Raw genomic sequence first — 72,089 nt, 5'->3', positions numbered from 1 at the left:
CATTATTGTACCTTCCGCAAAAAGGTATAAGCACTTGTCCCGTGTCTCTGTGGATCGACCCTGCTTACCTTGTATTACATTTTTAGTGCAAAGTAACAGTGTTTTGGAGTCATTTTGTACCCCTTCATTTGTTGGGTTTGACACGCCTAACAATTATATGCTACATGTTACCCCATTGTAATATCATACACTCTCAAATCATGTCCATTGATTAATTTCATCCATTGGTCCAGATCTGTACATTATGGCACACAATACTTAGTAAAAACAAAATAACCTAAGCCGTAGGTAATATGTAGATGTATAATTATTAGGTGGATGTACAGACTAATATGAACCAATATTTAAAAAAAGGATATTATAATAAATTCCTAAACTCAATTAATTATTATACAATTTAAATCCCTATAAACTAGGAAACGGATTTTAATTTAAGCCTTTATTTAAGGAAATTCAACTACATAACCTAAACCATCAATCAACATTTCTTATGTGTGCTTTTTGATTGTAGAAAAAAAAACCCATCAGTCCTCATTCGATCGGCAAGTCGTCGCGATCGTCTTCTTTTTTATGTCTCTTCCTAAAATGATTCTTGCATAGCAGCCCCTCAATCGATCAACATGTACCTCCTTAATCTTCCTCTATATGGCTTTTCCTCAAACAATTGACGGTGGCATTTAGTATCGGAGATAACATGAAATTTTGATTCATGATGGTACCTATGATATTTTTTCATTCCATTAATTTGTTATTGCTTATGTTACGATTTTTTCCTTCCTCACTATCAGGATATATAAAAGAATTAACCAATCTCCAAAATTGTTTCCTTTATCACAGCTGAATTGAGTATATAAAAACTATAAAAATCTAGATTGATGTTTTATCAATAACAAATACACCTTCATCAAAGATTTCATATGATTTCGAGTGATTCCATTAAAGTCGGGTTCAATCAAGTTCCAGGTTAGTCTTTTCTTTTTCTATGGAATTGTGAAACTATGTTTTTCTATGTGTGTTATAGATTTTTTGTTGATGTGAAGTTGTGAGATTCATAGAACTAACGAAATATTTGGCTTACTTGCTTTGTAATTTTTTTTAGTTATTTGTAAATATTTGGCTTAGTTTTTTCTACTTGAAATGAGATCATGAGAACTATGAGATATGTAATCTCTATCAAAGAAATAAGGGCTACAAATAACAATTACTTTTATTGATTTGACAATTTTTTTTGATTTATAATAGATGTTTCTAATGGATTACATTATTATAATGTTTATTTGGTATCTCATTCTTCAAGAATGCCTTGAATCTTGTTTGTGCATTTTACTTTGATAATGTTTATTTGGTATCTCATTCTTCAAGTATGCAAAATAAAAATTATTCATTCTAAGATTTTTCAGTATCATAGAATATCATTCTAAAAGAATTTGATATTATGGAAGTTATTCTAAAAGAATTTATGATCTTCAAGTATACAAAATAAAAATTATTCATTCTAAGATTTTTCAATATCATAGAATACCATTCTAAAAGAATTTGATATTATGGAAGTTATTCTAAAAAAAAATTATGATCACAGACATAAAGGTTATAAAGAAAAATGGTGCATGAAAGGGAACATGATGATCAATGGTCTAAAGGATGGATGGCGGTGTGTGGGATGAAAATAAACAATGACCATTGATTTTTTTAAAAGAAAACAATGTGTATCGTCTTATTGCTTTCAAAATGTATCATCAACATATATTCTTTTAAAATATATCAAATTTAATCTTTTAGAATGTATCATCAACATATTCTTATTTTTGTTCGTGTATTTTACTTCGTTAATGTTTATTTGGTATCTCACTCTTCAAGCAAAATAAAAATTGCTCTTATTAAGATTTTTCAATCTCATAAAATATCATTCTAATATAAACAGATTGTTTATGATTAAAAAAATATGTTCCAACTGAATTAACTAAAAAAATCATAATTTTTAAAATTAAAAAATCAATTATCCATTAAAATCAATTATCCATTAAAATTCAATAATTTCCATTTTTAAATATAATTTAATTTAACAAAAATACGATCCACATTATAATATATCCCAATATATTATTTAAAAAAAAAAAAAAAAAAAAAAAAAAAAAAAAAAAAAAAAAAAAAAAAAAGGTTAATTTGAGAAATTGACCCAAACCGATATAAGGCAGGAAATTTTTACCCGACCCGGCCACCCTTTTGTTGGTCTAATAAATACCCTTTGATGTTCAATCAAATCCTCCACTCCACTTCCACCAGCACCATGATAGACCTTCACCTCTCAACATCCTTTCTCTTTTTACTTCTTCCGCTCACGTTCTTCTTCTTCAAATCAATCTTCTCCGCTTTATTAATCAAACACCCTGGAAAATATACTCCGATATCTTACCCGTTGATCGGATCTTTGTTCCCTATACTGCAAAACAGCCACCGGTTGATCCAGTGGACGTCCGACATCGTCAACGACTGCCCTACTAAAACCTTCTTGCTCCACCGCCCTCTCGGTCGTGTCCGTGTCATCACCGCCAACCCCGCCGTCGTTCAACACATACTTAAAACCAGCTTCCACCTCTACCCGAAAGGCAAGGCGGCGAGAAACAACGGGTTCGATTTACTTGGCGACGGCATCTTCAACACCGATGGTGATGGGTGGAAGTTTCAGAGACAAGTTTCGAGTCACGAATTTAACACAAAGTCTCTGAGGAAATTCGTCGAGCATGTGGTGGACGTTGAGCTTAACGACCGTCTACTGCCGATACTCGCCACCTCAGCCGCGACAGGAACCACTGTCCTTAACTTCGAAGATATACTTCAGAGATTTGCTTTTGATAACATATGCAACATCGCATTCGGATATGATCCTGCTTACTTGATGCCGTCGATGCCGGAAGCCATATTCGCCACCGCGTTTGACGAAGCTGTTACGATCATTACCGGAAGACTCCGCACGAATCTTCCATTGATATGGAAACTTAAACGAATTCTGAACATTGGGTCGGAGAAACGGCTTCGTATCGCCGTCGGCGTCGTTCGTGAATTCGCTAACAAAGTCACCAAAGAAAAAAAACTAGAACTGCAGCAAAAATCATCCCTCGATTCAGTTGATCTACTTTCTCGGTTTCTGAACTCCGGTCATTCCGATGATGATTTCGTCGCTGACATAGTCATCAGCTTCATATTGGCTGGAAGAGACACAACGTCGGCGGCGTTGACGTGGTTCTTCTGGTTGCTTCACAAGCACCCTAGAGTCGAAAACGAAATTCTCACGGAAATCAAAAACAAATCTGAATACCCCATTTATGACGAAGTGAAAGAATTGGTCTACACCCACGCTTCCCTATGCGAAAGCATGAGACTTTACCCGCCGGTACCCATGGACGGGAAGCAAGCGGCGGACGACGATATTTTGCCTGACGGCACTTTCATGAAGAAAGGTTGTCCAATAACGTATCACATCTACGCAATGGGGAGGTCAGAGGAGTTATGGGGTTCCGACTGGGCTGAGTTCCGGCCGGAGCGGTGGTTGGAGAAGGATATTTCAGGGCGGTGGATTTTTAAACCAAGGGATGCTTATGAGTATCCGGTGTTTCAGGCGGGACCGAGAGTTTGCTTGGGGAAAGAGATGGCGTTTTTGCAAATGAAGAGGGTGGTGGCGGGTGTTTTACGGCGGTTTAAGGTGGTCCCTGTGGCGGGGATCGAGCCGGTTTACGTATCTTACTTCACGGCGAAGATGAAAGGTGGTCTTCCGGTGAGGATAGAAGAGCGGAATGGGTAGAACTGTTATTTTGTTGTTATTGTTAATTGTGGGCCCACTAATCTTGGTTATATGTCGTATGCCATCGTCTTGTGTGTGGACATTTGTGTTTGTAATTAAACATTTAAACTTGTAATTTTTATTAAATCCTTGTCACGTAAATGAAACGAAAACGATGCAATTAATATAATGCTAATCACATGCTACTAGACAACCTGTTATATGAAACAAAGAAAGATTTATTTAAGTATTGATCCAAACTCGTTTGACTTTGACTTGTTGTGGACATATGTCGCAAACACGTTATATACCTTTTGAGTTAAATAGGAGTATCTACATATTCTTCCACTTACAAGATGCTTCCACTTAAAATAAAGTGTAAATTACACCAATCGTCCCTTGTGTATATATCAAAAAGCGTGTTTAATCCTTATTTTCAAAAATTAACTCGGATCGTCCTTGTATTATGTTTTTTTCACTCGGGCAGTCCCTGAAAACATAAAATGACTATTTTACCCTTAGTAATTTCTTTTTTATATTCTTATTATTTGTTTATCATTTTTTAGAATTAAAAAGGGAATAAAATAAAATAAATACCCCCCCCCCCGCCTTAATTACGCGTTCAACCCTACTGCTTCCCTTCAGTTTCCCGACATCCCCTTTCACCTTTGCCGGCCACCAGGAGGAGTGTAGATGAGAGCACAAAAGTGGCAATGACGACTTCATCTCCGTCAATCTTCTAACAACCACCAACCTTAATTTCTATCTCTTTTACCCTCTCTCTCGTACCATCACACATGAAATCCCCAAATAGAGCTCCAATTTTACATAAACGGTGGTTCCGACACCCTATGTCACGGTTTTTTATCTCACATTGATGGGGGCATTTCAGAAATCGAGATTGAGTCATTTGAAATCAAAGAAAGGAGCGTATGGTTCTTTTATTCAAACTCGTTTAAGACGGTGGTGGCATATACGAATATCGATAGGGAAGAAGATGATGATGGTGGCAACAAAGAAGGTCTCGTTGAAGCCTTACCAGAGACAATCCAGTAGTAATCAGATTTGCATCACCGTCGCTCATCTCCTCCTCCTCCATCTCTGTTGCCGCCTGCTTTCAGGTTAAGAACCCTAAATCCTTTCCTGATTTCGAATTTAACATTGTCATACCCTGATTCTTCCTTCTTTATCTGCCTTGATTATTCTTTCCTAATTTGTTGATGGATTTTCCGATGGAGGCTGCTGGTGGTGTTAACAGTAAATGTGGATGGTTCAATGGTGGTTTGAGTATAGGTTGCTAGTTCGGTGAATAAGGTGGAAGTTTTTAGTTATTTTTAGTGAAACACTTACTTTGAACGAAGGAGTGGATGGGATGAAGTGAGGGGTGGCAGCGATGCTCTATTTTCTAGTAAGGGTTAGTGATGGTGCTATAATTTCCGAAGGTGGTGTAAATTACATGTGGTGGTGGTGGTCATGTCTTCAACAAAACAGAAAAATAATTAAAATAAAATTTAATAATTAAAAATGTCAAAAATGTTAAAAATAAATGAAAAGGTAAAGGAAAAGGGCATTTTAGTCTTTTTATGTGTCATAAGGGATTAAACGTGCAAATTTAAACTAATGAGGGATAAAACGTATAACTTTTAACGATACGAGGGACGGTCCGAGTTAATTTTTGAAAATAGGGACTGAACACGCTTTCTGGCATATGCACGAGGGACGATTTGTGTAATTTACCCTAAAATAAACTTAAAATAATAAAGAGTAAATTACTAAAATGGTCCTTGTGATTTGGTCAAAATTGTACGTTGGGTCCCTAACTTTTGTTTTACACTCGGATCGTCCCTATGGTTTGATTTTGTTGTGTTTCTCGTCCCTGTGGTTTGATTTTGTTGCATTTTTCGTCCCTTACATACATAAAGTTATGGACCAAACATGCAATTTTTACCAAACCATAGGGACGAAAAACGCAACAAAATCAAACCACAAGGACAATCCGAGTGCAAAAAAAAGTTAGGGACCAAACGTACAATTTTGACAAAATCACAGGGATGATTTCAGTAATTTACTCTAAAATAAAATGGTTTTTATAATTTTACCATTATTTTGAAATTTAGAAAATATGAATATATGATGATTTATAATTAATCCGCCTCTTATCCCTGACAAATTTAAGTGATTCCTTTATTTAACACTTACCAAATTAATTTGTTTCTATTTTTTATCTTTATTTGTCCTTACAAAAATTAGTTTTTTTTTATTATTTACTAGGAAGAAAGCCCGGGCTTCGTCCTAGGACGGTTTTCGTGTTTTTTTTTATGCTAAAACGCAAAAGTTTTAGCAAAAACCTAAATGTTTTCTTTTGTGTATTTTATGAAAAAATGCAAAACTTCTTATTGCAATGATTAAAAATGTCAAAATGCTTAAAAAATTGTGGCCAAAAGCTAAAGGTTTTTTGTGTTTTTTATACGAAAATATAAAAGTTTGACTGCAATGGCCAAAAGTGTCAAAAATGGCCAAAAAACCGTGGCAAAAATCTGATAAACCCCTGTTGAATCTATCGTATACCCCATACATTCTAACAGATTCACAACAACAAAACACTCAATAACACCATAAAATTAGGATAGAATTCTCATTCATTCGAGAGAAATGGACTCTCCAAAAGAAGAACAAAGTTCTTTACAAATCAATTATTAGCTACTAACTCCTAGTACTAACTACTCTATATATGCTACTACTAAAGAATAGGGGTGTTCGCGGTACGGTTTGAAACCGTGAAACCGGCCAAACCGGTCATCGGTTTGGTTTTACGGTTTGTATTTTTCTTTATGGTTTGGTTTGCGGTTTTGAACTTTTCAAACCGTAGTGAATGGTTTTGCTTACGGATTTTAAGATTTCAAACCGTATAAAAACCGGACCAAACCGTTAAGATTTGTGTGTGTGTGTGTATATATATATATATATATATATATATATATATATATATATAAATTTTTATATGTAGTTATATTTTATTGTATTATATATTAATTTTTATATATAGATAATAAAATTTAAAACTCACGTTTATTTAGCTCAGATTCCTAGTAGTTTCTTTTGTTTACTATAGTGTAAATGAAGCCCGACAACTGAGAGTCCACCTTTCCAACTCCAAGCAATCGTTTGATTTGTTTCCACTTGCCCTAAACCTAATCGCAAAGACTCAAAATCGCAAAGCAGAGTCTCGTCTCGATTGTGGTTGTTGTTTAGTCTAATATCTATCGTTACCGACGCCGACAATATCACCCCTCTGACTACACCTAATATGTTTTTTTTTAGGTTCATCTCCTTTTCAATATTTAAAAAAGGATATGGATAAGGATAGTGTTTTCATATTTTTTATTATTTAAATTAGTAAACATCATGTAACTTAGTCGTGTTAGGTTATTTTTATTTTTGCAAGTTTTTTTTTTCATGTACCAACATAATCGATTTATTTTACTAAATTAGTTTGATGGACTCGACTAAAATGAACCTAAAAATCCCAAACCGTGAAACCAAACCGGAGCCAAACCGTTAGTAACGGTTTGATTTGGTTCGGTTTTAAATTTTCAACGGTTCGGCTTCGGTTTTTGCTTGACAAAAACCGTTACTAACGGTTTGACTTTAGTTTGACCTAAAAACCGAAAAAAACGGACCGTGAACACCCCTACTAAAGAAAAGGACAAAAGAGAATAACAGCTTAGCAAGGTGATATCCCCACATTTTTGTCTCACCGCTAACTCTAAATTGCAAAATAATTAAAAGACCAAACTGCTCTCCATACACCAATTCTGGAAGTAGGCTGCAGCAGATTAAACTTTGGGCTTCCAAGCCCTTATACCATAAACTAAGAGTCCATGGGGCCTATCAAAATCTTAATCCCAAAAGTTCCTATTGCTAACAACATTTTTATAGAAGTATACATATGCAATTTTATGCTTTTAGAAGTATAACAACATTTTTTTTTTCATATATACATGTTTTTGATTGATATACTTCTATATACCTAAAAATATGTCTATATTTTTAAAAAATAATTAATATTTGTAAAAAATGCATTTGTGTTTTACAAAAAAAAAAAAAAAAAAAACGTATTTATACTTCTAAAAAAACATATTTATGATATGTTTAGTTGAAACTTTTTTCTTTTCGTGTATAAATATGTTTTTTTTATTGGTATGAATACGAATAATATGAAAAAAAAAAAAACATAAGGTAAAAACATAAAAGATTTATAAACTTAAGGTTGTTTTTTTATTTTTTTTATTTTTTATTTTTTATTTTTTTTGCAAATTTGATTTCATTGCAACTTAGACAAAATTTGCCAAAGACTTTAATATCAAAACCAACTTTATGTAACGGATTAACAATAAAACTACAATTAATGATATTCAATATACGGCTTTGTTTTGAAACATGATGGGATCTTTTTATTTATGTAAGTAGGTTTAAGACCCATGTATTACATGGGTTTATTTAAAAAAAAAATATATGAAATTTAACAATTTGAAATGTTTGAATTTATAAGAAAAATGAGAAATTTTTTGAATTATTAAAATTATGAGACTTTAATGTATTGAATACAGTACATATATAAACCATTTTCTAATAAATACATTACATATATATTACCTTACACTAGGTTAAAACCCGTGGAACCCACGGATGTTAATTTTGAATATAATTTAAAATTTAATTATGTAATAAACTAATATTTCATTAATTTAGAAAACTTATGAATTGTAATATTGTATTTTCTAATAACTTTGTGATTCGGAATTATTTAATTACACAGTAAATAGTAAGTATTTAATTACAAACGGAGATTTTTAAAACCCTTACTTTGGTGCATGATTTTCGGTGAACATACGGATATGATGAGACAACCACAAGGGAGCGAGTGGGAAGAAAAAACGCTTCTTGGCTAAAACACCACGTTTGCCATTATAACTTACAATCCCAATAAAAATCATGACTTTATATAATACAACATACGTTTGAGTAATGACAAAAATAAAAACCCAAAAAAAACATCAAAATTGATTTGATACAAAACAAACAAAACATGTCTATAGTGAAATTAAAATAAAAAGAATACAATACGTAATTATAAATAAATAAATTAATAGTATGATGGAAGAAGTGTGAAAATGGATGTGCCATATTGAAAATAGTATTGGTAGAGGGGGCAATGTGAAATTTAAGATCCCTTGTTTCTAAGGCTGTGCATGGGTCGGTTTTGGAACCCAACCCTACCCAACCCAACCCATAAATGGTCGGTTTCTGGTTTTCAGAACCCAATAAGATCGGTTTCTGGTCGGTTCGGTTTCTTGGGTTTTGAGGTCGATTTTTCGGTCTCTTGGGTTCAACCCATACACTCACGGGTTTTGGGTTTTAACCTATTTTCCAGAAACGAAGCAAGAAGTTAAATACTTTAAAAACACCAAATTAAAGTTAAATACTTCAAAAAATATGAATCTTACAAGCAAATAGTCTATTACAAGTTACAACCAAAGCCGAAATAGATTATTACAACCAAAAAACAATCAGATATGGTTCGGTTTCTCGGGTTGGATATGTCAGTTTCTTGGGACAGTTTGTCGGTTTTAAGTATGGGTCGGTTTATTGGGTTGGATGGGTCGGTTTCTGGGTAAAAACCGAAACTGAACGCAATTTTTAGGTTTTTAAAAAAATCAAACCCTGACTGTCGGTTTTGGTTCGGTTTCGGTTTCGTCGGTTTCCCAGTTTCTTGGTTTGGGTTTGCTCACCCCTACTTGTTTCTTCAGTATTGTCTCTTTGTGTTTGACATGCATGCTTACGTATATACCTTTTGTGGATTTGGACAATTTTAATAGCGGATTTAGCAATTCAACGGTAACTTTTTTTTTGTTCCAAAATTTGTATTAAAATATGTTTTTAATTTTTTAATTCCCCTCTCCTTTCAAATTGTACTATCTTATAATTGGCTAAGTTAAAGAATTAAAAAATCAATACATATTTTTATATTTGTAAAAAAAAAATTACAACGCCTCATGATACATTTGTTAACTGATTTGTTGCATTTCAAAATTTAAATTATTTTGCTAATTAATTTGTTTCATCTAAAATGTATTATGATGTCTATCGACATTTTTTTAATTGATTTGTTTTATTTAAAATTTATAACAATCTCCATCTATAACTTTTAATAGTATCCACCAAAGAATATAGTATTATATCATAAAAAAGTCAACTCAAAGGGATCCATAGACACGGCATTCTATGCATCTTTACCTTTGTTTAAATCAATATCTAAAATTTTCACATAATGAAGAAAAAACGACACATGAAGAAACAATTACACGTTAATTGCCAAAAAAATTTAAATCTAATAAATTTAACTATGTTGAAAAAGCAAGAAGAAAAAAAAAGTCAGCTGACTAACACTCAACTATAGTCAATAATTGTAGTTCAATGAGTATAAACTAACACCAACGGAACACAATTTTCAAAAATTTTGTATCCCACACAAGAAAAGATAGTCCAATCCCATTCTTCAACATGCAAAAGAAATAAATGCCCTCATTTTCATCAAAAATTACCAAACACAACTTTGCATACAAAACCAAACAGTTGATGAAATCTTATAAAAAAAACTTCATAATCTTAATCCTTGATGGTTTTGCATTAAATAAAAGTCTTCTACTACTCTTTGTCAACATTTGCGTCAACTACAACTCATGTACTTGCCTTTTCTCTTTTCATTAGCTCCATAAAGTCATCAAATATTGCACTCACTCATATATCAAGTTTCAGTTGTTTACACAAATAAAGGAGCTAAATGTAAGAAATAGCAACCAACTTCCATTTATTTGGTTATTGTAGCACCCTACTTTCATTTCTTTTTATTATGTCATCGTACTTCCAGTTTTTTTTCTTAGTATCTGAAGGGCATTGTTAATAACCAGGGATTTTAAGGTACAACCCTGTCATAGGAAAAAATGAAGTAGTATGCCATAATAAACAAAACAATAAAAGTAGAATGATATTTTTTTTTCATTTTTTTTTAATGTTTGTTAATCAACAAAGTTTGTGAAAGTTCAAATCTGGTGAATATAAAAACAAATAAAATGCCATTAAACATATATAATGAGGGCATTTTGGTCTTTTTAAGATTCTCATATCATATAGAGTAGAGAAGGCCATTACCAACGATATCTCATGTGCGTGACATCTCTAGAAGTTCTTTTAGCTACGTGGATACACAAAACAATGAAAACGGTTAGAAGAAATAAAGAAGAATTATATATGCAGATCAAAGTAATTTTTAGCTACATTCAAAGTTATAATCAGCAGTTCATTTTTATCCCACATAAAAGTAATTTTTATGTTTTTCTTCAATAAGATGGATGAAAACAATGTGATAAAGGATGTTGAAGCACAAATGTGCTAGTAACATTTCGTAAATGTTATACATTAGAATGAGTTCCCAAATATAGAGCAAATGATGAGCTAATTTCTTAAACAAAATTAGAAAACTCTTAACACGAATTTCACTTGGGCATTGTATCAAACAGTTGGTGTGTAAAGTGGAAGTAGAAAGAAACAGTAAATTACCAGCATTGCATCTCCAAGCAAAAGACCATTATGCACACGATTTCGCAATTGAATTGATGATGAGTCATACAGGTTGTCTAAACTCATTAAAACCCTACATGCAAAAAAGATGTAAGATGAGAAATGGGTTTGGGAAGAACAATGTGATAAAGGTCGCAATTCAACTAAACCCTAACATACTTGATTCAGTGGGTGGAGGTTTCACCATTAAGGTCGTTGGAATCAGAAGAAAAAGGGAATAAGAAAATGATTGAAACCAGGGAGATAAAAAGGAATTAATATACTGATTTTTGCTGATATGATATATTATCTGTTTTGGGAGATTTGGGTATGAATTAAGAATGGAGAGGAGGAAACGTAGGCGAGATTGAAGGTTCTTATGAACAATCTTCTTGAATGTTTTAAAACAACATGATATTCTCCTAATTTAATGCTATTAATTTAAATGTTTGTTGCAATGATTTAGGAAGTAGAAAATGTATTGACCGGGCATATGGACGATTTATACATCAAGAAGGGCATTTTTGGAAATCCAATTTGAGAGAATGAGCGGGAAAAAAAGCTGGGGAAGCTCCATGACAAGCCACGTGGCAAAAAAGTACTGACTTATTAGAATACGGAATATTAAATGTGAAATTTTAATTTAATAAAATGAAAAATACAATAAAATGACAAGTGGAAAATAGAAAATTTTAAAAATTCTAGAAAATGACATGTGTCCAAATAAAGAAGAAGAGGACATGTGGCAAAAAAAACCTTCATTTATTATAGTAGATATGTTTTTAAAATTGACCATATTAAAATCTTCATAACTGAAAATTCAAGATGTAAAATATGGAAAGCTTTCATTGGAATTAAATACATTCTATTTCAACGAATGTAAATTATTGATTGATGATTGGAAAACATTTATTGGAATTAAATACATTCCATATGGGGAAGATGATGTCAGCAATTTGATCTAAGAGTGGAAAAAATAAGATTAAAATACAATCAATGGTTCAAATTATTTAAGATGATGTCATAAGGTTTCTCTTTTAGTAATATTTAAGATTTATCAAACAAACCCACTAAATGGTATCTTTAATTCATTCAATCTATTTAAACTTTTTAATTTGAATGTAAAATCTAATAAAATTTAATTTATCACAATAAAATGTTAAAACTAAAAGATATTAAATCACAATAAGATGTTCAACGAAAATATTCAAATCATAATAACAACGTTAAAAAAAGTTTGACGATAAAAAAACATTCACCTTACACCAATTACATATCACCACTTATAAAAATTGGATACACATTTAAATCAAATAAGTTGTTATATTTAATTATTCAATTGGAAGACACAAGTAAATGAAAGATTGTATGTTCGTGATGATTCTACAACCTCAAATCTTCAATGTCTCGTGTGGTAGATTTTTTTATATTGTAGGTATAACTTTTGATTGACGAATCATCTGCTCAAAAAATATATTAAATTCAGTCAAAATTTTAGTAATCATTCGTTTACTTGTGTCTTCCAAATGAAATATGAAGTGTCTAAGAGCAACTTATTTGATTTAAACGCATACTTAACTTTTTTTAAGTGATAATGTGTAAATGGAGTATAATGAATGTTTTTTATCCATGATTTTTTTAAAATTATTGTGATTTGAATATTTTTTTGATGATATTTTAGTGGATAATATTTTATTGTGATTTGATATAGATTAATTTAAACATTTTATTTGGATATACATTGATATGGAACAAATTATTTTTTGTTACATATCATTGTAATATGTATAGATACACAAAAAAAAAAATTAACATTGGTTAGATTTTATAATTAGATGAAAAAAAATTTGCCCGTGTTTAAGAAAACTAATAAGTGGCTTGGTTTGATAAAGGTTCTAAATAACATAATGCGTGACTTGGCGGCAAGGTAAAAGTTAAATCATGACAACCCTTGACGAGTCATGACATTTTTCAAGGCGTGACTATATTATATACATTAAAATATATAAATCATATAATTATTGAATTTTATCAATTATATGAAGTTTTTAGAAATGTTATATTAATATCTAATAGAAAAAAGTTAATAAAAACTCAATTATTTTAGGTCCGATAAAAAAACAAAACTAAAAAATCAAAAAACTCACGCCTTTAAAAAAGACTTGCATCATAACGCAATAAGGCGTGTCTTGACACGTTATTTTGGCGTCGTGCTTAAGAAACCCGTCTTGAACGTTTTCGTAGCGGCTACATCACGCATCGTGCCATGGCACGCCATGAGGCGCGCCATGGCGTGCTTTTTAGAACCATGGGTTTGATTAATAACTAAAAAAACAAATTAATTTTTGAAGAAAAATGAAATGTTTAAGGACGTGTTTGGCAAAAGTAGCTGTTAGCTAGAAGCAGGTAGCTGGTAGCGGAAGCTATAACTTTTATTTGTTATATGAGTGTTTGGCAAAAGTAGCTGGAAGCTTTTTAAATATATAAAAATACATAAAATGACAATTGATTAAAAATAAATAAATATATAAATATATTTTTAAGGGTAATTATGGAAATTGATTTCAAAAGCTCAGTAGCGTTTTGTTAAACGCTACATGAAGTAGCTTTTAGATTTGGAGCTTTTTATTAAACTAAAAGCTAAACGCTCGTACTACCAAACGAAGTTTTTTGTTTAAACTATAGCGTTTTATCAAAAGCTAAAAACTAAAAACTCTCAAACGCTCCCAAAAGCTTTATGTCAAATACGCCCTAAATGTGTGTTCATAGAAACGGCAAATATAGCCCACTTATATCTCTTAATGTTTTTGTAAGATTTAAGTAAGGGTAAAGTTATCAAATCAATTTATTTTAAGTGAAATAATCAAATACGCATGTGGAAATATCACTTCCCTCCCAAATATATACCTTTTGAGTTAAATAGGAGTTTCTGCATCACCATCGAGGGGTGCTTTTTTTAACCGATTTCGTTTATTTCATTTGATTTTTTTTGTGCCTTCTAAATTTAGATATACTTGTCGTTAAAAAAAAATAACTGATTATTTGAATTAATTTGGGCTTGGTTTTTTTATAATTTTTCTATTTTTTGTTCATAGTCTGAATAATTAGACTATATTTTATGTTTATATTCTTGAGAATTAGGACAGTAAAGAAGACTATAATAATTTTATTTAGTTGAGATGTTTTTGTGGAATTTTCTATAGAAATTTAATTTACGATTGAAGATGAAAATAATTTATTGATTCTTCCACTATACATCCCAGTCAAAAAAGGATAATCCATTTTAACTAGGTAATTTCTTTTGTTAACAAGACAATTCTTTTTGTTTTCAGTCTCAACATTACACAATCTATTTTTTGTTATAAGTAGAACCATAAAAAAGGAATATGTATATGTATATTATATAAACCGTAGTTAATGGTCTCCAACAATACCCAATCACTCGTTAAAGCTACAACAACAAGATCACAAAGGCACACTTGAACTAAAAATGAATGAATCAGAATTCAGATAATAGGGGTCGAAAATGATTTTTCGACAAAAGATTATTTATAATAAATAATCTTAATCAAGTTGTAGAATATGTCTCAATGGTTTCGTACATATAAAGAACGCCGAAATTCGAGTTATAACGAAGAAGTTATGACCCGTCGAAGTTTTTCGGCAAAACCGGCACGGCACCGGAAGTCATAAATAGTGAATTTAAGATACAGGACTTTTTAGCCTTAGTGATCTAAACAAAAGTTATAGTATACGTCAAACCGATAACATACAAAAAAAATGCCCAAATCTGACTTCGTATGAGGAAGTTATGATTTTTCAAAGTTTCGGCTTAGTAGTGTACAACCCAAAACTCGAATTCTAGTTCGACCAGTTTTTGGCTTACGCGATCTAAATGAGAGTTGAAGATCTCATTAATAGGAACTCAACGGTAAAAATACAAATGAAAACGGAGTTTGTATGAAGGAGTTACGAATTCTTCGCGGTCATTTAACAGTCTAAACGTCTTCTACTGTTAAATTTGAGATCGGTCGAGGATTAACCAATGGAGTCTAAATGAAAGTTGTAGGTCTTGATTTTACCTACGCGTGGATATAAAGAACGTCAAAAACAGAGTTCGTATGCGAAAGTTATGAATTATTGAAAATCGGTTGATTTCAACCATGTGTGCGATGCCACGTGTCAGCACCATGTGCAAACTTGGAGCCTACGCAACACCACGACGTGGTGACGCTCCAAGAGCACTATAAATAGAGGTGTCGGGTCAGCCTTCAACCTCACACCTTCACCCCTTCTTTCTCTTTCTAGAAACACTCTCTAAACCTCATGAACCCCCCCCCCCCCCCCAAAAGCTTAGGGAACCCCCTAGCACGAGGCGGAAGCCCCGGAGCGCCCAACGGCTCCGAAAAGAAGAGATTTCGGCTCTGAAACACTACTCCAGCGAAGCCCCGGTTTTCAATAAAACCCGTTGCAAGTGAGTTATGTCTACCATATCTTTAGTATAGCTTATGTTTTAACATTACTAGGAAATTATAATGAGTATTTGGGTTATTATTATGAGTTATATAAGAGTGTTTCTTAATGCTTATATAATAGTAATAATATCTATACTATTAATTAGTCGCGGTTAACGTTAGACTAAACTCTAGTGGTAATGATACTAGGTTTTGTCCGAGGGAAATTGTTTTAACAGTAACGAAGTGATGTCCGAATCATCACCTTATCAGATGAGTGCACAATTACTTTCATCTTACACATAGATGTGAAGTATTTTATATAAACTACGTGCTATGTGTGCATATTATCTGTATACTTGTTATCTATGTTGGATGAACGATTTTATACAAGTTTTAAATGATTTAAACTGTATACGTATTTTATATCTACAAATATGTTGGGTATAACATGGGTAGATGAATGATGAGAGATAAAAGATGATATGAATGATCATTGACAGCTATGGACTTAGTGTCTATTGAATAAATGTTGGTATCTATGGACTTGATACCTGATAGATAAACACTAGTAGCTATGGACTTAGTACCTAGACATTGGTAGCTATGGATTTAGTACCCGATGAATGAACTTTAGCAGCTATGGAATTAGTGCTTTACGAATGAGTCTTAGCAGCTATGGACTTAGTTCCAGTCCTATAACCCTGGAAGCGAAGGACTTCAGAGTGAACGAATGCAGGATAGATGACTCTTAGGGTAGACTTTTAAGAGTAAGGAATATAATGGGGATGGGTAAGTGGGTTGATTGTTTGATATTTTAAACATAATAATTATATTATTGTGGGTTGAAAACCCTATGTACTCAACAGGTTTTCCAACCTGACCCACTCAGTTTATTTATATCACAGGTGTTGTTATGATGTCACATTACACTGAGAGATTAAGGAGATGTAAATCACTAGCGATAATGAATGTAAGTTCTATTTATGCTTATGTTTTTGTATTGACGATGACATCCCAAATGTTTTAAAATGAATAAAAATATTTTTCCTCATAAATACTTTGATAACGTATTTATCATGTTTTACTAGGAACAAATTCTGCAACGTTTTTATTAAAAAAGATACTCTGATTTTTATAAAGCATAAACAAAATTGGTCTTTTCTGGCCGTGAAAATGGGGATATCACAGTTACTAATTCATGATCTCACATGTACAAAATGAAAACATCATTCTCAATTCTACCATAATTTTTGTGAAATATATGATGCACTCGCCAGATTCTTGGAAAACATAAGTAAAGCTTGAGTAAATGCTCATGTGTTTATTGCTTCTTTTGTGTTTTTGAATTATTGTTTTTATCTAATTTTTTCTTTTTTCTTGTTTATTTTTTGAATGGAAAAATTTTATTATAAAAACGGAAGTGGCTAGCAAAACAAAATACACGAAATTGCCCATAACAAAGTAGACCTTTTGACCATATTTTAATCCAATTAAATGGGAGAAGTTAAAAATTGACAGCCGCATTTAAAGGGTTGTAGTGTCTTTTATTAAAAAATCTTGTCGTTCATTTTTTTTCAAATCATCCCAATCAAAGAATAACACAATACACCGAATAACTTTAACTTATTGCCCCTTGGTAGAGATGTCATAATTAAAGTTCTAAATCAATTAAGGAGGAAAGAGGGATGAACACCATCGTACTCCAAGAAGATAACCAATTTCAAAGCTCTAGCGAAAATGTACAATTAAAAAACAAATGGTCACCTATTTCATGTTCGACGTTGCACCGACAACATTGGGACGAACTAAGATTCATATTCTTCACTTCCACATTTGTAGCACTTGGAACACAATCCCGAAAAACCTTCAAGTGAAAACAGATAAACATTATGGGGACCCACTTGAACCATGAAGATCATTATCCTATTACTACTAAGCAAAATTTCAATCTCCTTGCTTAAAGACTGAACCAAGAATCTCACATCGCCTTCCAAAGCTCATGGTCACAAGTTAGGAATGTTTTTCAAAGAAACATTTACAAGCATAGACACCAACCCACATCGATCTTGTATTTTCCTCCGAGCTGTAATTTGTCTTACCAAACTCCATTGTCACTGATCCACGGAAGTAGTCCGTAAAATCTTTTTTCCACAATTATATATTTCATATTAGCTTCAATTGCATACAGTTTTGGAAAAAAAAAACATTTTAACAGGCAGGTCATTCAACCATTTATCCTTCTACAAACGAGTTTTGTCTCAGTACTGACCATTTTACAACACAAACTTTTAAAGTTCATATCAAAATCCATTATATCTTCCTTTACTTGTGAAATTAACAACCAAAAACCTGGTAAATCATTCTTGGCTAAAGGGTTAACAGCAAAAATAATGAGATTATGAAACACAACAATCTCGGTCTTTCATAAAGCTTTGTCTTCTACTTTTAATCTCCACGACCACTTTGCATGTAAGGCTAAGTTGCACGATTTAAAACTTCCAACCCTTAATCCACTAAGATTCTTAGTACTCAATACATGTTGCCAAGCCACCCAACAATTTTTTTTGTCACATCCCCAAAGGAAAACCACTCATCGATCGTTCAAGAACATCAATGGTTCTCTTTAGTGCCTTAAATAAAGAAAAGTAATACGATGAAAGACTACCTAAGACCGGATTGAATAAAGTTAACCTACATCCAAATGATTTTTTTATTGGTTTTCAAATTTGTTGTTTCTTATTTTGTAACATCCTAAATTTTAGGGCTAAAATTTTCCATTTTATTAATTAGAAAAATCATTAGGAAAGTAAATTAAATAATAAATAAATAAAATAACTTTAAATAATAATAATAATAATAATAATGTTTCAGATATTTATAAATAAACTTTTATGATATTAAGAGTTAAAATCAACCATTTGTGGTCAGGAACCGACGAAGGTCTGGTCAATTATGAATATAACCCTATTGATGACCTTGGACCATTTAAGTCATACATTTGATGAAATGGGCTTGGTATAGTCATCCCCAAAGTTATAACCCATTTATTGGAAGTTTAGATCAAAATTTTCAAAAACCCAAAAGTATAACGACTCAAATTTTCTTCGGTCATCGATGTTGGCTTCTATTATTTATCATTTTAGTTTTTATGAAATAAAATTAAATAAAAAGGATGTTAAGTTATTTTTTAAAGGAAATAATTAATACTAAAAGGTATAAAAATTAATTAATTAAATTGAGGGAAATATTTGGGATAAATAAAATCCTATCAAGATAAAATAAAGTTGAGGGGGTCGATTGCCTTTCTTGAAATTGTTTTTATGAAGTGCTTTAGGATTAGGGGGTTAATGTGACAACATGGAAAACTTAGGGGCTAGGTTGTAAAAAGTTGGTTATGAACGTATGAAACATTAGAAACTCTCGCCGATCCCTTGCACTTCTCATTGTCGGTTTCACGCCTCACCTCCTCAAGCCCTAAAATCGATTGCATCTCTCCAGTTTAGGGTTGTTGTATACACAATAATGTTAGAGAAGGAAAGAAAGAACAATAAGAGATTAATTAGAATGGAGAGACTGGTGAACCTTAACATGATGTTTCAGAGGTCTTTAATACTTAATATAATGGTTCTGAAGGGTTCATCGAGGCATGCTTCTAAATGAGGGGTGTCGCATGAGGAAAGATGGTCCACTGGTAAGAAACTGAATCATCCATTGATGAAGTCCCAGTGGCTAGTTTCTACAAACTCTAGTAATGGGTTCTCAGTGTCAACAAAGTTCGAGGTGGTAATTAAGATCGAGAGTTGGGAAAATGACTTACGAGCCTAATGAAGTTTCCAAACCGTTCAAAAAACCCCAATCATGTTTTGTATGTTCAGAAAAAACCCAACAAACTTAACATTTGTCTAACAAATCTCAACTATGTTATATTTTTATTCAATGACTAACGAGCCCAATGAAGTTTCCAAACCGTTCAAAAAAACCCAATCATGTTTTGTCTGTTCAGAAAAACCCAACAAATTTAACATTTGTCTAACAAATCTCAACTATGTTATATTTTTATTCAATTCTATGGAAATCACCATATTGGAGAAATGACTTGTAAGACCAACGCAGTTTTAATACTGTTCAAAAACATCAATCATATTTTGTCTGTTCAAAAAAACCCAATGAATTTAACTTTTTGAATAGACAAAAAATGATTGGGATTTTTTGAAAGGTTGGAAACTTCGTTGGGTTTTTCTAGATAAATGTTAAGTTTGTTGGATTTTCTCGAACAGACAAAACATTCTTGAGATTTTTTTAATGGTTTAAAAACTTAGTTGGGATCGTAAGTTATTTTCTTTCGAGAGTTTGATGTTTTGTTCATGTCTGTTTTCACATTTGCATGAAGACCTCAAAAACTTTGTCTACAAGAAGCATCTTGTGACTACATAAGGTTTTAAGGACTTGAGAATTGAGGATGGATTATACCTGATGTTTAATAGAATCAAGGAAGAGAATAATCAAGAATCGTATTATATTTCGCGTGCAATATTATCCACAAGAAATGATAGTGTCGATGAGATTAGTAATTATTTGATCAGTTGATTCCATTGAGAAGAGAGAATTTACTATAGTTTTGATGAAGATATAAACAATATAAATTACTTATATCCCGTGGAGTTCTTGAACACGCTCAGTGTTAGTGGACTATCCCTCATTATTTATATTCTAAAAAAAATAAGTAAATAACAATAAAAAAAAAATAAAAAAAAACTATCATGTTTATTAATTGTATTAGGATATAGATAATATTACCAAATTGTAATACAATTAAGTATATCTGCCCAAGCGCCGATTAGTCACTTGACCTCGGTTGACCGCTTAGACTAATTATGAGACTCCTTCTTGGCGTCAATTTATCAGTTACCCGTCTGTTGTGACAAAATAACACAAATCATAATTATGTAGAAAAAAAATAAAGTTTAATCGTGTTTAAATAAAACATGTACATTTATATAAAAAATAAACAATGTACATTGAGTTTTAATAGAAACTAATTAATGCAAAGTTGTTTGGTTTTTTTGAATCCCGTTAAAAGGGGAGTGACAATACATCCGCTCTATCGTATATAAGTGACTCTACATGTTTTGAAGATCTCTATATTGTTAACAACGTAAAACACTAACTATTTGCACAAAAGAACTAATAGTCATTAGAAACTAATTTCTGACTAAAATATTTTCACCCGGTACTTGGTGCAAATATATATATATATATATATATATATATATATATATATATATATATATATATATATATATTATTTTTTATGTCAAATTTGTTATTTTTAGTTTTTAATTTCATGCCAATTAATTATTTAAAAAATGACAATAAATAAAAAAGAAAATGATAAATGATGTGACAATTCATTAAATTGTAGAGTTTAATGGAATATAGAGGTTAATAGGTAAAATTGTATAGTGAAAGGAATGTACATATACCAATCCATTTAACTCACATGAGTTCAATGGATTGGAAAAAAAATGATGAACTTTACTGTTAGACTATGCATACCACGAAATAGGTTGTGGTTTAGGTGGTCACGATCGTGGTTAGTGCACACCACCCCAGACATTAGTGGTTATTTGGATTGTTGTGATTTGTGGTGGGGAGTACAGATGAGCATGCAATCAGATTTTTCTTCTCTCTATCTCTCTCTACGATAAAATGTTTTTTTATTTAAATAAAAAAATAAAAGGGATATAGTGGTGGGTATACCATCCTTTTAGTGGTGATGATGTGGCACCCACCACTATAGTGGTTAGTGATGGGTATAACGGATGACCTTCTAACTAAGGTCATCATGCAAGTTGATACATTATATATAAAAAAGGTTAACTGAATCATAAATAAAGATAAAATTGTCACGTCCATAAAAATAATGCCAAATTTAAACATTTAAAAGTCAACAGTTATTACAAATTGTTTTCAAAACAGTTTTATATCAGAGTATCCCAGAAACATAGTCATAAAAATGTAAGGAGTTGTACAATCACGTCTTTGGTATCCCACGATCATCTGAGGTACCTGAAACCAAAATTAAAACTGTAAGCCCAAAGTATAACACTCGTAGATCCGGGCTAGTCAAATTAGAGTAATAGGGGTCGAAAACGACTTTTCGACAAAATATTATTTAGAATAAATAATCTTAACCAAGTTGTGAAATACGTATCAAGGGTTCCGTACATATAAAGAACGTCGGAATCCGAGTTATAATGAAGAAGTTATAGTCCGTCGAAGTTTTACGGCAAAACCAACACGACACCGGGAGACGTAAATAGTGAATTTACGATGGATGACTTTTTAGCCTTAGAAATCTAAAAAAAAGTTGTAGTATACGTTAAACCGTGAACATACAAAAAAAAGAACGCCCAAATCTGACTTCGTATGAGGAAGTTATGAATTTTCTAAGATTTGGCTTAGCAGTGCTAAGCCCGAAACTCGAATTTTAGATCGAGTGGTTTTTGGCCCACCCAACCTAAATGAGAATTGAAGATCTCATTAATAGGAACTCAACGGTACAAAAACAGACGAAAACAGAGTCTGTATGTAGAAGTTATGAATTTTACGCGGATATTTAACAGTATAATCTCCTCATACTGTTAAATTTAAGATCCGTCGAGAATTAGCTGACGGAGTCAAAATGAAAGTTGTAGATATTATTTTTACCTACGCGTGGATATAAATAACATCAAAAAAGGAGGTCGTATGTGAAAGTTACGGACTTTAGAAGTCGGAAGTGTGTTGTGTGAAAATGGGTGATTTGGCACAATCTTGGTCATTGCTTTCTCCCCAAGTCTTGCCACTAGATGGTGACATGTGGCACCAAGTTCATCCATTTTCACCCTATAAATAGAACCTCTCCCACCCTCATTTTCCCATTCTTTCTTCTCTTTACTCTCTATCTCTATAGAACCTCTCTCTAGCCCCGACCCCCCCCCCCCCCCGAAAAGCCTAGGGAACCTCCCTAGCACGAGGCGGAAACCTCGGAGTGCTCGATGGCTCTGAGAAGAAGAGTTTTTCAGCTCGGGAACGCTGCTCCAAGCAAAGCCCGATTTTCTATAAAACCCGCTGTAAGTAAGCTACACCTACACTATTTTTAATATAGCTTTTATTTAATTATAGTAACGTTATTAAAAACTTATAATAAGTACTTAGGCTATTATTATGGGTTATATAAGTATTTTGTTAACGCTTATATAATGGTAATAATAGCTAGATTATTAATTAGTCTCGGCGAATAATAGACTAAACTCTAGTGGTAATAATACTAGGTTTCGTCGAAGGAAATTATTTTTTAAGGAGCGAAGCGCTATCTGAGTTCAGATTCACCATCTTTTTAGGTGAGTGCATGGTCCCTTTCATCTTACACATAGATATGAAGTATTTAATATAAATTACGTGCTATGAGTGCATATTGTCTGCATACTTGTTGTCTGTGCTGGGTGAAATATTTTTATACACGTTTTAAATGATTTAAGTTGTATATATATTTTATATCTACAAAACGTGTTGGGTAAAATATGGGTAGATGTAATAGTTGATGTGTGACCAAATAAAATAATGAGAGGCCTCGATATAGATATTATTGATGATCAAGTCATCTAGCGGAGTATAGATGACGAGCACGGACTATTCAAGACAGTCCAGTGGAACGCTAGCAGGCTCGCAACTTGTAGGTGTTTATTTGAACTATGTGCTCACCAGCAGTACTCCATCCCCCACATGGTTGCCTTATTTGACATTAATTACCGAGGAACCCCCGAAGCATGTGTTGTCACTCCAATGAAAGTCCTTAGACTAGGTCCCTTGTGTTAGATGTTTAAAGACGTAAAGTGAGGATAACGGGAATGGGTAATCAGGTTTGTTTGGTTTGATAAAGTTAATAAATTTATTTATTGTAGGTTGAAAACCCTATGTACTCACTAGGTTTCCCAACCTGACCCACTCAGTTTATTTATATCACAGGAGTTGATATGAAGTCATATTACACTAAAAGATTAAGGAGATATAAATCACTAGTGATAATGAATGTAAATGTTGTTTATGCTTATGTTTCTGTATTGACGATGACATCCCAAATTTTGTTTAAAATGAATAAAATTACTTTTCTTCGGAAATGCTTTGATAACGTATTTATCATGTTTCACTGGGAACAAATTCCGCAACATTTTTATTAAAATAGGTACTCTGATTTTTATAAAGCATAAGCAAAATCGGTCTTTTATGGCCGTGAAAATGGGGATGTCACACAAAGCTTAGTGAGTTCCCCCAAAATACCGATACTCATCAAATAACACATATACAAATAACAGCATGTAATGGGTCCACACATTTACAGACTGGATTACCCCTGGGCCCAATCGACTCTCTAGCTTCAAAATCAACCCTAAGGGTTTCTGGAAGTCAAAATCAACTTATAGCTTGTTGCCTAAGGCTGTCAATGGTTGCACACCGATTAGGGTTGAGAAATTCGTATTTTTATAGTTTTTGCAACACCACGACGTGGTAAAGGTCTCACCACGACCTGGTGTTCGAGTTCCTTATTGCACACGAACACGTAAACTTGCACATGAAGAAAATCCGAAATTTTTGGTTTTGTTGTAGGGGTATAGCGCACCTTCTAAAAGGGCATCACACGTCTTTTACTAATTTTCGCGCTTTTGTCATTGTTCATCCCTTTCAGCCCCGTTTGCCTCTTTTTGCATCTCAACTTTGATTTTAACTGTATTTAAACATTTCAAATCATAATAAGTATCATATATTTTAAAATATAACATGTTAATCAAATATATTCAGATAATAACCTAAAATATATAGTTAAATAATGTCATATCATGGCTTGTCTGGTCAATGGAATCATGTGTCATTAATAACATTGTACTTTTGATATTAGTAACTGTTATAGTACAGTACCAACCACATTTAATACCAATACCAATTTCATTCGATATAAATATCAACTACATTAGTAGATCAAGAAGAGGAGAAGGAGATCAGCCATCTTTGAGTCATTTCAACACTTTCCTTGAGGTATATCTCGTTTTCCCCCTGTTTCTATGCTTAAGATCCCATTTGAGACACTCTTGAGCAATTCTTCAAGCTTGTTTGTGCTTAATGTTTCGTAATAAGTGGATTAACCTTTAGATCTAGGCAAGATTGAGCTCTAGGAGCTCAGATCTGTTAGCTTTATGGCCCCATGTGGCTTGTTCATCCTAGATCTACCCTTTTGAGGCATTTTGCACCCTAAAATCCACATTAGTGAATATCCACACGTAAAGTTGGAAACTTTACGTGTGATTTGTGTCCTAGAAGCCCAGATCTATGAATGGCAAGGACTGAAATCGAGTAAATCGGTGTATTTGGTGGATGCATGGCGGCGACTCGGCGAGTCGTATTGGCGACTCGGCGAGTCTGGTCGCGAGTCACCGATTTGGTCCCTTCATGATGTATCGAGTTGAGCCGTGAGTCACAGGGGGTGACTCGGTGAGTTGGGAGCTGAACTCACCCATGTTAGGACTCGGCGAGTCAATGCCCTGACTCGGCGAGTCCAAGGCAATCTTCATAGATCAAGAGCAGACTCGGCGAGTTGTTCATACAACTCGGCGAGTCTTAGCATAAAGTGTTCTTCGGATGAAGATGAACTCGACGGGTTGTTCATACAACTCGGCGAGTAGGATGAAGGAGTTGAATGGCAGTTAGAAGATGAACTCGTCGAGTCATAGCCCAACTCGACGAGTAGAAGCAGGGACTCCGGACAATCGTCTGATAGGGACTCGACGAGTTGGAGAGCCAACTCGGCGAGTCGGGTCAATTGAAAGTTGACTCTAACATTGACTTAGAGCTAGACCAGGGGTAAAATGGTCATTTTACCTAAAGGACAGTTAGCAGTGTTTGATTGAGTATGTTGTGGGAATTGCAGCCGGAGGACTCCCGAAGCAGCAGCAGTCAGTTAGTTCCCGATCAGTTCAGCAGCTACTTTGAGGTGAGTTACCTTCCTGTAGCGGAGGGTCTAAGGCCACAATGTCGGCCCACCAGTAGGAGACATATGATAGATGATTGTCTTTGTGAAATCATCTAGGTTTGTTATTACCTGTTATGTTATATGCTATCATGATACGTTATATGCAATAGTAGTAGAGTTCGGTCGTTAGGACCGCTGGGTAGTCAGACACCCCAGAATTATCTGACTGTATGTGATGTTATGCTTGTATGTTGGTCTGTTATGTTATGCGATAGAGGTAGCGGGAGGGGACCAGTCCCCGAGGATCGGTTGTTAGGACCGATGGGTAGTCAGCACCCCAGAATGGCTTGACATGGGTAGTCAGCACCCCAGAATGGCTTGACACGGGTAAGACGGCACCCCAGAATGGCCGCATGGGTAGGTCGGCACCCCAGAATGGCCGTACCGGGTAGTCAGGCACCCCAGAATAGCCTGGCAGTACGTATGTTATGTGTTTGCATGGTATGTGGTACGTTGGGGGAACTCACTAAGCTTTGTGCTTACGTTTACAGTTTTGTTTTCAGGTACCTCTGCACCGAAGGGGAAGGAGCCAGCGCGGTAGCGGCACGTCATACACACACTCTTCGGTTTCCGCATTTACGAGATTTACTGGGATTGTACTCTGATATTTTGATGGGATGTATGGTTTGGCCTTTTAGAACATGGTTACGATGTGTTATGGTGTGATCAAACAATGTTTTTATTTATTAATGTTTTCTAAAGTAATATTTTAAAATGAAATTTTCGGACGTAAAAATTGGGTCGTTACAAGTTGGTATCAGAGCCCTGGTTTGAGGGATTCGGACACGCCTTCGGGAGTGTCTGGACTCAAATCGAGGGATTGAAAGATTTTCCAAAAGAAATTGTTCTTTAAAACCCGGAAAAGAGTCATAAGAAAGAGCAAAGTGTGTGACGTGCGCGACCGGCCGAGCTCAAGTAAGTATTCTCCATAGTACCCATACAAGTTTATGTTATGTTTATCAGCTTACGTAGAACTGCATGTTAGTATAGGCTAAGGATCTAGGAGTGATGCCTTATGTGCCTGCTTATGTGTTACAGCTTTATGAATATTGCATGCTAGAATTGAGTAGACGGCAGTAGGATAGCCTGGTTAGGTTATGCCTGATAGTATGAGCTTAGCATCCTATGTTAAGTGTCGTTTCTTGTTAAAAGAATAGTTTTGGCTTGAGTCTGTTTTTCCCTTATCCGAATGCTGCTTGCTTCGTGCTTGGTGGGATTCTGAGTAATGGGAGTTAGCCACTAGGTAAACACGTCACACCACATGTAATCAGGGTTGAATAATCCCAAAGTATTGGAACTGGCCCTATTGCGCAGCTCTTGTTTGAGTCCAACCGTTGTAGGGACGGATCTTTTACTTGAAGGATTATCTAATCCTCATCACATGTGATGGTGTTTAGGTGGTGGCTAACTGGCATTATGAGGAGACCTACAGCAGCTGAGGACCAGTCGTGTTGAACTTGAGTTTTCCCTAGGGCAAGCCTAGGATGAGAATAACAGAGAGTAGTAGTAGTAAAGGGGAGCTGGTGGGGTCGAGGAATTCCTCGGAGAAGGTACGGATAGATGTGGAAGGTAGTATGGGCCCATACTACTGAAAGCAGAGGATCCGTACCCGAGCCGAGGAAGGCCAAGACGAGACCAAGGACCCTGTAAGTAGTTGAGATCCCTCAGAAAGTAGCAGTACCACTAATGATTATTATGATGTTTTGCAGAATGGTGGTACTTCGACCGAGACCGACAGATGGCGGGTCAGGAGAGGGGTCAGGTTCAGGATCAGGCACCGAGCCGATTGATGAGAGGCTACGTGAGTTCATCACGTCGGAGATCACTAGGGGCATCCTTGAGTTGACCCCCATCATCTTTGGGTCGATCAAGGAAGGGATCGTGGAGTTGATGGAGGATCGCCTATGGGCATTCAGGAGCGACTTGGCCTCTAGCCAGTCGGGATCTCGCACACTGTCCTTCAAGGACTTCATGGGCAGTGGTGCACCGGATTTCCATGGGGTGAAGGACCCCATTGTCGCCAGGCGGTGGATTGCGGATATTGAGTCCGCCCAGTTGACCAGCTTCTGCCCCGAGGGGTCGAAGGTGAGGTACGCAGCAGGGTGTTTACGGGACCGAGCCCGGGATTGGTGGGAGTCAGTGGGTGACTCGTTGGGGGCCTCGGCTATCGAGGCAATGACCTGGTCAGACTTTGTGGTTAGGTTCAGGGCAGAGTTTGCACCAGCGGTCGAGCTTCAGCAGCTGGCCAGGGAGTTTCTAGACATGAGGCAGACGACAGAGACCGTGGCGGAGATCACCGCCAAGTTTCGGGAGAGGGCTTTATTGGTGCCCCAGTATGCAGGTGACGAGGATATGAGGAGGACTCGTTACCATGATATGCTACGAGCTGACATTCGGGAACATGTTAGCTTTTCGGCTTGCCCTACCCTGGACTCCATGATTGCCAGGGCTAGGGAGAGAGAGATAGATTTGGAGCACATCCGGAAACGGAAACTTGAGGATGGTCAGGCAGCAGGGGCTTCGGGGAAGAAGCCCAAGGGATCAGATGGGAGGCCGAAAGGCCAGTCGGGACCGAGCCGCTGCAGGAGGTGCGGCAGGCCGCACGAGGGGGCGTGCAGGATGGGATCGTCAGGCTGCTACAAGTGCGGCAAGTTTGGACATATCAGCAGGGATTGCACTGCTCCTGCGACAGTTATTCAGACATCAGAGTTGCTGTGTTTCCACTGCAACCAGAGGGGCCACAAGAAGGCCAATTGCCCCATGTTGACAGTTTCAACACCAGTGAAGGCGCCAGCTCCAGCGACCCTGCGGATCACGGATGGCCGTCAAGGCAAAGCAGAGGCTCCAGTGGTGAGGAGTCGGGCATTTCAGTTGACTGCCGAGGAGGCACGCGCCGCGCCCGATGTGGTGACGGGTATGATTCCTTCCTTCTATCTTTTATTTTACGTTGTTATGATATTGATATGTGCTCCGTATGTATACATGTGTAATAGGATCGTTCCATGTGAACGGCATCCCGGTTCAGGTATTGTTCGACTCGGGTGCATCCCGATCGTTCGTTTCTCTTGCTCTTAGCAAGAGATTTCATGAGACTTCAGGTGAGTTAGATTGCCCGTTAGAGGTAGAGATTGCTGACGATCGATCGGTGCGAGCATCGATGGTGTTTCAAGATTGTGTTCTGCGACTGTTTGAGGAGCGTTACCTGGTAGACTTGGTTCCCATTCCATTGCGTGGGAACAAGGTGATTATTGGTATGGATTGGTTGAGCCCTAATGGGGCAGTGATAGATTGCGCGCAGCAGCTAGTGCGAGTCAGGACCCCAAGTGGGGGAGAGTTAGTGATTCATGGAGAGCGGCCGCAGTGTGGACCCACTGTATGTTCAGCAGCGAGGGCTAGGCGCTACCTTCAGCAGGGATGCGCGGGTTATGTCGCGTATGTGATGGATACCCGGGAGGCGGGTAAGGCGACCGTGAGCGAGGTCCCGGTGGTTCGAGATTTTGCTGATGTTTTCCCGGAGGAACTACCTGGGATACCTCCGGAGCGACAGGTGGAGTTCAGGATTGACCTCATTCCCGGTGCGGCTCCGATAGCCAAAGCACCATATCGGTTGGCTCCTCCCGAGATGCAGGAGTTGTCTACGCAGCTGCAGGAGCTACTGGACAAGGGATTTATTCGGCCGAGCAGTTCACCCTGGGGAGCCCCGATTCTGTTTGTAAGAAAGAAGGACGGGTCGCATCGGATGTGTATAGATTATCGGGAGCTGAACAAGGTAACGGTGAAGAACCGATACCCGCTTCCGAGGATTGACGACCTATTTGACCAGCTTCAGGGAGCATCTTGGTTCTCCAAGATTGACTTGCGTTCGGGGTATCATCAGATGAGGGTCAGGGAGGAGGATATGCAGAAGACTGCGTTTCGGACGCGCTATGGTCATTACGAGTTCGTGGTGATGCCATTTGGGCTCACCAATGCTCCTGCCGCGTTCATGGACCTCATGAACCGCGTGTGTAGACCGATGCTGGATCGGTCTGTGATAGTCTTTATCGATGATATCTTGGTCTATTCCAAGACTCGGGAGGAACACGAGGAGCATTTGAGGGAGGTATTGGAGACCCTGAGGAGGGAGAGCTTGTATGCCAAGTTCTCCAAGTGTGAGTTTTGGTTGCGCGAGGTGCAATTTCTTGGACACCTCGTCAACCAGAACGGGATTCTGGTTGATCCGGCCAAGGTTGAGGCCGTGATGAGATGGGAGGTCCCGAAGTCTCCATCCGAGATTCGGAGCTTCCTGGGATTGGCGGGCTACTATCGGAGATTTATCCAAGATTTCTCCAAGATAGTCGTACCCCTGACACGATTGACGAAGAAAGCCGTGGTCTTTCGGTGGGGACCCGAGCAGCAGGCTGCGTTTGAGATGCTGAGACAGAAATTGTGTGAGGCACCGATCCTAGCCCTGCCTGAGGGCGTAGAGGATTTTGTGGTTTACTGCGATGCGTCCATTTCAGGGTTGGGCGCAGTTCTGATGCAGAGGGGGCATGCCATTGCCTACGCTTCGCGGCAGCTCAAGCCTCACGAGGCAAATTACCCGACGCACGATTTGGAGTTGGGGGCGGTGGTCTTTGCCCTCAAGATTTGGCGGCATTACCTCTACGGGGTTCGATGTACCATCTACACGGACCACAAGAGTTTGAGGTACCTCATGGACCAGCCGAATCTGAATATGAGGCAGCGTCGGTGGTTGGACGTGGTGAAGGATTATGATTGCGAGATCCTTTACCACCCGGGGAAGGCCAATGTGGTGGCCGATGCGCTTAGCCGCAAGACGGTGCCGATCAGGGACGTCTGTTTGAGGATGACTGTGGTGACTCCCCTGTTGGAGCAGATTCGGGAGGCTCAACAGGAGGCTATCAAGGAGGAGCATCGGAAGAGCGAGCGTGTGGTGGGTCAGGTTTCCTCCTTTGATTATGATGGCAGAGGACTTTTGACATTACACCGTAGGGTGTGGGTGCCGTATCACGGTGGCGTGCATCAGATTTTGATGGAGGAGGCGCACAAGTCCCGATTTTCTATTCATCCCGGGGCGACGAAGATGTATAGGGATCTTCGTCCGGATTATTGGTGGCCTTGCATGAAGCGGGATGTGGCATGGTACGTCGAGCGGTGTTTGACCTGCAGGAAGGTCAAGGCCGAACATCAGAGGCCGCATGGCAAGATGCAGCCGTTGGACATTCCACTGTGGAAATGGGAAGATGTCACGATGGATTTTATCACAAAGCTTCCCAGGACCGCACCGGGAGTGGATTCGATTTGGGTCATCGTGGATAGATTGACCAAGAGTGCTCACTTTATTCCAATTCAGGAGAGCATATCGGCCGAAAAATTGGCCGACATCTACATCAGGGAGATTGTGGCACGGCATGGGGTGCCAGTATCGGTGATCTCGGACAGAGATGTGCGTATTACTTCCAGATTTTGGAAGAAATTCCATGACGAGTTGGGCACTCGTCTGCATTTTAGCACCGCCTTTCACCCACAGACAGATGGTCAGAGTGAGCGGACCATCCAGAATTTGGAGGACATGTTGCGGGCGTGTGTGTTGGATTTCGGTGGTAGCTGGGATACCTATCTTCCCTTGGCTGAGTTCTCCTACAACAACAGCTATCACGCGAGCATTGACCGACCACCGTTCGAGATGTTGTATGGGCGGAAGTGCAGAACCCCGATATGTTGGGGGGAGGTTGGCCAGAGAGTCATGGGAAGCACCGAGGTGGTGCTAGAGACGACCGAGAGGATCCAGCAGGTTCGGAGCAGACTTCAGACTGCACAGAGTCGGCAGAAAAGCTACGCCGATAGACGTCGATCCGACTTGGAGTTCCGAGTCGGGGATATGGTCCTCCTGAAAGTGTCGCCTTGGAAAGGTGTCATTCGATTCAGGAAGCGGGGCAAGTTGGGCCCAAGGTTCATCGGGCCGTTCAGGGTTGCAGCCCAGGTGGGCAAGGTAGCGTATAGGCTGGATCTGTCAGCCGAGCTCAGTCAGATCCATAGCACCTTCCATGTTTCGCAGCTGCGGAAGTGCCTGGTGGACGATTCAGCAGTAGTACCGTTGGAGGATATTCAGGTTGATGACAGCTTGAATTACATTGAGCGCCCAGTCGCAATACTTGACAGAAAGACCAAGACGTTGAGAAACAAGAGGGTAGAACTAGTAAAGGTGCAATGGCAGCACCGCAAGGGTTCGGAATGGACTTGGGAACCGATGGACGAGATGATGGAGCATTACCCCGAGCTGTTTCAGGACCGGGCCGCAGACTTCGAGGACGAAGTCTAAAATAAGTGGGGGAGATTTGTAGCACCTGGTTTCCAGTATGTGAATTTTATTTGAGCATTGCCCTATTTTAGCCTTGGACTCGGCGAGTCATAAGGTCCGACTCGCCGAGTAGGGACGAGACTCAGGACACGTTTAAGTGGGCGACTCGGCGAGTCCATATCCGGGACTCGGCGAGTCACCGCTGCTGGATGAAACCCTAAGTTTCAAGGGTTTGCACCCTATTTAAACCCTCATTCCGCCCCACCTCGTCCCCATTCACCCCCAGAACTCCCCCAACATCGTTTTCCCTTATTTCCTTGAGAGATTGAAGTGTTCTTGGTGTGTTCTTGAAGGTTTTGAGGAGAAAGAGGAGTAGATCAAGAAGAGGAGAAGGAGATCAGCCATCTTTGAGTCATTTCAACACTTTCCTTGAGGTATATCTTGTTTTCCCCCTGTTTCTATGCTTAAGATCCCATTTGAGACACTCTTGAGCAATTCTTCAAGCTTGTTTGTGCTTAATGTTTCGTAATAAGTGGATTAACCTTTAGATCTAGGCAAGATTGAGCTCTAGGAGCTCAGATCTGTAAGCTTTATGGCCCCATGTGGCTTGTTCATCCTAGATCTACCCTTTTGAGGCATTTTGCACCCTAAAATCCACATTAGTGAATATCCACACGTAAAGTTGGAAACTTTACGTGTGATTTGTGTCCTAGAAGCCCAGATCTATGAATGGCAAGGACTGAAATCGAGTAAATCGGTGTATTTGGTGGATGCATGGCGGCGACTCGGCGAGTCGTATTGGCGACTCGGCGAGTCTGGTCGCGAGTCACCGATTTGGTCCCTTCATGATGTATCGAGTTGAGCCGTGAGTCACAGGGGGTGACTCGGTGAGTTGGGAGCTGAACTCACCCATGTTAGGACTCGGCGAGTCAATGCCCTGACTCGGCGAGTCCAAGGCAATCTTCATAGATCAAGAGCAGACTCGGCGAGTTGTTCATACAACTCGGCGAGTCTTAGCATAAAGTGTTCTTCGGATGAAGATGAACTCGACGGGTTGTTCATACAACTCGGCGAGTAGGATGAAGGAGTTGAATGGCAGTTAGAAGATGAACTCGTCGAGTCATAGCCCAACTCGACGAGTAGAAGCAGGGACTCCGGACAATCGTCTGATAGGGACTCGACGAGTTGGAGAGCCAACTCGGCGAGTCGGGTCAATTGAAAGTTGACTCTAACATTGACTTAGAGCTAGACCAGGGGTAAAATGGTCATTTTACCTAAAGGACAGTTAGCAGTGTTTGATTGAGTATGTTGTGGGAATTGCAGCCGGAGGACTCCCGGAGCAGCAGCAATCAGTTAGTTCCCGATCAGTTCAGCAGCTACTTTGAGGTGAGTTACCTTCCTGTAGCGGAGGGTCTAAGGTCACAATGCCGGCCCACCAGTAGGAGACGTATGATAGATGATTGTCTTTGTGAAATCATCTAGGTTTGTTATTACCTGTTATGTTATATGCTATCATGATACGTTATATGCAATAGTAGTAGAGTTCGGTCGTTAGGACCGCTGGGTAGTCAGACACCCCAGAATTATCTGACTGTATGTGATGTTATGCTTGTATGTTGGTCTGTTATGTTATGCGATAGAGGTAGCGGGAGGGGACCAGTCCCCGAGGATCGGTTGTTAGGACCGATGGGTAGTCAGCACCCCAGAATGGCTTGACATGGGTAGTCAGCACCCCAGAATGGCTTGACACGGGTAAGACGGCACCCCAGAATGGCCGCATGGGTAGGTCGGCACCCCAGAATGGTCGTACCGGGTAGTCAGGCACCCCAGAATAGCCTGGCAGTACGTATGTTATGTGTTTGCATGGTATGTGGTACGTTGGGGGAACTCACTAAGCTTTGTGCTTACGTTTACAGTTTTGTTTTCAGGTACCTCTGCACCGAAGGGGAAGGAGCCGGCGCGGTAGCGGCACGTCATACACACACTCTTCGGTTTCCGCATTTACGAGATTTACTGGGATTGTACTATGATATTTTGATGGGATGTATGGTTTGGCCTTTTAGAACATGGTTACGATGTGTTATGGTGTGATCAAACAATGTTTTTATTTATTAATGTTTTCTAAAGTAATATTTTAAAATGAAATTTTCGGACGTAAAAATTGGGTCATTACATTTACCCTCGTTTACTTTTTTCCTACTAATTCCCAAATATGCCATCATTCTCTTAGTTATTTTTTTAAACATCATATGTCCATAAAACAATCATCGGGAAAAAAAACCTTTACCAATAAATGAAGATAACTTCACCAAAAACATATGGTAAAATGAAAAATGAAAGACAATATCAAAGAAAAATAAATAAATAATGCCCATTATTAACGAAGCACTGCCAAGGTAGTTATTCTTGAGACACATAAGATACATAGCAAGAACTACTGTAAGTGATGCTACATCTGTGTAGTAAAGAAAAGTGAAGAAGCAATGAAGAAGGTATAAGGCTAGAATAAATGCATAGAGAGTTGCTTTTTTGTCATCAAGTGATGGCTTTAAAGATTTGATTATATCATGACCAAAATGCAAGCTCATTAAAACCAAAATAAGATTATAATAAAAAAAAATATAAATTCTAGTTTTCTCGAACTATGCCATCATTTTATCATATACTCTCCATACATCATTTATCTAAACAGGAATCAACAGGAAAAAAGGAAACAAGGCCGAAAATCGATTTGCAATTTCAATGTAAACAATATCCAACAACTACAAGTCTATAAAGAACTTTTAGTAAAATCTACAAAAAGAATGAACAAATGGAAAATTAGCTGCAAAAAATCTAAAACTATGGTGAAACTTACAATCCAGAAGGAGTGGTTATCATAGAATCCCAACTTTTAAAATTTCCTACACAATACTGTTGGCATTGAGGAACATGAAAATTTTCATCCTACATCAACATTCCAGACATTTCAACCATAAATGAAGAAAAAATTACCTTTTTAAGAAGCCAGGTTTGTTCTCTGAGAGGTTTAAATCCACCACGAATAGAAAGGATGTAAATCTCATTAGGTTGAGGATGAATTCATAGGTGATAAGTGGGTAGTTGAGTCGCAATTCAAGACCTAATATTAATCAAACATCAAAAGGAATTTTAACTAATAACTAATACTCAAATTAGGAAATCTTAAAGTTACACAATAAAATATAACAAAATCCATTACACAAGAAATTTCCTTATATTATACATATGCAATAGTAAAATATGAGCATAAGAACTTTGTTAAGTAAAAAAAAATCAAATAATTAGTCATGAATTATAGAAGGATTTCTGGATTCCTCATAGTAATAAGGAATTCCTTGAATTCAAGGTTCAGAGACAAGGCTGATGCGGTTTGTCCCAAAAATAGCTACAGTACAACTGCATTAAGACATGTCCTTGTAAACTTGTATAGAGGTAGAGAGAAGACAGATAATTGTCAGCCAACCAAATAGACTAACCTAAATCAAAAAGCATAGACAGTCAGGAAGAAGCCGGTAAAGACCACTCTGTGCAGGTATGATGTTGAAGAAGCAACCCTTTGTGTTTGGACGCAGCAAAAATTTAAGGTTTGATTTGCCCTAAAACCATCTCAATCACATATATGTAGTTATGGTTCGACTACAGGAGAGAAAAATGATGTTATCGGAGCCTAAGGGGGAGCGAAAATTAATTAAAGTTTTCTTCCCTCTTACAATGTATTTGACAGCAATTAAGCCTTCCATCTTCATTAGTTTTTTGTTCATCAACCTAAACAAACACAACCACATGAGAAAGAGATGTATCAATAACAATATACTGATATTGGCATTTTCATAAACACTTGGAGTGCATCGTTTGAATAGATTATGATGATTACTAACCTTCTCTAATAAATCGAATTTAGGAATGTATTGGGCACCACGGGTAGTAGGACGATACCACCAAAACAGAAATCTTCAGAGCAAGCAGCGGAACCGGCCTTTGTCTTCTTCGTTTCCCTTCAACGACACAAACAATAGATAGGAACTTCAAAAATAATCCAACACCAAAAGCAGTAGAGTCGGGTTTTACACAGAAATTATGTATTTTGCATGGAGAAAATATCATAAAATTCGAAAGAATACCTGCTTCAAATTACTTGGACGAGAAAGAAAGAAATTTTGATGAAGACGGATGGGCGACGTCCGACTTCACCTGAGATGGAAAATCCACGACTGTAGAGAGCACTCAAATATTGAGGCCTTGAAGAGGTGGTGACATCATCTGAAATTGTGAAGTTAGGATGTGAACGGAAGATAGCGGCAATAAGAGGTAGGATTTAGCGTTCGATGGCAATGGAGATGACGGTCAGCGAGAAGTACCTCCGATTTTGATTTGTTACCCTTCTGATTCCGATGAATGAACAAAAGAGAGTGAATGAGGAAATACCCACTCGTTTGATTCAATGGAGGTAAAGAGAAAGAGGGAAAAGGGAGAGGCAGTGGCGGTGGCGTTTTTATGAAAGAAGCGGATGCGATCAATAGACCAACATATGGCAATCGAGCCGATGACTCACATCTATTTAGCCTAAGTCGATGAACAGTTCATGGCTCAGCCGGGTACTGTTTAAGCCAACCAGCTAAACAGCAAGCCACAACTTGAAACCAGCCACCGAAAAGAAAAAGCTGTTTGGCAAACTTAAAACCAGAAACTGTAGCTAAGAGCATTGTGATTTAATTATATGTATAATATTTGGTCATAAGAATTAAATATATTCGGAACAAGAAGTTCAAGGATAACAATCTAGAATAAAGTTATACAAAATAAAAAGTTTACTACCTTCTTAGATCGTTTTCCCTTTTTTCTAAGATCTTTTTAAATTAAATAATAAAGAAAAATCCAACTCTCTTATTTGTAGATAAAAAAATTATAACTTTTTTAAAACAAAATAATATAATCTTTAAAAACTTGGGTTAAATGAGAAGTGGGCCAGTGTGGAGGTGGGGGTAAAATGGGGAGTACATAAAAAGTTAAGAGGCATGTACTAAACGGGGGACCTAAATGCCCACTTTTTGGAAGAGAGAAAAAACCCTAATTTTTTAAGATCCGATACGATACCCCTATCATTCTTCGTTCCCCAATTGTGCCCTTCGCTGCCCTTTTTCTCTGCCGTTCCCTCAGCCCTCTTTCAGGTATTTCACCTCTCACTCGCCCCGCCAAATTCAATTCCCATCTATCCCCCTTTTACACCCACTCCAATTTCAAACGTTCATACCATAATCATCTGATTGTTCTTTTACACTCTCCAAATTATGCATCTCTTCTCACCATATGTTCGTCTTTTGCAGGTTCCTTTTAGCTTTTGTTCTTGGAACTGCCAATTCGTCCCCGAATTTGGTGTTTCTTATCGCGGGATCCGTTGGGATTTTGGTAGGTCTTCTAATTGTTTGTTTGTTATTTGACGTATTTGTGTGTTTTTGTTTAGTTTTTGTTCTTCAACCTACTTTTGTTCTCCAGATCTTTAATTTCGGTCTCGACGTTCCCACGGTTTGACTCTTGGTGCGAAATTGTTATCTTATTTTCATCAAATTTAAAGCAAACATGATCATATGCTCAGTGAATTTAATGCATCTATTTGTTCCTTTCGTGAAATTTCAAAATCTTAGTATTAATTAGTGAAGTAGAAAGTAATCTGACTGAAACTCTAAGTGGATGTATCTCTTTTTTCTGGAATTGAGGGCGTAATTTGTTATTATTGGGTTTCTGCAAGTTAAGAGGCGTTTGGATATGCGATTTTGAAGTTGCAACTTGAAGAATTAGACAAGCATAGCGACTAATTCTAATAAGTTATCCCAATAATCCGTTTCCACGGCTCCTTACACCCTTTTTTGTTAGATTATTTTGACTTTAAACAATCAGAAAATCAGAATCATAATACGTTTTCTACGAACACTCTAAACTAATCATTGCAAATTAAAGCCCTGATACAGCTTTAAACGCGCACCAAAACCCAAGAAGAGTTGGATTTTAAATAACAATAGGTGAAAGATATTTAATGAATTATTAGTTTACTAATTGATGTAGCTGCTTATGGTCTTGATGAATGAAGATTCCTGATTACTGATTATCATGCTAATCAAAGATTTTGTTGTAACAGACTATTTGATGTTTCTTATCTTGTGGATTCGAGAGTTCTTCTGAAAGTGTTGTGGATAATTCACAATGGAAAACCATGAGATGATGATTGGTCCAAGACCGAATATATCACTGGTTCAAAACCAGCAATTGGGATTAAGACATGGTCAGAATTTGGTAGTCGGGCAGAATCAGAATCACAATATGCAATTATCGCATCCCCACAAGCATGAAAATGGTAATCAAGATATGCATCTAGACCGTGATTACATGACAGCTATACCACATCCACAAAACCTATCAGATGCAACCGAGTATGATGACAGCAATCATCATCAAGACAACAGATACAACGAAAATGATGAAGATGGTGATGATAATCTCAATCATCATATCAATCAAGACACAGTCAAAAACCATGATTCACAATTAGTTTTATCCGAAAACCTAGACATCGTGGTGCACCAACACCCGCATCATGAAATGGGTCTGGTTCCTATATCGGTTCAGCATCCGGATCTTGTGGTGACAACACCTGTGATCCAGACCCGAACTTTAGTCCCTTCACCAAACTACGAACTCATGGTGGGTCAAGAATTTCCCGATGTTACAAGCTGTCGAAGGGCACTAAGACACACTGCCATCGCGCTCCATTTCGAGATCCAAACCGTTAAATCTGACAAGACACGGTTCACCGCCAAGTGTGCGAGCGAAGGCTGCCCGTGGAGAATCCACGCCGCCAAGCTGCCCGGGGTGCCCACTTTTACAATCCGCACCATTCATTCCGAACACACGTGTGGTGGAATCGCGCACCTTGGCCACCAACAAGCTTCGGTCCAATGGGTCGCGAATTCGGTTGAACAACGGTTGAAAGAAAACCCGCAATGTAAACCGAAAGAGATTCTTGAAGAAATTCATCGTGTTCACGGGATTACATTATCATACAAACAAGCGTGGAGAGGTAAAGAGCGGATCATGGCTGCTTTACGGGGTTCTTTTGAAGACGATTACCGTTTTCTCCCTCAGTATTGTGACCAAATTAGACGCACGAATCCCAAGAGTATCGCGTCTGTTTATGTAAACCCTACGGACAATTGTTTTCAACGGTTGTTTATCTCTTTTCAAGCTTCGATTTATGGGTTTTTAAACGCGTGTAGACCGTTGCTCGGGCTCGATCGGACCGTTTTAAAAAGCAAATATCTCGGGACGTTACTTTTTGCGACGGGTTTTGACGGTGACGGGGCGTTGTTTCCGTTAGCTTTTGGGGTTGTTGATGAAGAAAATCATGAAAATTGGAATTGGTTTTTATTAGAATTACATACTTTGTTAGAAATAAACACGGAAAATATGCCGAGGCTTACATTTTTATCAGACAGACAAAAGAATATAGTCGAGGGAGTGGAATCGAGATTCCCAACCGCTTTTCACGGGTTTTGTATGCGACATTTGAGCGAAAGCTTCCGGAAGGAGTTTAACAACTCGATGTTGGTCAACCTTTTATGGGACGCCGCTAACGCGCTAACTGTCATGGATTTTGAATCGAAAATTCTTGAAATCGAAGAGATTAGTCAAGAAGCCGCGTATTGGATTCGACGGATTCCTGCACGGTTATGGGCGACCGCGTATTTCGAAGGGACACGGTTCGGTCATTTGACGGCTAACATAGTTGAATCGTTTAACGCCTGGATTCTAGAAGCTTCCGGGCTTCCGATAATCCAAATGATGGAATGTATACGGAGACAGTTGATGACTTGGTTTAACGAGAGACGTGAAGCGAGTATGCAGTGGACATCGATTTTGGTTCCGAGTGCGGAAAGACGGGTCTCGGAGGCGATTGACCGGGCCCGGACTTATCAAGTTCTTAGAGCAAACGAAGCGGAATTTGAAGTTATATCCCATGAAGGGACGAATATTGTTGATATTAGGAACCGGTGTTGTTTGTGTCGTGGGTGGCAGTTGTACGGGTTGCCATGTGCTCACGCGGTGGCGGCTCTGCTCTCGTGCCGCCAGAATGTTCACCGGTTGACGGAAAGTTTTTTCACCGTGGCGGCGTATAGGAAGGCCTACTCGCAAACGATTCATCCGGTTCCTGATAAAACACTTTGGAAGGAAATGAGTACGGGTGACATGTCACTAGCGGAAGGTGGTGGTGGTTGTGTGACGGAAATTGTTATTAATCCTCCGAAGTCTCTCCGGCCACCGGGGAGGCCGAGGAAGAGGAGGGTGAGATCGGAGGATCGGGGGCGGGTGAAGCGAGTCGTGCATTGTAGTCGGTGCAATCAGACTGGCCATTTTAGAACAACTTGTTCGGCGCCTATATGAATATATTTTAAATCGGTATGGGTAGAGGATATTATTATTAAATTTTTTTTAATGTGAAATAAGGTGAGTTTTGAATAATCATTTAAGATGTGATAATGGTGTGGTAGTTTAAGAGTATATATCGATTGAACTTTGTAATATTTTAGGGAGTATAAGATATATGGTGTTTAAGGCTATCTGTGTGTAGTATAGCATCTGCTATGTGAATATTATATAAAGTGGTGCAAATTTGCTTTAAGATAAGCAGATTTTGGTTTGATTCGTGTTTGTGATAGCATTTGTGAACAAGTTCATGAACAGATATTGAACACATAAACAGAAGTGATGAAACTGCAACTTTGTAGACTTTCAGAACATTCATAATCTGAAGTGTGAAAAGGATTATCCAATAATCTCAAATAACATCTTGCCCTTGGAAGATACGAAATTTACAACCTTAAGTAATTGGGTTGTTTAAATCAATTTTGGTGAAATTGAACGGTTCCTTTCGTAGAACACACTGATCCGCATCTATTTTTAAGTCAATTCTTATGTCATCTAAAATAGATTTTAGTTTCGTTCATTTTAAGACTAAATTTACCTTGAAACTATGTACTAAAGCACAACATTATAAGTGACTTACACAATGTATAGTGACGTTAAGAATAAAGTCATAAACAACAATAAATACACACACAAAAGAACACAATATTTAACGTGGTTTAGTCAATGTGATATATGTCCATCAGACAAAAAAGGTATTCTTATTCACAAACTTGAAAAAACGATAGTGCTATATAAACCTTGGCTTTTAGCCATATTATATAGGCAAAGTACAAAACATAATGTCATAATCATAACTAAAACAACAGGGTCGAACCCAACTATACAGATCAACGCACGTCCATACCACTGGGGCTCCACATCCCCCATGGATATCGGGTATCGGGTTTCTTTACTCTGTTTAGACGGATACCAATTCTTAAGTCATATTTAACAAATTGACGAAAAAATGATCCCAAAATAATCTAAGTTGAAATATTTTTCCAACTTATGTTAAAAGACATAAAAGACAATGCGTATAGAGCTCTTATGGCATTATTCAAGATCTGATTCATCCGACTTCACTGAGTTCAACTTTATAAGGACTCAACTCGAGATTAATAACTTTTGTATATACAAACCATTCAGTTGTTCTAAAAAAATCTAGCTTCTTGAAACATGTTTTAGCTAGCATAATAATTGCATATATTTTCAAGCTATATTTCAAATAATTGAGTTTGCTCTATCAAATATAAGTTTTCACTAATATTCTCGATATTATATTCGATTAAAATCTTCAAATTAAGAAGACTTGTTGAGCTATCAAATTGAGTTCAAACTTAGTTTAATATACTGCTCTACCAGACTTTAAACGGTTATAGTACGAAATTACATGTCCCAAATATTAATAGGTTTACCTTTCTTGTAACTTAAACATATTTGCCTTCTAATAATTATTGCTATCGATAGAATTATATTTCTTAAAACATCTGACCACACAATAAAATAAATTTAATTTACTTTCATTCACCTATGAAACGATTTCCCTCTTCCATCTCCCTCGCTCTCAAATTCATCTATTCTGCAACTTTTAGATCCAAAATTTTCCTCCCATTCATCACCTTCCCCTGCAACACAAATCCAAATCTCAAAATTCAAAATTTAAACTCAAACATGGAGAAATGTGAAGAAATTGCATGGGAATTGAAAGAATTTTTTACATACAAAATCCTCCCTTATCTAGATTATCTTAACAACGTTGTAAAAGAATATCTAGAGTATCTTTACGACCACGATAAACCCACCTACGCACAAATCATCTTCGCATCCTTAATCGGTTTGATCATTGCTGCCGCAATGCACATTCGTCTCAGAAAGTTTCGGACTCAGAAGATCATTCCATGGATTCGTGTTGGTGTCTCAAAGGCCCGCCAGCCATTGAAGCTCGAGAGATTCCCTCATTATGTAGGTATAAAAACCGTCCACCATTAACTAAAATCATTTCGTGTAATTTGAAATTCGTGTTTATGTGTCTGTATGAATGAATTCAGCTCGGCAGATGGGTTTTGGTGATGTCCAACAATGTCCGTACCTCTGCAAATTAGCTTCCGATTACATTAGGAAAGAAGAAGGATGTGAAGAAGACATGTATTCGTTCTTTGTAGACGATCCATTTGCAGATACATTGTTCATAAAACTTGTCGAGGAATTTGAGAGATGTATTCTCAGTTACTTTGCGTTTCATTGGAGCCATGCTTCTTACATGATCAGTCAGGTACAATTACAAAACGCATAAGTTTCGTTTGGTGTTTTGGATCTACTTTTTTACCAAGTGATTATCGATTACTGAAATTTCAGGTGTTAGGACCTGATACACACGAGCCAAAAAAGAAGCTCAAGAACATAGTCATGCAAGCCACAAGGTACGATCTTTTGGAAATCGAATCCACGAATCATTCAGCTGAATGTAAATGATATTGTGATATTATAAATTTGTTTGAAATGAGACAGGGAACAAAGATTCGAAAGGGTGACAAAGAACCTGAAAGTGGCAAGAGTTTTCACGACATTAGTGGAGGAGATGAAGGCAATAGGCCTTGTTTCACCTGACGATTCACAGTGTACTGATGTAATGGTTCCAATGGCACACAAAGATCGTAGTCCTCTTCTTCTATTCATGGGTGGGGGGATGGGAGCAGGAAAGAGCACTGTTCTTAAAGAACTTCTTAAAGAGTAACACCCTTTTTTTTTTCTTGTTTAACATAAACGATGTCTGAATAAATTATGGTGTATGAAGTTTTATGATGTTGGTTGGTGTTGAATGTGGACAGACCATTTTGGGCCGGAGCATCAGCAAATGCTGTTGTGATAGAAGCAGATGCCTTCAAAGAGTCTGACGTCATTTACAGAGCTCTTAGCTCCAGAGGCCACCATGATATGCTTCATTCAGCTGAGCTGGCATGCCCCCTCTCTCTTTCTCTGTTTCTTTTGCAAAACAAGACTTTTGTGACTGGATTCTTAAAGTCATAGTTAGAATAGTTTGGGAATAAATAGATGATGGATGACAGGTACATCAATCGTCTACGGATGCAGCATCGTCACTCCTTGTAACAGCATTGAACGAAGGTCGAGATGTGATCATGGATGGAACCCTGTCGTGGGTCCCATTCGTTGTGCAGACGATAACCATGGCCAGAAATGTACACCGCAAACATTACCGTATGGGACCAGGTTACAAGGTGAATAGAGATGGGAGTGTTATTGAGAACTATTGGGAACAACTTGATGAAGAAAATGAGTTAATTGATGGTAACAAGAAAAGAAGACCATATAGAATAGAACTTGTCGGTGTTGTTTGTGATCCTTATTTGGCTGTCATAAGAGGCATAAGGTAAAATCGATTAAACCCTTTTATTACATCTCATTCACATAAAATTAACCTAATTTCAGTTTGAGGTAAATTACAAAAATCAATTATACTGGAACCAAAAATACAATTTTCTCTATTTTTTTATGTTAACAGGAGAGCCATTATGTGCCGAAGGGCTGTGAGGGTCCGGTCACAGTTAACATCACACAAACGATTCGCTAAAGCGTTCATGACATACTGTCAGCTTGTAGACAACGCCCGACTTTATCTAACTAACGCATTAGAAGGACCACCCAAGGTAAATTATATAATCTAAGTTTAGTTGGTTTTATTGTTTTTTCCTTTTTGGGTAAGACAAAAATATACTATAATACCTCGTTGCAGTGGCATTAGTGGTAGACTAGTCTCATATCGAACACATAGTATATAGAAGTTTGTTTTGTTTTGTAACGGAAAATATGTGTTTAAAGTTGATAGGATGGAAAGATAAAGACAAAACGTTATTGGTCGATCCAGACGAAATAAAGATCTTGAAGACAATTGAAAGGTTGAACGAGAAAGCAGATTCAATATACGAACTTTATAAGCAACCCAACCCAGCATTCAAACGTGGTTCGGTTTGGAAAGACATTGTGATGTCACCTTCAAGATTAAGTATCCAGAATGAACTCAAGTATTCCATTCAGAAAGCTGAAGATTTGAAAGAACAATGAAATTTTGAAATCAAATAAGAGAAATGTCTTTTTCGTTAAAGTGTATTTAAACAATTCATATATTTTGAACGATGAAATTTTATAGTATATAATGTAATTCCTTGTAATTGACGCACACAACATAACCAAGTGGAGCTTCGGTTATCGATAAAAACAAGTACGTAACAATCAATTTATGTTAAACTAATTAGATTAATTGAAATGCATAAAAGAAACTTCACTTCATAACGCAAATAAACCAAAGGTTGTGAATGTCAAATTGATCGAGAAAATCAATACATCAAGACTGAAAATTTGTAAATCTTTTCACGGGGTTTCAAGCTAAGAATCACGATACACCCATGGTTTACCAATTAAAAAATTTACAAAACAAACCCTACAAACAAACACAATTTCACTAACAGTCCCTATAATTTAACACTCACGTTCATTTCTTCCCTTTCTTTGCCGCTGTCTTTTTCGGCGCAGCTGGTTTCTTGGCTGGCGTCTTCTTCACGGCAGGCTTTGCTGCAGGTTTTGGGGCCGCAGCGGTTCTTCCCGGCGTGGATCTAGTAGATGTCTTCGCGGACTTAGCTGCTGGTTTCGTTGGAGTCTTCGGCTTTGCGGCTGCTTTAGATTTAGCGGCTGCTTTAGATTTAGCAGCTGCTTTAGCCTTGGGAGCCGGAACTGCTTTAGGCTTAGCAGTTGGCTTAGCCTTTTGAACTGTCGCTGTTTTTGGCTTCGTAGCCGGAGCTTTGGCTTTCGCTTTCGGTTTAGCTGGAGCTTTGGCTTTCGGGTCGGCAGCGGCAACCTTTTTCTTCGCCGGTGCTTTCTTAACAGTTGGATTCTTCACAGCTGTCTTCGGCTTCTTTGCCGGAGCAGATGAATCAGCCGTCGCAGATGCATTCTTCGGTGCTAGCTTGAACGATAACTTGACCTTCACAAGTTTACCGGCGGCGGCCTCCTTATTCAATCTATTAAGCAACAGTTTCTTGTAATTCGCGGGAAGATTCTTGTATTTCTCTTCAATAAATTTCGAGATTGCTTGCACACTCGAACCGTTCCTTTCCTTCAACGAAACGATGGCGTCCTTAATCATCTGCATAATCAAGTAAACAGAAAATTCGATGAATAATCCAGTTTATCAAACAATGGAAACCCAAAATCTAAACAAATAAATGAAAACGAAATGTTATTCAAACCTCGGAGTATTGAGGATGCAAAGGAGCATCCTTCGTCTTGGGAGCAGATGGGTTCTTAGCTTTCTTAACTTTAGTCGCCTTTGCGGCTACTTTGGTGGCCTGCTCCGTCGCGACTATTGGTTGTTCCGTTGTCATTTCAACTAGGATTAGGTTAGGGTTCGGGCAATGAAAGATCAGCGATTGTCAGATTCGCGGGTATGCCATGATGCTGGGAAAGCTGAGTATTTAAATAATCCAACTCTGGTGTTTGATTGGTTAATTGAGTCACCACACGGATCGGCGCCTTTACAACATTTTGAATGTGAGACGTTAGATGGTTGTAAACCAACGGCTGAGAATACAAGACGAGTAAGTCATGGGATTCAAGTTAAAATTAGGGTTTGAGTAAAAGTTAGGTTGTGTTTCCATGGTCAATTCGTCTAAGCATAACTCCACCTATACTTAATGGATTATAATAAAATTTTGATGGTTTTCTTGGAAATTTTGTTAGCTTTTGAGGGCATATACTCATTGATGTTGGTTTTTATTCTGGAAGATACTCATTTCACAATTCCAAATCTTTATCGTAAGTGTAAGAATACGAAATTCTTGTCATTTACTAAAATTTGTTATATTCTAAACTTATATGCAATTATCCTTTGGTAATGACTATGCACAAAATTCATAGAGACTTTGGAAAAAAGATATTACAAAGTATTTCATTGGAGATTGATAACAAAATAATTCCAAGGAAACGAAGTCTCAAATTCAAAGTACATTCTTTTGAAGAACTTTCCTTCACACATAGATTTATAATATACATCTCCCATTATGAAAACATTTCCATATTTTCCATATGATAACTCATTATTAATAAAATATTGTTTATTCATAATAATGTCAATGTGGTCCATTCATTACTATACTTCCAACTGTCCTTAAGCAACCAATCGTTAGCGAACCTTAGATCGTTCTTGGTAGTTGTTTAACTACCTTAGTCATATCTGGTTCTAGTCCTCTTAATGCCCTAGGCATTTGTAAAATTAGAACTCATGAATATTATAGCATGTGCAATTGATCTTATACCCAAAGCATATGAGACACGATTCATAATGTCTTACATAAAGACACAATACTTGACCAGTTTTTGTTATAATATTTCCATATATAGAATTTTCAATGTTGAACCACTTCAATATGGTATTCATATATGCTCATGACTAATCTTGATTAATACTTCACTCTAAACTTTTAGATTCGAAATAAAGTATAAGTATCCTTTCATTTACTACAGCGAAACAATTTTTTCAAATTCTGCTACTTTGCAAAAATTATTAACCTTTTGTTTCCTATAACCAGTATTGCTAGCTTGCAATACTTCACATAATAATCATTCTCCCACTATCATGATAATTATATTCTTTATGGCATAACACTTATGCTCCCACTAGCCTTGACATGTACCCAGAAATCAGTTGGACTTCTGGAATTGAATTTCTTTCCAAATATCAGTTTTTCTGATACGAGATGTTTCGATAAGCCTTTATTTAAGCTCATACACCTTTTATAAGAAAACTCATACGTGTGCCTAAACTATTTCAAACCTTACAACAATAAGTTCTTAATGTTCAAACTATTTGCCATTTCTCATAATTCGGTCTATGAAGAGGGATGTCGTAATCATAATCGAATTTGAGAATGCAATTAACACAACTGCTATCTTCTCAAGATATACTTAGTGAAAGTGTTTCCTCACAATCATTTTCATGAATTGGATAGAAACCTTATGTCACTTAGATTTAATAGTGTATATGTTCCTATCCATATAAACTTGTCATTTTCGACCACTATCTTACGACAAGGTCTATGACAAATTCATACTCTTATGGACTGAACTTGTTTAATCTTGATTTCTTGTCATCTGGTAGCACAAGTGGTCCTACAATTGCTTCCAAGTTGTTGAGCAACTCACCCATACAAATCAAATAACTTTCACTGGTCCAGGTGCATTGCCTTATGCAGTCAAATGAGCACTTATAGAACTCACATGCATAGTCAACTTAAATGGAATGGGCACAGAAACAAGAATATGTTAACACGATAGGTTTTAAACCTCAAGTCGTATGCTAGTGATAAACAATAGGTTTATTCTTGATTGAAACTATTCAAGATCATTAAGACTCCCACTGACCTCTTGACATATGAGATTTTCTTATCAAAAAACTTTTTTTGACAAACAAATATTTCAAGAGTTAGTGCGGATTCTTATCAAGAAAGACACTTCATATAATTGGTCTTAGTTGGTCTTTGTCTTATCTAAAACATCACAACTACCAATTTCAAATGTGTTATTAACCTACTTAAGATATGCTACTCAAGGCACAATCTTGGAGTATGTCGCTGTGGGAAATACGGTAGGTCACATGAGGGAGTTTGCCGCACTGGGTCGGGATCAGGCTGTTATAAGTGCGGCAAAACTGGGCATTTTGGCAGGGATTGTACTACCCCTACCCCCACTATTCAGATGTCAGACCTGATTTTCTTTCATTATAATCAAAGGGGCCATAAAAAGGTTAACTACCCCAGGTTGACAGCAGCTGCAGTGCCAATAGTGGCGCCAACTCTAGTGACTACACGGGTTATGGATGGACGGAAGGTCAAGTCAGAGGATCTAGTGGTGAGGAGTCGAGCTTTCCAGTTGATAGTTGAGGAGGCACACGCCGCACCCGATGTGGTGACGAGTATGGTTTCTTCTCTTTGACTTTTAATATATGTTGCTCGTGTCATTGATGTGTTATACTATATGTTTTGTTTAAGACCGTTCCATGTGAACGATATTCCGATGCAGGTGTTGTTTGATTCGGGTGCTACCCGATCATTTGTTTCTCTTGCTCTTAGCAAGAGGTTAACTGAGTCTTCAATCATGTTAGAGTGCCCCCTATAGTTTGATATTGCGTACGACCGATCAGTGCGGGCGTAAGAGGTTTTCAGATATTGTGTTCTAAGGTTGTACGAAGAGCGCTACTTGGTAGATTTGGTTCCCATACCATTACGGGGGAACAAGGTTATCATAAGGATGGATTGGTTGAGCCCCAATGGGCGGTGATCGACTGCGCGCAACAGTTGGTGTGGATCAGGACCCCAAGTGGGGGAGAGCTGGTAATTCAGGGCGAGAGGCCACAGCAGGGACCAACTTTATGTTCAACAGTGAGAGTTAGGCGCTATCTCTAGCAAGGATGCGTAGGGCATATCACCTATGTCTTGGATACCCGGGAGGTGGGTAAGGCGACAGTGAGTGATGTGCCAGTGGTACAAGAGTTTACGGATGTATTTCCAGAGGAGTTGCCTGGAATACCTCTGGAGAATCAAGTAGAGTTTAGGATCGACCTAGTCCCTCGTGCGGCTCCGATAGCCAATGCACCGTATCGGCTGGCTCCTCCTGAGATGCAGGAGTTGTCTATACAGTTGTAGGAGCTGTTAGACAATGGATTCATTAGACCGAGCAGTTAACCCTGGAGATCCCCATCGTGGTTCTCTCTGCCACGTCGTGGTTTTAGTAATTTCCGTGGATTTCCTCATCTCTTGTGTTTCAAGTCTCCAATGTTCTATATATTGTCGCTTTTGGTCCCTCTTTTCGAAAATAATTCTAATTTACTGGAAATAACAATTTAAAGTCATAAGTATCATTATTCTAAACATATTACCAACTTATTAATAAAAATGTCAATAAATATTGCCTAAAATAGGTATAAATATGGCAATATCAAAATACCCCACACTTAGGCTTTGCTTACCCTCAAGCAAATTTAAACTTAACGCTTTATTACTAACATCACATAGAACAATCCGATTCCAGCTCAGCCATTATGCCAAGACCTCAACGCATGCATTTGTGTCTAAAATTTTCCTAAAGTACCCCCCATACTTTAAATACTCACAATCTTCATAAACACTCGCCCACTTCTTTCGAACAATGCTCATTTTATGCAACCCTCCGAATCCATTCGCATAAATATTACTTAACCTCAAAGTATTTTTGTAAAGCCACCCAAGCATACATAAACTAGAGAGTTACAACTTTAAGATACCAATACTTGGAGCACTTGAATTCTTCACTTCTTTGACGGTTTAATCTTGATTTCTTTGAATTCATTTCTTTCATGATTTTTGGCATCTTTAACTTTTGATTCCTTAGAACTTTGATCTTTGATCTTCATACTTTGATAGCTCTAAAATTCTTCAAGAATTCTTACTTTTCAGTAATTTCTCTCTCTTTTTTTTACACGTATAACTCACTTTTTTCACTCAAAATCTACATGCTTAAGCATGGGCGCTTAACTTCAACCTTTATTGGTTAAGACATAACTTTCCTGGATACATTTCAGGTTTAGGCTGCTAAATATATTGCATCCCTCAAACTAAGCGAGGTTATGTTTTTGTTCCATGATTTCACTAAAATAAGGGAGGCCACAAATGCACTATACCGTGTATTGGCTCAACTAAACATTTGAACTTTTATCGGATCATCCCATATGACACTAACAACTACAGTTCAAATTATTATTATTAGATCTAATTATCTAGCAATTTACTTTATACCCCCTACCCCACACTTATTTCATACAATGCCCTCATTGTATGCCTAAAATAAATCAAAATTAAGAAAAAAGGAGAAAAAGGAACAGACTCCCATGGGATAGTGGTGTGAGCATCTCCAAAAGCGTGGAAAACGTGCATCTCGAACATGGACCTCTCCAAAAACTTGGTGTAGAACTGGATGAATATGTAAATAAACAACGAACATGACTCGAAACTTCAATTCTTCAAAGTGGGTGGAAGTATGTAGAAAAATGTGGGAGAGCATACGCCACATTAGTTGTAGGAAGAAACGAGGCAAAATAGTCCTCATAATGATCCCCAAGAAAAAAAAACATGAATCACATCGTGGTGGAGAATACCACGTCGTGACGTTAGATAAAAACGTGAACATACTGCATCCCATTTAGCAGGCCACGACGTGATGTAAGAAGCCCACGTCGTGGAAACTGGACGTCAAGAAAAAATTCCTCGTTAATTTATTCATCCTAGTAGCCTGACCAGTGTCTTAATAGGTTAAGACTATTCTATGTAAATATACTTCCATACTATAACCTCTATCCCTTCAACGTACCCCACACTTGTCTTTAATTGTGGGTTTCGACTCATGACTTTAACCAAACCTTGACTTGAGTAGACACAACTCTTGACTCAGCCTTATGTGCTTCTGAAAATTCCCATGCTAATATGAAAAAAACGGAACAATCCAAAAGAAATAAAAGAGTAACATAATAGTTTAACCAATTCTTACAGCACAAACCAAATGCGAACATAAAAGAAAACTACTTAAAATAAACAAAAGAAACTAAATAGAAAAGAAATCAATCATCGTCATCTCGTCCCTGCATTCCACTCGATCCTTCCCCATCATTATGCGGATTCAAAATCTCCTCCCATGTTGGAAAATAAGGATAACGAGGTGGCATAGATGGTGGCCGGGTCACACCCAAATGTGAATAAATACCCTCGGTAAGCTGAGTATGATAGACAACATGCCCCCGGAGGTTATCAAAATAAGTTCCCACCCGACTCTGAAAAGGGTCGGTGGGTACTCCTTGTACATGTTGTGGAGCAGCACGCTCTCTATCCATATCTCCTCGAGCTCAAACATTTATGCGCCGAGGTCTGGTTGGTGGTTCTTGCTCTGGTTGTGACTCATCCTGCGCCTCGTCTACTGGTGGTATAACAAACCTGCCCCCAACATTAACCACAACCCGCATAACTCTCAAAACTTGAATTGTTAAACCAGTGTCCGGGAAATCGGGTAAGATTCCTCACAAAGTCATGAGTTAAAATATGATATGACCGAGCAAGGCGAGTAACCAAATGTCCTCACGTAATCGGACTCCCGGGCCTAGAATTAGCTGTTTTCTTCCCCATGAACCTCGCAAGCATATATGGTAAATCGCAGCAAACCCCGGGGGTAATAAGACTCCACATATAGAACAAATTATGAATAGGAACTTTATCGCCATGATGCTTGTGATTTATAGAAAAAGTGATAAGGCGATGTAGAAATCGGTAAACGGGCTTCCAAATTTGTGACTCACTAGAGTCACAAGTATTATACTCATGGTTGGAAATACTCCGCCATAACTGGACATCCATAATACCGGGATTAAAATCCCGAACACACCCATGCAGAAATGGTATGAAGAACGGAGATTAAGTCTCCACTTCCGTATAAAGTCCCATTCGCCAAGCAAATTCCCGAAGACTACATTCCCTATAAACGCTGCCCAACCGGAACACAAGTGCCCAGTTATAATTAAAGTCAATGGTGCGTTCTTCGAAGACTACGATATAGAAAAACTCCACCGATAACTCCCGGTACACTGGTTCTTGAATCACGAACAAATTCCTCTACCCGTGACAAGTGAAGGAAAAATGATCCCCTTCATATGTTTTTGTCCAATATCGTTCTAATTCAGCAACCGTTCCAACACCACCAAGCCATCCCCAATCTACAATCAGAGCTATTGCAAATTCCTTGTTGTATAACCATCCCAACCGATTTTCATATGTAGTCAATAATGGTCGGGGAATGTTTCGTGGAAACCGATATAAAGGATGAATACTCGCCACATCAATTGGATTCTCCTCCTGTGGAACAGCCCTTCTAGGTCCCATTTCTGTAAACAAAATTAAAACAAAGCAACAAACACCCATAGCCTTAAAAAAATTCATTATGTTTAACCAGTAGTCACGACGTGGCTTAGGACGCCACGTCGTGAGATGCAATCGGGACGTGGGTCTAGATCGGTCACTGTATACACGATTTTAACCAAAAACAATACTCGGGGTTTGTTCCTATTGTTATTCAAGGGACATGCAACCTAAAAACATTAACTAATTTCAACCAATTTCGGAAATCTCATCATTCACATAAACCCTAACCATGAAAATGTATAAATTGTAAGCAATAATTAAATGACGAAATACATACCCGATGGAGTTAGAAGACAAGAAATGCAAAGAATTTGGAAGATAAATTGAAGAAATTGGTTGTGGGGACCTTGCTTCAGTTTGTGAGGTAGTAAACAAATGGGGAATGTGTGGTAAAAAGGTTTAAGAAATGGTCCCCCCCCCCTCGTGACTTTTTAAAGGCCACGTCGTGGCAGGATTTACCATGTCGTGGATTTTAAAGGAACATAATATGTTAAAAAAATTCATCTTATCCCCGTAATTGCTTTGTAACCACGACGTGGCATTGACAAGCCACGATGTGGTTTATGAAATTTAGTAAAAATAACAAATTTTAACTAACTACTTTGTATTCCATTTATTAATTAAAGTACCCCACAACTTATTCTTACCAAGTATGAGTTATTAGACGATGAGTTGATATCTTTCCTAATTAAAACTCAAAAATTAAAAGAAAAGAAAATGCAAACCAAGATCGGGTTGCCTCCCGATAAGCGCTTCTTTTTCTTGGAGTCTTGAGTTGGACTCCGTGCCTCCTGCGTTGAATCTTCTGAAGAGTCCATCACCAACTGGACCTTTTGTTCCTTGAACCGCCTCTTGTAAGCTTGCACACGTCTTTTATATGCCTTTTTCGAATTCTCTTTTTTAGCCTTGACTTCATCTAAATAGAACTTGCGTTTAATCCCATGAGTCTTCAATTTTTCTTCACTCATCATCTCCATACTACTTGTCTCTTCTTTCACCATTTGCCTTGTTACCTTTGAAGTAACCTCTTCTTCATCACTTGTTATCTCATCATCTTTCTTGCTTACCCAAGAAGGTAGACTCTTGTAAGCAATGACTTCAACTAAATAGGGGACAAATGCTCTTGGTTTTGTTCTTTTGAATTGATGAACTGTCTTTATCTCTTCTTCCATAAGCTTCTCTAGTTCTTCTAATTCATTGTCTTCATTAATTGTGAACACCTCTTCTTGAACATGATTCCTTTGAAAGCCATCTTCTATCCCAAAAATTTCCTTTTCATCACCCACCCTCAAGGTGAGCTTGGACTCGCGAATATCAACAAGAGCTCCAGCAGTGTTAAGCAATGGACGACCAAGTATAATTGGCACATCGGGATCTTCTTTCATATCTAACACTACAAAATTTATTGGAAAAACAAAATTTCCAAATTTTACTAAAATATCCTCCACAATACCCCGAGGTTGTGTCACTGAACGGTTCGCCATGTGAATAGTCATTCTTGTAACCTTCATCCTCTGAATTTACAACTTCTAATAAAATGAATAGGGCATCAAATTAATGCTAGCCCCAAAATCGGCTAAAGCATCAACCTTCATTTTGTTACCAAATTCACACGGAAGAGTAAGGCATCTAGGATCCCCCATCACTTAGGTATCTCTCCCAACACAGCTTTTGAGCTTTGCTCACTTAGAATCACCTTAGAATGCTTCTTTAATTGCTTATGGGTGTCTATCAAGGCTTGCAATAATTTTTGATACTCGGGAATTTTGGATAAGGACTCGATAAAGGGGGTATTAATCGGGATTCCCTTCACGTGCTTAACAAACTCTAGATGATCTCTTTCCAGTGGACTAAGGTCAGCTTGGGATGGAAACGGCAAAGGCGGCTGATAAACCGAAACGGGCTCAGACAGTTTTTGTTCAGACAAGGGCCACGTCGTGGCCAGACAAGTGCCACGTCGTGGCGCCGGTGTTTCAGCAACCCCTTCGCTTTCGAACTTTGGCTTCCTTGGTTTTGGATCGGGCTTCTGTGGTTCTTCTTCTAATTCCTCCAAGAACTCAGAGATGGCCTCTTCTTCAGTATCTATGGCCATTACATGAGATTGGGAATTTATTTCAGGATTTTTCAGGGATAGCTTCTCATGAACAAGAGTGGCTAGTTGACCAAGTTGCACTTCAAGACTATCAACATGGTCTCTAGATCGGGTTTCTTCTCAGCCGTGACTGCTCCTTTTGATAAAAGCCTCGACTTGTCTGCCTATACTTCTCTTCTTTTTGCTTCTTATATTCATCATAGGGCAGCCACTCTTTCTTTGGTTTCCTCCAATCTTCATCATACTTTTCCCCACTCGAGTAGCACACTTGAGCCTTTCTGTTCCTAAACTCATCTAAATTGCAGTCCTTGGTCAAGTGCGGACCACTACACCTCTCGCAACCAACTCTAATTGCATGAATTGAGTTGTCCATTTGTGTTAACCTCCGGTCCATATTATTTAGCATAGCCATCATGGTTGCTATTTCTTCAGTTTGGGCCCCTCCACCGCCTTTGATTCCATCTTGCCTAGGGTTGTTGTATTCGCGAGAGTGTTTTGCGAATTCTTCAATTAATTCCTTGACTTCGCCCGAATTTTTCTTTGTAAGTGGTCCTTGAGAATCAAGGAGTTGTCTTGTCATCACGTTTACCCCATCATAAAATATTGACACCTCCTGTTGAATGTTAAGGTCATGTTGAAGACAATTTCTTAACAACCCTTTGTAACGGCCCCAAGCTTCGTAAAGTGACTCTCCCGGGTTTTGCTCAAAATTGGCTATTGCGTTTTTGAGTTTAGCAATCTTGGATGGTGGACAAAATTGATCTAGAAACTGCTCACGCATTTGAGCCCAAGTAGTTACGACACCGGGTGAAAGTGCTTTTAACCAATCCTTTGCATCTCCTTTAAAGGTAACGGGGAGCATCCTTAGCAAAATGGTGTCTCTGTTAATATTTGGGACATTGAAGTAATCAGCAATGTCATTCACTTCATCTAAGTGTTTGAATACATCCTCGTGATCCTTTCCATAGAATGGGATATCCTTTAGTGTGGAAAGGATATGTCCCTTTAGCTCGAATGTGGCAGTGGCAGGTATTGCAGGTTGTACTAAGCCTGGACCAACATCATCTCGAATTCTCTTTCTGTAAGCTCCCATGGACATTTCCTCAATATTTTCCATCTCGTGCCTTGGCTCGTTCTCGGGTTCGCTCGTATGTTCTTCGAATTCGGGCTCGGTATCGTACTCGGATTCAGTTTGGATGAGTATTTGATCCAAGTGTTCAAGCTTGCTTTTGTTCTTCGAGGGTGAACTTGACTCCCCAGTCTTCTTCCCTGATTTCTTTGAAAACACTGATTTGAATTCTTGTAAGGGCGTCTTCTTCTTGTGAATTGCAGACTCGGGATCTTCAAGTGGTGGCTCCAAGGGTGTATTTGAGCCTCTGGTCATGAACTCCTGCAGATAAACTAAATAAAAAAAAACGTAAAACTGAACTAAAATAGAAAAATAAACTAAAAACTAAAAAAAACTAAAATTCTCGGAAACCACGTCGTAGCACTTATCTGGCCACGTCGTGGACTCTGTGACTAAAAAAAAAACTAAACCTTGCTGAAAAATTAACTTTTTGCGGGTTTTACCCCACAAGAAGGATCGATTAACTTAATGCAAATAAATAAGCTAATAAACTAAGTTGTTCCCCGACAACGACGCCAAAAACTTGATGTAGGCACGAAAGTACCCACTAATTTTAATATTTATAACATAACAAACTTAAACTAACTATGCACTTATAGGCAGTGTACCTAGTCAGATTACAGTATAATTTAGGTAAGTCGGGTGTCGATCACAGGGAACAGTGTTACTAATTAATCTAGTTGCTATCAAATTAACCTAATTATTAACAAGTTTAAAAAGGGTTTTATCTGATTTTACAAGATCAGACGAACTTAACTCAAATTCAATCAATAAGTAAAAACACTCTTGTCTAGTTCGAATCCATTCACACACATAACAACAAAATTATACACATAACAGATGAGGCACACCCACATAACACGTATTTCATAGATAATAAATCAGATCTATGAGATAGAAGAAAGTGAATATCCATTCACACACATAACAACAAAATTATACACATAACACGTATTTCATATAAAATACTTCATAATTATGCGTTAGAAGAAAGTAACCACACATTCACTTGATTAGAAGATGATCGGACAATACTACGACTTGTAGAAGTAGTATTCTTTGGTAGATCTGGAAGAGCTTCACAAAAACCGAACTCCTCGCGGGCAGAGCTTCGGCTTGGGAATCACACTTCTCGGTATCTTCAGGGCCTCGAGAAATGCTTCGGGGCTCGGGAATGATACCGGGGCTTCGAGATATTTCTTGCACGAAAAACAATGCGAAAACGCGAGAAAAAGGAAAGAAATGAGCAAAGAAGTCGGTTGCTCTCGACACCCTTTTATAGGGGGCCTGGAAGCCCATTTACGTTGGGCGTAATGGGGATAAGAACGCTGACTCCCCCCCCCCCCCTGGATAATATCGGATATTTTTAATTAAATTTAAATACCGAAATTATTAAATAAACTTCAAAATTTCATATATTCCTCATATGAACTCCGTTTTCGACGTTCTTTATATCTCCGCGTAGGTGAGACTATGCTTTACAACTTTCGTTTAAACTCCGTTGGCTAATTTTGACTTTATTTTTATTATTTACTTTTAGTAAGCCGGGACAGGAAAACTCCGTTATAAAATCATAACTTCTTTATCCGACGTCCGTTTTCGCATATATTTTCATCGTTTCACTATAACTAACGAGATCTTTGATTCTCATTTATATTGTTTCGGCTAAAAACCGCTCGATCTCAAATCGAGTATTCGGGTTGCATACCGCTAAGTCGAAACTTAGAAAAATCATAACTTCCTCATACGAAGTCAGATTTGGACGTTCTTTTTATGCACGCTAATGGTTTAACGAACTCTACGACCTTGGTTTAGATTGATAAGGCTAAATATCACTCTAATGTAAATTCACTTTTTACGTCATTCTGCGTCATGTCGGTTCTGTCGAGAAACTTCGACAAGTCGCAACTTCTTCGTTATAACTCGGATTTCGGTGTTCTTTATATGCACGGAAATCTTCTAACATATACTATAACTTAGTTAATATTATTCATTCTAAATAATATTCCATCAAAAATTCATTTTTGATGTCTATCGTCTCTAAATTGACTAGCCCGGATCTACGTGCGTTACAATGGTTCTCCCTACTAAGTTCATTGGGAGAAAGAGACTGAAGGGTTTAAGCCTGAAGCATTATTTGGGATAGACATCTGTAAAAGAAAAGGAACAAAGTTTAGATTAGATTAAAATTCTTAATATAACACCCAAAATGAAATATTAAGGCTAGGACACAACACAATATTCTACAATTGCGAAAATGGATGCCATAATCCAATTGTAAAATATTTTAAGGTAGGTAAATGATGATTTACTAATTTCCACCATGAAAAGCAAAATTTCTTACCAGGTTTTAATTGGATTTGAAATTCCTAGATCCTTTAAGATTCATTGAACTTTTTAATGACAAGTTTAAATCTCGATTGTGCCCTTCAAGTTTGTGACTGGGATGTCGAGGATCACAAACAAGGTGTGAATAACCATACAAATATACTTGGTACTCTTAATGTTACAAATCACCTAATCAATGTTTCGTTTAACCACACACACTCCATTAATCTATGATTAACATTAAGCTACCCTTTTCCACTCTTATTAGTCCCAAATTAGTGTTCCGGTTAACCACACACACTCCACTAATGACTTAATAAAGTGCAAAGTGTAATTTCATGGCTTAGCACCTTTTCACATTTTTTATAAAGTAGTTAAGATTGGGAATTTAATAAAATGTTTAGTTACTTTATATTTCATTATAGTTAATGAGAATTAATGTAATATCTTACTCGTTCGGCTAACGACCCCCACCAGTCAAGGAAGCGGCGGGTGAGAATGGTCACCCATTAAACTGTCATTTTATAGGCAGTAACCTTATACCCCCTTATGGACTGACTTCGTGAATGAGGCCTATTAACGGTAAGATTGACTTTATATATATATATATATATATATATATATATATATATATATATATATATATATATATATATATATATATATATAAGTATTAACATTTAATATTATAATCGTATAAGGGTAGAATTTTAATCTTTTAAAACTCTAGGGTTTTGGAATTAAATGTCTCATTAGTGTGACTTTACAAATTCCAAAACTTGAGGGCAAGTTTTAAAACTTTTCAAGACTTTTCATATCCATAACTTATGGATATTTATGAGTTTTAAAGTTCATGAATGATACATTTCATATAACTTGAGGACAAGTTACAAAACTCATATCAAGAACACTCTTAGATAATTTATGATTAGTAACACTTATCATACAATTTTCTATTGATCTAAACTAACACATAGCAAGACAATTTATATCAAATACTACAAATAATTACTTTATTATCTAAACATTTGAGAATTCCATTTAAATGAATGAAGACTATCATTTCCAATTCAGGAAATACAATTTTTATGATTACAAAACAGTTTGTGATAATGACTCTATCTATTTCTGGCAAAAAACTTGAAATTATGCACACAGGGGCACCAACTCGTTGAGTGCATGAACTGGACTCGCTGAGTTGATGCTTTACTGAGTGGACTTGGCTAGTCAGTTCATGGACTAGTCAAGTACATCTGTCAGAGTGTAGAAAAATCGATTTTCCAACTTTAAAAACAAGTGAGCATCACATATAACAGAAAACAATCCTAGGGTTTGATACCACTGTTGGGTTTTAAGCACTATAACACTCCTAAGGTGCACATGCAACCCTAGATGCTTTGGAACTATGTTTTATCTAATTATACATACATTTTTTTAACTTTCCAAAGCATACAACTTAACTAGCATATTATTGAACATAACAACTAGTTAGATGCCTTACCTCTTGTGTAGTTCTTAGCCTTGGAAGCTTTAGCACCTCAAATGTAATTCCTCTAATATGTTACAAACACCGAATGGAAATGAGGCTTTTAGAGAATAGGTTTACTAAGCTTAAAATCGACTCACACTCTTATTATGATAGGGTTAACCGAATTTTGGCTCAACGGGCTTCTTTATATAGTGTTTCAAACTCTAGGGTTTCATCCATGTAACCCTAATGCACCATGACCTTCCATATCCCATAGGCTCCATGGGTTAAAGCTCCATGAACTATTTAGCCTATCCTAATGAATCATTGGCCCACACTATAAGAATGATTGATTTACACAATTAACCCCATATATTTAATTAGTCTCTTTTGACCACTAAATTAATTCCAAATGAATTCTTGATCAATACAAATTAAACAATATGATTTATCAATTAGTATATTATACTTACAATATATTAATAAATCATCAATAACCTTATTCTCAAAAGTCCATCCTATCAAATTGCACTGGTGAAGGCAACCCAAAAGGACCATGCTACAATCGGGTCAAGTACATACCAGATATAGTTATGGGCTTAGACACCAACTCCAACAATCTTCTGGAGGTATAAAGTCTCAACCTTGACAACTCTTTCATGTAGATCTAGCTAAGTGGTATTTTATTATGGTTTTGGTCCCTTTCAGGTGGTTCTTGTGAGTAGAAGTTACTCTAGAACCTTTGAGCTTCATATTTGGTCCTTGTTGATGTTATGGAGTCATAAAGTTTGGATCTTGATGGGTATAAACCTTCCATGCATGATTTAGTAGTCATTTGATGAAGTTTGGGACTTAGGATTTTGATTTAGGTCCCATTGAGTTATATTGAGCCATAAAGTTGGAAACTTTATGACTTAGGAAGTCCCTTGAAATCAGGTCTAGAAGTTTGGATAGAGGTTTTAAGGTGTTAAGAAGTTTTTAAGACATTTTTGGGGTGATTTTGACATGTGGAGTTCATCTTTCGTGTTGGGCTTCATTAAGCCTTGAAAAGGATTAAAGCCTTTGACGTTGTGGATCAAGTCACTTGTATTTAGCTATTTTGAGGTTTTAGACGTTTGGCTTAAGGATTAAGTCATTGGAATCACTTTTGGGTGGCCTTCGGGAACGTTGTGCATAACACTGGGGAACGTCGCGTGTTCCGACTATGATACCCGTTTTTAGACCAGCGACGTACGCCATGTGTACAAGCCATGTACGTCATGCGTACGTTTGATTAGATGGGAATTGGGATTTTTGGAATTGGACTCTTTTGGTATGGGCTTTGGTTGGGCTGAGTTGTTTCGTTTGGGTTGTTAATTATTTTGAGAAGGCTTACGAAGGGGTTTAGGCCCAATTTGGAAAATTGGGCAATGGTTTGGGCCACAAGTGATTTTTGGTATTTTGGGTTTGAGTGTTTGAGTTATTAATGGGCCATCGAAATACAAAGTGTTTTGGACTAGAAAGAATAGATCGGCCTTAAGGAAGGCCTATGTAGGGGGTTTGGGCCCAGTTTGGAAAATTGGGCCAGATTTATTAGCCTTTGGGCCTTTCAGATTGTAAGTCTGGATCTTAGATTTGGACAAGGTTAGGTTAGGGGTAAAATGGTCTTTTTACCCTAGGTAGGGAGTTGTGGTTATGGATTGGAACCTATTGTTAATTGGGTGTTGTTTTGTTATTGATAGTTTGAGGATCTGTTAGCTAGCAACCAAGGTTTTTTCTTTATGATTCAACAATGTGAGATGAGTCTTCTCACTATATCCATGGGTCGATGGCACCAATGTTGGCCCATTACGTGTTGCATGGTATGCTAGTTGTCTCTGTGATACTTGCATGGAAAACCCTGGGGAGAGCCCATGGCAATTGGATACCAGACCATGGGGGAAGCCCATGGCATTCCAGGTAAAGTCCATGGGGGAGCCCACGATATACTAGATAAAGACCATGTGGGAGCCAGTGGCAACTATATGTATGTGCATGATAATCTGTGGTTGTATGTGGTATGGTATTTTGGGGAACTCACTACGCTTTGTGCTTACAGTTTTCAGTTTATGTTTCAAGTACTCCGGTTTTCAAATGGAAGAGGTCGGGATGATTGTAGAGCACACACCATATGTTTCCGCATTTTGTGAGTTACTCTAGTTTAGTGATGTTTTGCTAAATATTGGTTAGTATGGTTTTATGAAAACAATATGTATTAACGATTTATTAATCTAAAAATAAAAAATTTTATGTCTTGACTTTCGGATGTTATAGTTATCAATCTACTTCAAGGTGTAATGGACGCACTTTTACACGGGTTTTGGTTCAGTGGATGAGATTGTTCAAGAAATTATCAAGTAGTATCAGTTGACGGTGTTATGTGTAAATCAATTATTCTTCAAATGTAGATCAATGGGTGTTTTTGGACCCATGAATAGAGTGTTAGATTAATGCTGACCAATTTTCTAAAGGACTTCGGATCTGCACGAACCCCCCATCCCCCTTTAGGCGGGGTCGCGTCGATAGGGTTGGAACGAAGTCAGTTTGACCATGGTTCTAATGGCATTCAAAAGTTTGGTTCAATCAGTTTAGCAATTGTAGGATCGGTTCGAGTATTTAAACTGGAAAATTTTCTTTGAGTAGGTTTTATGGTTGGGATGTTTATTGATATGGATAGTGATCAAGCTGGAAAACTAAGGGTCTGGACGCTCTAGATTGTGTATGTGTAGTAAAAGTTTTAAAGTCATTAAGGAGGGTCTGATTCCAAGTGGGGGAGAACCGCATGGAAATATTGATAATATTTTCAAATGCATATTAACTTGGAATTTGTATCTAAGGGCAAGAGAATAGTTGGTTTTGATCAAAACTAGGGAATCAGAGATTTATGATTCGGGTTATCTCGGTCGGTGATCTAGCTCATATTAATTTTCGTTTAGGTATTCTTGTAGATGGCTGGAAAAACCATGGGTAGGCCCCATGGTAGTTGTGGAAGTGATGCGAGGCGGTGGGGCAACCGTAGCGTTCACTAGGTGGTAGACGGGGGTGGAGGTATGGTAAGCCTATGAATTGGCTCGTAGCATTCTATGGAATGAGTTAGGTCATACCATTAATGGTTGTGAGAATTTGGCAGGACTGTGTATTGTAGTATGGTATGGCTCCTGTGGTTTTGGTAAGTGTTAAGCGAGACGTTGTTTGGATTCTTGCAGGTTGGTGGGATGATAGTCGTATGTCCATCAACCCACTAGATGTTGTTCGAGAAACTTCATGGCCGAGATAGAGATTTGGCAAAAACGGTGAGCAACCATGATCTTCTCATCTTGATCGTTGAATGGTTTCACGATGTATCGTGAACCAGTGACATGATGATTCATATGTAAGAGACCCGGTAGTCAATTGAGTAAGGCTCTTAGGTCTCGGATCGTTGGTTTTCTTGGCGTGTATAGGTGTTAGTACATTATGAGAGTTGGGAGACTCATTGATCAGTTGGTTTGGATCATGGGGTAGTTAAAGGTTGTTGGAAGTAACAATTGTCCATCAGAAGTCTCTTATGGAGTGTTTACATTAGGAATTCTGTTTGCTTGTGGGCTGTTTATCAGGATTTTGGTTACCAATGTCAGGTATCAGTTATGGAATCTCGAGTCATGAAGTTCGTTGTGAATGTCTTGAGCGATTTGTTAGGTGGAGGTACATCTAAGCTATTAAGGTATTTGGATGCAACGTGAAATTCTTGGGGTAAACCATCATTGTGCTCATGGGATCAATGCGTTAGTGATGACTTGTTAGGAAGTCATGTGTGTCGTTAAGGTTTTTGGGGACAATTTATGGATTTGGGATTGGGAGAATTTTGCGATTAGTATGTTTTAAGTATTATTTCTGCATGTTTTGGTGGTGTTCCTAGTCAGGTACTAGCGATACGTACAATGAATGGATGATCATTAGTCTTAGAGCATGGTTTTTGAAGTTTAGAACTGATGGGTTCCTGGTTTCGGGAAGTATTAATGGAGTCGGTGTGTGGTTGTAGTTTTGAGAGTTCCCAGTTGCGTGGTCCTTACTGGAAGTTGGGTCTTACAGTGAGGGAGAGAAAGATAGTCGTTGCGAATGATTATTCTCAAATTATTGGGTTATTTGTTGGCAACTATGGGTTTCTTGAGTGGTCTCACGAGTTTTCTTTATAACATTCCTAGATTCGAAGTGGTTAAAAGGAGTTATGGAATATGTTGATGTTGTTCGTGTTCCACCAAAACAATTATTTAGCTTAGACTCGTGTTGGTAGTCGCCTTTGTTTTCAAGTGGAGGGTACAACAACAGTGAATAGGCAAAGGTTGCAGACAACCCAGAGTTGGCAGAAGAGCTATGCTGATAAACATCGATCCGAGTTGAATTTCTAGGTCAGCGATATGGTATTACTGAAGGTACCACATAGGAAGGATGTAATACGCTTCAGGAAGAGGGACAAGTTAGGGCCCCAATATATTTGGACGTATCGGGTGATCGCCAGACTAGGCTGGATGGCCTATCGATTGGATTTTCCCGATGAGCTTCGCCATATTCACAACACCTTTCATGTTTCTCAGTTACAAAAGTATGTAGCTGATGATTTAGTAGTGGTCCCTCTGAAAGATATTCAGGTTGATGATCGCATGAGCTGTGTTGAGAGGTCAATGGCAATTATAGATAGGAAGATGAAAGCCTTGCGCAACAAGGTGGTATCATTGGTTAAGGTGCAATGGCAACATTGCCATGGTTCTGAAAGGACTTGGGAACCCAATGAGAATATGTAAGAGCACTACCCTGAGTTATTCACATCATTGGACTTCGAGGATGAAGTCTGATTCAAATGGGGGAGAATTGTAACATTCAGATCCCCATGTAATTCAATTTATAATATTTTGAGCATTTAAGGATGCCACAACATTGGGGAAGACGCCACGACGTGAGGCTTCAATAAAAATCGTGGGTTTATTAAAGGTCGCCACGTCATGGTAGTATATGGCCATGACGTGGCAATTGGCAAATGACAAAACCCTATTTTTGGGTTTTGCTCCATATCTAAAAGAATGATGAGGCTAGGGTTTGCTCACCCTCAGGCTCCATCAGCCCTCTGTGTTTGTACTAACCCTAATCCCCTTCCTCTTTGATTAAACTTTGTTTAGATTCTCTTTGAAGCCATTAAATGAAAGAAGGGTAACAGAGGAGCTAGGTTCCAACAAGTAAATCTTCCCATTTACCGTGAGCACATTCATGGACTCTTGTAAGTCCTCAAAATCGAATTTGTATGCTTTATATAACTAGATCTAGCTATTTTTCCCTAAATCTTCATGTTCTTGATTATTGGATAGTGAGATTTGATAAAGCTGGCAACTTTATGAATCTCCATGCCATTTAGGGCATGCGGTGCATTGAATATGAAGTATTAGTGAGTTTTGATGCCATGCATGGATCTTTGGGTCAAAAACCCTCATTTTGACATAATAAAGGTTGAAGACATGCATTGGGCATGCATGTCTATAATTTAAGGGTTTTTATGTTGTTATAAGATGATAGAAACGTTTATGGAAGTGGGGATCTTTGAGTCTTCAAGAGAAAGTGCTTAATGGGTTGAGCCAAGTCATGTTTTTTCCCTATTTAGACCTGGAAATGAGATATCTATCTCTTAGAGGGTCTAAAGGGGTAAAGTTGGAAACATTATCCAGTTGGACCTTATAATGGACCGGATATGAGCTTTGGACCTCTTGAAGTTGGGGAAAATGACTTAATGGTTTAAGCTGTCCAGACCAGTCTCCATGGCATAACTTAGGTTTCCAAGACATGGCGACTGGTCGAGGCCCGTTTGTTTTGTTGTTTAGTAGCCACTACGTGGCCAAGGATGGTCACAACATGGCGACCAACTGATGTTGACTTTGACATTGACCATTGACTTTGACCAAGTTTGACTTTAGGTCATTTAAGGTATTTTGAGTCGTAGATTAAAGTTTGAGTCCCTGTTATTATATAGGTGATCATAAGAGGTAGTATTTGGAGCATTAAATTGTTCAGCTATCAATTTAGATTGTGAGGTGAGTTCCTTATTGTACTTGTGGGTTGAAGACACCAATGCCGACCCAGTGTTATTCTGGTTTAGAATGTTGATATGTTGTAGTGATTTGTTACGATTTGTATGATTATTTGTTTATTGTTTTATGTTTTATCTATTGCATATGTCAATATAGTGCGGTTTAGGTTGAGGCTTCACTACTATGTGCGTAAGCCAACAGACCCGGGCATTCGAGCCCCATAATAGATTAGGCCGAGGCAATCCAGTCCGATGATTGTGGGTCGGTGGTAATCCAATCTGATGGTTGTGGACCCGAGGGTAATCTGGTCCGATGACTATGGACCTAACATGCATGTTTGTATATGATCTGTTATGTAGGGTATTTTGGGGAGACTCACTAAGTTTGGGCTTACAATTTATGTGTTATTTCAAATACTTTAGAGCATCGGGGAAAAGCAAAGGCATGATTGTGTACATCCTCTAGTTTTTATGAGATTTGATTTTGGGGACACTTTGCTTTGCCAGTAAATTGTTATTCTGGTTTAGAATGTTGATATATTGTAGTGATCTGTTAAGATCTGTATGATTATTTGTTTATTGTTTTATGTTTTATTTTTTGCATGTGTCAATATAGTGCGGTTTGGGTTGAGGCTTCACTACTATGTGCTTAAGCCAACAGACCGGGGCACTCCAGTCCGATGACAACTTCGGCTGAGGCAATCCAATATGATGATTGTAGGTCGGGGGTAATCTAGTCTCATGGTTGTGGACTCGAGGGCAATCCAGTCCGATGACTATGGACCCAACATGTATGTTTGTATATGATCTGTTATATGGGGTATTTTGGGGAGACTCACTAAGTTTGGGCTTACAGCTTATGGGTTATTTCATATACTTTAGAGGATCGGGGCAAAACAAATGCATGATTGTGCACATCCTCTAGTTTTTATGAGATTTGATTTTGAGGACACTTTGATTTATGATTTTGACTTTTGGAAACTAATTTTTGTAAACATTTATGGTTTGTGGGTTGATTTTGAAAAATGAAAATTTTACCTTGATTTTTGGGATGTTAAATTTTCATTCCGACTATGCGTGTGTATTTTTTCGTTCGAACAGATATAGTTTGAATGAAAAATTAACATGTGTATAGTCAAAATGGAAAAAGAATACATTGATAGTCAAAACAAAAAAATAACACAAAAATAGTATGTAAAAAAGTAACAAATGGATAGTCCGAACGAAAAAATAACATGAAATAATCCGATCGAAAAAAAACAAGGCAAAGATAGTAAGAACGAAAACAATAACATGAGGCTAATTTGAAAAAAAATAATACATGGATATTTCAAATAAAAATAATAATACAATACTGAATGGAACACATAACACAACCAAATCTTGAACAAAAAAAATAATAATATGTATGCCATTTAGAGTCAATGGTTTGCCACTTTTGACACACAATAAGATTTTTTTTTTAACTTAAACTAAAAATAATTTATATAAAAATAATTAATGTAAAAAAAATAATTTATATAAAAATAAATTCTTTTTATTAATTTGAAAAAGAAAATCACAAAAACAACCATTAGAAAATAAAATATAGATAATAAAAACACGAAACACGACATATAAAAACAAAACCTACATATTATATTTTTTAATCTTGTATTTGGCATTTAAAGTCATTTTTTTCGCGTACTATATAGTGATTAATATCTTTCATTAAGATTGTCATGACATTAGCTTTTTCCTTCTCTTTTGCAACATTCAAATAGTGTTTCAAAGTAGTTTTTAAGTTGTTCATTCTGATCGTAATTTTTTTTATATCACTCGAACTACTTGCGACCTCTTTACCCTTTCTATTTGGCCTCTTCCCATGGGATGACTAGGTCTTAGAACCTCAACATGCTCATCTTTGTTTAGGTCAAACTCGACATGCGTATCTGATGATTGACTATGAATGATTTAGGATGTTTTGGTTCTTTTAGAACCACTCGTGAACGATTATGAAGTTTAGATATTTTTTTCACTTTTTGGACTCCTTCACAATATTCTAAAAATCAAGAAATTTTAAAGTTTCCCCCTTAGTAAAGTGCTAGAGCTTTCTGCAATACTGTTTAATCGTTCGCACCACTTTGTCAGTTGTGTTTCACGCTCACAAATATAGCGTCAAAGTCAATGAAAACTTTGTTTGTATTCCACCACTTTGAGTAAATTTGATTTTTTTGGGTAGTGTCCAAGCTTCATTTCTGATATAAAATGTCTTGTATCCTTCCGGTAAAATGTTGTCACATCCTGGTTGTTCTCGACTTTTGGGTCTTCTTAGACATTAACTCATGCACATGTCAATGCCTTCTCTTCCTCTGATGTCAAACTCTTATAATGTGTATTTCCTTTTTTCTTAAGTTCGGGTTGAGGTTGAACATCTTCGGTCTCAAAATCTATTTCGGGTACACTTTGGGGTTTAGATTGGAATTTGCTTTGCGGAATATTCTCAAATTGGGATTGTGATTGAAATTGAAATTGGAGTTAGGATTGTGATTGGAATCGGGGTTGGGATTGAGATTAGAATTGGGGTTGGGATTGAAATACGGGTTGAGATTAAGATTGAATAAGATATGGATTGTAGTATGTACCATCACCGGGATAATGGAAATGAGTATGTGAATAAATAGGACCATCCATTTGATTTTGGAAGAAGATATGTGATGAAGGGTTTGAAGTTGTATTTTGGGTATTTTCTTGTTTTTTTTTGGAGTTTTTTTGGTTGGATAGAGATTTGGAGGAAGCTATTTTTCACAAAATAAGAAGAGTGTTTGGGTGAAAATTAAAGAAGTTGTGTGTTAGAAAAATAGATAGTTGTTTGTGTTTATAATGGTTGAAAAAAGAGTTAAAAGTTTGAAATTTTTATGAAAAAAAAAAACGAATATATTTTTGAATTTTTGAAAAGTTGGATTTTCTCTCTCATCGAATAGTCGTTGCCGAGTTGGGTTTCCAAACTCGACATGCCGAGTTCGTGGCACAGTGTTTGCCGAATACATCTCAACATTGCTGAGCCACTCCTCACAGGCTAAAACCGAAATTAAATTAATTTCTGGTTTTAGTACGCGAGAAAACTAAACCGTCTAATTTTTTTTTTGGATATTTTTATAAAGGATGTAAGATAAGTGTTTAACAAAAGAATAATACAATAACCATATTACATTTTTAAATAAATACATTTTTAATATGGTAGGGTGCAACCATCAATGAAAGTGGAAAAGTTTTTGTGAAACCAATTATGTTCGGATCAATTCAAATTAAATTGTAGAATTTTATGTTTGAGTTGGAATATTTGTTTAGTTTTGATTTATGTGTAGTTAACATTTAATTTTGATTTGTGTTTAATTATCTTTTTTTATAATTATTAACGAGGTTGTTTCAATTATTTTATATTACCGAAACAATGAAACTTCAACAAAAAATAATACAAAAGAATATTTTTATCATTCAATACAATAATTCAACCAAATAACCTTTTAAAAATCCATTCTTTTAAAAATTCAAACATTTTAAAAATCAAGATCTAAAAAATTTAGATTTTGCTAAACATTCTCTCAATCAATTAAACTTATATATAAAACTATCATTTTAATTACTTCCAATCGATTTTATGTGAAAAGTTGAACCCAATATAAAAACATGTTTGTATAAATATCAAAACCAAGTCGTCAATTGTTTATAAGGGTTTGAATTAAGGATGTCAACGAGACTAAGCGGGAGCGGAAATACTTGTCCCCGCCCCCAAAATCAGTTGTTGCTCCCGTCCCGGGTGAAAAAATCAAAGAACTGTGAAAAAAATCAAACCCAATACATAAACAATAAATCTAAAACAAGAATTTGTTCATAGTGAAAGAATCAAACCCAAAATACAAACAATAGATCAAAACTCAGTTGAATTCAACATAAATCATTGACTATTTGACAGAAATCGATATATGAAAACTTCAAAGAAGAAGACTAGAAGAGGAGAACTCAGAAATCAAGCTAACCTATTCGTGTAATCGTGTTTGAATTGTGGAGACTGGAGAGACGAAGTCGCTCGTTGGACGTTGAAGATGGCGTCAGTTGATTAAGACCGGCAGAAGTGGACCAACGGAAGTGGGCACTTCGATTGTGTCGATAGGGTGTATGAAGATGTCTGAGATGTTTGATTTCAACGATGACTCAGCGTCACATGCGGCCGGTGAGGCGGTGACTATGTTGTCGTCTCGTCGACAATGCTGATGACGGGTTTGGCAGATTGGGATTGTCGCGTCTTGACCTTTTTGGATGGGAGTGTGAAGTCGTCGACTCGTCATATTCGTTTCACAGTGAAGTGAACACTGAAGAAGGAAACAGGAGAGTCAAATTGAAAACAGGAAAGTGAAACCTAACATAAACCTAAAATTAGAAAATCTATTTTGTATATGTATTTTATATTAAATATATAAATATTTACATAAATGTACAACCGAGGCCCCTGCGAGAGTACGGGACGGAAATACCGACTCCCAACCCGGTCCCGAAAATAAACATGGTTTAATTTTTCCCCCGCCCCGGCTCCCCCACCCGTTTTTTAAAAATTTTTAGTCCCATACGGTATCGGGGTCCCATGGGGGTTTTTTACATCCCTAGTTTGAATTTCCAACTATGATTTTTTTTTTTTTAAGTTTTAGGATAATATTCGGTAAAAATATATGGTAGCAAGTAACGGTTAGTTGGTAACTGATAGTGTTTTGTTAGGCGCTACGTGAGATAGATTTTAGATTTTAGATTTGGAGCATTTTGTTTAAACTAAACGTTAAAAATTTATAGTGTCAAACAATACATTTTTAAACGGAATATTTTATAAAACAATATAAAATAAGAAATTAAATTACCTCCTACCTTTTATTCCTACCCACTAAAATTATGACAAATCACCATTCAATTTAATTGTATTTGATATATTTCTAATATAGTCTTAATGATATATTTTAAAAAATATGGAAATATAACACTTTTTATAATTTTATTGGATAAGAACATTTGTAAGCATTTCTCCTATAAAATTGAATCTCTCTCAAACGCTTGTGTAAGAGACCATCTAATTTCGACTTTTCAACACATCCATCTTAAAATGGGTTGGTTATGTCTATCCAAACAATTTTTATCCACTTTTCAATATATTACTTTAGTTACAAAAGGACTAATAACAATATAAGTTATTTAAACAATCTAAATTTTTTTAAGCATTTTAATACATTCTTAGCGACTTCTCGAGGTTGAAATAGTTGCCCCGTTTGATCAAGTTTCAATTTTAACCAAGACTTAAATTTACAATTCTTAGAAAAATTACAAGATCACTTTTTGCAATCTTTTAATTTTATTTTAACACTGATATTTTAATTTTATTTTTCCAAAATCACACAGAATTATAAACTATGACGTTCTTTCTTGTACTTAATCCCATCTCATCTACACCCCACCCCAATTTTTATATAAACCAACTTTACATAGAGTTAAAATACATAATGCATTCAATACCCAATGCCAGTCCATCCCCATCACCAATGATGTGACATAAAAGTCAAAATGTCAAGAATGTGATATAAAAGTCAAAATCAACACTACTGTTGTGTTATGAGTTATGACAAAACATATTTTTGACTAAATAAGCACCCATAATTGACAACACATTCATTACAATCAAGAAAAGTTTGGATTTTTTTTTTTTGCCATCTTTCAATAATAAATGGGGGTGACATCCAATTCAATGTTTCCAAATTCAGATCCATACCCCACTCATCCCACCACTGCACCCCCACCCCAACAAACCTTTGCCATATTTAGCAAGATCCCACAAATTAATTTTAATAACAATTCCACCATCAAAGCACTTTCATCCTTCAAATTAATCCAACATTCAACAATGGTGACTTTGTTTTTACCCCATATCACTGACCCAAATTACTACTAAACTAATCTAGTCAAACAAAGAAGAAACCAAAGAACAAAAACTACCATCCAGACGAATTTTAACAAAAAAAAAAAAAAAAAACCCACAAGACCACTTGACCCTTTCTTTTGAAGGATTGTAAACCCCATAATTTTAGCTCCAAAATATCCCTTAAACCCATTAAAATATATACAGAATATTTTTCAGGCGTTTGCAGATTGAGAAGGTAACCTTGGGTGATTATGTTCCCCTTCATAGGTGACTATGAGCATTGTTGAATCTTCCAAGCACCTTTCCACATGTTTTCTTGCTGGACAACCTCTCATACTGCTACACTTATAATAACC

The 72,089-nt window shown here is 37.3% G+C and overlaps 5 protein-coding genes and 1 non-coding gene across 6 annotated transcripts in view; 4 read left to right on the top strand and 2 right to left on the bottom strand.

Annotated features, from left to right (window-relative positions):
- The first annotated feature begins 2,251 nt into the window (after window positions 1–2,251).
- LOC145011504 (cytochrome P450 94A2-like) lies at window positions 2,252–4,025 on the top strand. The gene has a single exon (XM_078970234.1). The coding sequence runs from the start codon at window positions 2,288–2,290 to the stop codon at window positions 3,797–3,799; it is 1,512 nt and encodes a 503-aa protein (XP_078826360.1). The 5' UTR covers window positions 2,252–2,287; the 3' UTR covers window positions 3,800–4,025.
- Window positions 4,026–37,278: 33,253 nt separating this feature from the next.
- Window positions 37,279–40,855, top strand: LOC145010986 (uncharacterized). The gene is made up of 3 exons (XM_078969587.1): window positions 37,279–37,414; window positions 37,571–37,652; window positions 38,380–40,855. The coding sequence occupies exon 3, from the start codon at window positions 38,445–38,447 to the stop codon at window positions 40,677–40,679; it is 2,235 nt and encodes a 744-aa protein (XP_078825713.1). The 5' UTR covers window positions 37,279–37,414; window positions 37,571–37,652; window positions 38,380–38,444; the 3' UTR covers window positions 40,680–40,855.
- A 1,384-nt stretch (window positions 40,856–42,239) lies between these two features.
- On the top strand, window positions 42,240–44,823 carry LOC145011575 (calmodulin calcium-dependent NAD kinase-like). Its single transcript, XM_078970315.1, has 8 exons — window positions 42,240–42,669; window positions 42,752–42,975; window positions 43,059–43,123; window positions 43,212–43,433; window positions 43,532–43,658; window positions 43,769–44,091; window positions 44,224–44,368; window positions 44,541–44,823. The coding sequence occupies exons 1-8, from the start codon at window positions 42,375–42,377 to the stop codon at window positions 44,781–44,783; spliced, it is 1,644 nt and encodes a 547-aa protein (XP_078826441.1). The 5' UTR covers window positions 42,240–42,374; the 3' UTR covers window positions 44,784–44,823.
- A 194-nt stretch (window positions 44,824–45,017) lies between these two features.
- Window positions 45,018–46,157, bottom strand: LOC145013020 (uncharacterized). Its single transcript, XM_078971825.1, has 2 exons — window positions 45,965–46,157; window positions 45,018–45,861 (listed from the first exon to the last, which is right to left on the bottom strand). The coding sequence occupies exons 1-2, from the start codon at window positions 46,097–46,099 to the stop codon at window positions 45,211–45,213; spliced, it is 786 nt and encodes a 261-aa protein (XP_078827951.1). The 5' UTR covers window positions 46,100–46,157; the 3' UTR covers window positions 45,018–45,210.
- A 9,269-nt stretch (window positions 46,158–55,426) lies between these two features.
- Window positions 55,427–55,533, top strand: LOC145013525 (small nucleolar RNA R71). Its single transcript, XR_013665079.1, has one exon. It is a non-coding gene; the product is annotated as a small nucleolar RNA R71 (small nucleolar RNA).
- A 16,121-nt stretch (window positions 55,534–71,654) lies between these two features.
- LOC145009219 (putative WRKY transcription factor 21) overlaps window positions 71,655–72,089 on the bottom strand; it is a 2,089-nt gene continuing 1,654 nt past the window's right edge. Inside the window, exon 5 of the mRNA XM_078967912.1 lies at window positions 71,655–72,089. This exon is cut by the window's right edge and continues 1 nt beyond it. Coding sequence (XP_078824038.1) covers window positions 71,946–72,089 — 144 coding nt within the window. The 3' untranslated portion in view covers window positions 71,655–71,945.

Source organism: Lactuca saligna, chromosome 8, assembly GCF_052625555.1.
Source record: "Lactuca saligna cultivar CGN05327 chromosome 8, ASM5262555v1, whole genome shotgun sequence".
In the NCBI taxonomy this organism is placed as follows: domain Eukaryota; kingdom Viridiplantae; phylum Streptophyta; class Magnoliopsida; order Asterales; family Asteraceae; genus Lactuca; species Lactuca saligna.
Note: the sequence above shows the minus strand (reverse complement) of the source record. Positions and strands in the feature narration are given on the sequence as shown.

Excerpts from the sequence above, each read along its gene's own strand:
- LOC145011504 (XM_078970234.1), top strand. The coding sequence starts at position 2,288 with ATGATAGACCTTCACCTCTCAACATCCTTTCTCTTTTTACTTCTTCCG.
- LOC145010986 (XM_078969587.1), top strand. The coding sequence starts at position 38,445 with ATGGAAAACCATGAGATGATGATTGGTCCAAGACCGAATATATCACTG.
- LOC145011575 (XM_078970315.1), top strand. The coding sequence starts at position 42,375 with ATGGAGAAATGTGAAGAAATTGCATGGGAATTGAAAGAATTTTTTACA. Across the intron at positions 42,976-43,058 it reads CTTCTTACATGATCAGTCAG|GTGTTAGGACCTGATACACA; the intron begins GTACAATTACAA and ends CTGAAATTTCAG. Across the intron at positions 44,092-44,223 it reads GCTGTCATAAGAGGCATAAG|GAGAGCCATTATGTGCCGAA; the intron begins GTAAAATCGATT and ends TTATGTTAACAG.
- LOC145013020 (XM_078971825.1), bottom strand. The coding sequence starts at position 46,099 with ATGACAACGGAACAACCAATAGTCGCGACGGAGCAGGCCACCAAAGTA. Across the intron at positions 45,862-45,964 it reads TGCATCCTCAATACTCCGAG|ATGATTAAGGACGCCATCGT; the intron begins GTTTGAATAACA and ends TTGATTATGCAG.